Below are 72,089 nucleotides of genomic sequence, written 5' to 3'. Positions count from 1 at the left end.
GCCACTCATAAAAGAATGAAACTAGACTGTTGTCTATTACCACACACCAAAATTAACTCAAAGCGGATAAGACCTGAAATAATAAAATACATAGAAGAAAACGTAGAAACTAAATTCAAGGACCTTGGACTTAAAAAGGATTTTGTGAATTTGACCTCAAAGGCAAGGGAAATAAAAGCAAAAATAAATGAATGGGACTACATCAAACTAAAAAGCTTCTGCTCAGCGAAAGAAATTGTCAACGAGGTAGAGAAAACCATCCAGATGGGAAAATATATTTGCAAGCAACACCTCCGATAAGGGCCTAACATCCAAAATATACAAAGTACTCATATGACTCAATAACAACAACAATCCAATCAAAAAATGGGCAGAGGACCTGAACAGACACTTCTCCCTAGAGGACATACAAATGGCCAACAAATATATGAAAAGATGCTCAACATGGCTAGCTATTAGGGAAATGCAAACCAAAACCACAGTGAGATACCATCTCATACCTGTTAGAATGGCTATAATCAACAGAACAAGTAATAACAAATGTTGGAGAGAATGTGGAGAAATAGGAACCCTCATACACAGCTGGTGAGATTGCAAATTGGTACAGCCACTATGGAAAACTGTATGGAGTTTCCTCAAAAAACTGAGACTTGATCTACCATATGTTCCAGCAATCCATCTACTGGGTATTTACCCCATGGACTTGAAAACCCATATCCGAAAAGATATTTGCACACCAATGTTCATAGCAACATTATTCACTATGGCCAGGACATGGAAGCAACTGAAGTGTCCTACAATAGATGATTGGCTAAAGAAGCTGTGGTACATACATTCAATGGAATATTACTCAGCCATAAGAAGAGATGAAATACTGCCATTTGCAACAGTATGGATGGATCTTGAAATAATCATCCTAAAGGAAATAGCCAGACAGAAAAGGTTGAAAATCACATGATATCACTTATATGTGGAATATAAACTTAAAAGTAACAAATGAACAAGACAAACAGAGACTCGTGGAGATGGACAATGGACTAGTGGTTACCAGAGGGGAGGGGGAAGGGGGGAAAATAAATAAAATGTTAAATATAAATAAATAAATAAATAAATAAATAAATAAATAAATAAATGTTTTTAAAAAATTGACCTCTGAAGTATGAATCAATAAATATTGTTTGTATGTATGATTTCTTATTACCAATAATAGTAACAGCTAACATTCTTTGGACTCTTACTTTATTACCGGTACCACTTTAAGAACTTGCATGTGTTAAGTGATTTGACCCATATAATAATGCTATAAATTAGGAACTGTTACTAGTACCATTTTGCAAACAAGGAAATGGAGACACAAACTTGTTTATCTGGAAAGTGATAGATACTGGATTTTGCCTGAGGTTTTCTGGGCTCTAGAATTTATGCTCTTAATCAAAACAGTTCACTACTTCTTAATAGTAATAAAAATTTATTAAAGTAAAAATAATACAATTTGAGTCAGAAAAGAAATCTAATTTAGATCAGTTGTGTAATTTCTCCCAACAAATCAGAATAGAAATCATATAGAAAAATATTAAATGTTTTTTATTTACAGTCATTTTACTTTCATATCACTATCATAAAAAGCCAAAATTTTATGATATATAAATATATAAAATATATATGTATATAAGTAAATATTTATATATTCTACCATGTTAAATAATTTTGAAGAAATATTTATATGGATCTTGTAATGGATTGAACAGTATCCTTCAAAATTCATGTCTACCCAGAATATTAGAATCTGATATTTGGAAATAGGATCTTTGCAGAAGTGATTGGTTTTCATACTGAATTAGGGTAAATTCTAAATCCAGCGATTACTTTCCTTATAATAAGACAGTGTGTAGAAACACAAGGAAGACATTATGTGACTACAGAGCCAGAAATCAGAGTGATGCATCTACTGCCCAAGAAACCAAAGATTGATGGCAACCACCAGAAGCTAGAAGAGAGAAGGGCAGATTCATTTCAACAACATGAGTAAAGCATAGTATTTGTAGATCATTAGAAGTTTGGTAATATAACTGCTTTAAAACTTCAGTTGTTTGAATAATTTATTTCAGAGATTAGTTTTGAAAATCTTGCTTGTAATACCTTCCTATTTTACACTTTTATGATACATAGGAAGTATATAAGCAGAAACCAAAAATCTACTGAGTGCAGAAAATAGAAAAGAATGCTTTTAGAAGGTAAATATTTTCTTCCAGTTTCATTGAAATAATACTGAAGGATGATTTAGGGAACTAGAGCTGACTTTTCAAATGACTTTTCAGAAATATAAAATTTCTTAATTTATCAACAGATTAAGTTAGTGTGTATGCTTTTTAAATAACACATTTCATTTAAATGAAATTCTCTACTATATGCATCAGCTGGGCTTAGTAGTAAACATATAATTCTTTATGAAGCATATAGATTTTTACACATTCAGATGGAAGTAAGATAAAATATGCAAAATTTGGAAGGACAATTAAAAGAAAATAATGTAATTAATACTTCCTTTCTATTCAGAAAAAGACATCATAATTTCTTTATTATCTGATTTTAAATTAGCATATATACTTTTTAAATAACCTATTCTTTTTATACAAAATGTGTATCTTTTCTTTTTTTTCAGCTGGATTTATATGAAAAATACATTTATTTAAGATGCATCTCTTTTGTATATATTCAGATGTAAAACCAGACAAAATATTCACAATTTGGAAGGAATATAAAAAATATATGACAATAAGATAAGAAAAATGACAGAAAAAAAGTCACTCTTCAGGAATGCTATACTTAATGAATTAGGTAGGTATTTGCTTTCCAAAAGAGAGTACCCACACTAAAGATGCTTTGTCAGCTGCTGTTTCTGCATATGATACCAAAAAGCCTAGAAATAACTCATTTCTAAATCATATAAAATAATTTTCTTCCTAGATCTCAAAATAAATTACATAAGCATGGAAGACAGAAACCGTCAAAATGAGAACATTATGATTCTTAGTCCCAGTATTTTGCAAAATGTTATTCTCAGCTCTTCTGGAGATGGCATATTAAACAATAAAATAAATATCTAGCAATAATTCATATGTCTATACATGCTAATGTATAAATACATGTAAAATAATCTCAGAATAAAGTTTCAAAACTATAATTTTACTATTCAGTTTCAAGAAGACATTACTATTAATGCCAAAAAGATTTAAGATGAGGTAATGTCCAATCCATATCTTATAATATATCCGGATGCGATTAGACTTTAGTTTTACTGCAGGATCATAGTTCACCAGACAATTTCCTGTTGCCTTTGTTAAAGTTAATACTGCCTTTTCTGCATTCCTACTACCATTCTCTGCAAAGTTCCAGATTAAAAGGGCTCACTATATTAAGTTTCTTTAGCTGATTATTTCCCTTCTGCAATACATTTTTTTTTTTTAACCCTGGAGGAATAGAATTCTAAAGGAAAATAATTACAAGTGACCTTGACCTTTTCACTTGAAAATTAACTTCTCTGATAATCAGTCTTTGCTTTGGAATTTAGTAAAATAATAATGCAATGACATATAGTTGTGTAATTGGCATTAAATTCAAAAGAAACATGAATCGATCTAGGGCTAATGTTTCATCTCCGTGTATTTAGTCCTTTCAAAAGCATTTTTTTTGTTATCCTTTTCTCTAGTGTATGAGTCACACATACAGCAATAAAACATCAAATAGACTAAAAATAAAAGTATGTAAGTGTTGGAGCTCTCAAAAATTATTGAAGCCTCAACCTTTTGTGACTCAAAAGTTATTAACTGATACATGAAGATATGTGAGTATCCTATTTATAGATTTCATTCAGAGAACAAATATTGCTTAAAAAGATTAAATGAATATAGTGTAGTGTCTTGACTGGGAAGAATGGTATGTATGTAATTCACAGAGGTTGCAGGTTCTTAAGGATATTTCATTTCTCAGTCATTATGACTTTGCTAAGTATAGATGGAAAATTTAAAAATCTAAAAAACAAAAACTCCAAAGGATGATAAAGTATATTGCTTAAATTACACAGAATGTCTCAGAAAAATGAAGATGAAAGTAAGAATTTCCTCCAATGTATTCCATAAAATTTTAGAATTTTTTTTTCATTATCTTTTCAAAAATCATTATTTGGAGCCAGAATTTAATTCACTGAATATTTAAATAATATGATACAAAGAACCTAACAAATTGATGGTAAGTGATCTGCAATATAAACAAACTTTCAATTTTTCATTATTTTGACAAGAAACATCATTGTTAGATTCAGTGAATCTATTCCCTCGAACATAATTTTAGTTCACAACATCAATTTTATAAACAAAGATGAAATCTTAGCTGCTAATAAAACTGCCATTGACTGGTTTATGTTGGATCTTCTCTCATTTCTTCTCTTATCCAGAGTTGAATGCGCTATAAAGATAAAAGGGAATTGGCAAGAAAAGAAGTATAAACATACAGATAATTAGCCTGTAAAGATTTTTCAAGTGAATCATTTTTTCTCTAAATACTTTTATCAAGATATCTGGCTAGTTTAGGAAAACAATATCTAGAAATACTGAGTGGTAAAATGGAAAGTATATATAGCATCCAAGAATTAATATTTCTAAAAGACAAGAATTATATTTATTATTTAAGTATAAATAATAATTTATACTTTTCAAATAACTTTAAAAACATTATAAAATGTAATAAAATACATTCTAATATATTATTTTAAAATGATTAAAAATTACAATACCTTTTAATTAGAGGAGAGCTTATAAAGAAATTGCTATTCTGACTATAACCACTGCTGTGATAAACAAGATTTATTGCTTCTAATATTTTATTTTTAAACGGTTGAAGTAAACTCTTAGATAATTTATACATCTAATGCAAGCTATGTTATTTTATTTCCATTTTACTTAAGCAACACTTTTTTTACTATTAGTTTGTTACATTCTTGACTGAATTTTCTATGTGTTTCACTATTAAAACTGGATTTTTGGTCAATAGGGACTGAAGTAATGAGCACTTAACACATTCTTGAGATAGTGTGAAAGGCTTAGCACCACTGGCAGTAATAACATGAGTAGATGATTAAAATATTTCTCACAAATATATTGAGGCTATTTTATCCTGGACACTTACAACCCTATGTACCCAATGTGGGTAAAAAGGAAGGCTAAGCAGCACTGCTGGGATGCTATTGTTATACCAGGGTTGCCATCTCAGAAAAAATTGGGCTTCTTGACCTAGATTTAAATGTTATCATTCATTTAAATAATTCTTTCTAACCTAGAGTGTCTATAATTAAACTAGGAACCTTCCAATATGTCCTTAGATCATGACTAAACTGAGATAATAATTGTAATCCAACAATTTGCCTTAAAAGAAACATGTCTTTATATATCAGTAAGGTCAGATGATCCTAGATCTTATCTAGATAAGGAAATCCTGGAAATTGGAAGAGTGTTTAAGGAACAGAATTTATTTTTCTATAGGCATTTCCTAAATTTGATTATTTCCTAGGGTTTGAAAGTTTGATTATAAAATATAATTGTATCATTGGTACTTATCAGTTTAATAAGTTCAACTCACGTTACAGAAAGCGTATTATACAGTTAGGCATTACAGAGTAGAAAATGTTTAAAAATAACAAAGTTTATTCTTCCAATAGTATTTCATTTTATAAGACAGCACATCAATCAAAATACAAAATTGGCTAAGATTAATTTTTTAAACTTACAAAATAGTTTAATCTTAAATTAGTGTCTTTCAGACATTAGTATTAATAACAATTATAGAGAGTAAATGGACATTTTCATACACTTATGGAACAGGGGACCCATAGGCTACAAGAGAAGAAATACTGGGATAAAGCAGTAGAATCAGAGTAAATTTCTAGAAATGAGAGAAAAAATGAACATATTGGATTTAGACAAATGATTCTGAAGAAAAGAGCAAGATAAATATTTGGAATGTAGGAGATAGAAGAAAGATAAATGATTTAGAAAATTTAACAGTTTATTCAGAATTTGGGTGGTGACTAGTCTTTTGAAAACAAAATGGCCCAGAAAAAAATTATAAGGGGTAATTTTTTATCAGAGTTCTTGATAAATTTGGGGACGAGCTGGTGAATGAGTGATAGATAGGTCTGCACAATTTCCAAATCACTTTTTGACCATTTATAGAAAATTAGACTATGTATGTTTGAGCAGTTAATCCAAGAGTTTTCAATAGTTCTTAAAATTTAAATCATAGATTAGTAAATAATTTATTTTACACTGTATTCAGAGACTCAAATACTGATTCCTCCCAACTTCCCAAATTCTTTCTGATTGTCCCTCCTCTCTTATTATTATTATTATTTTTCTTTAGCCAAGATGACCTATAAATTTATCCCTGAACATTTTGTGCGCATTCTCATATTGTGTCTTTGGTTGATGGTATTCCTTCTATCTCTGAAAGTTTCTGCCTACAACCTCCTTTATCAATGAGTTCTGCCTCAATATCATCAACAATTTTCATTACAAACTAGTATATATTGCCTTATGTTGTTATTTATCTCTCTTGCTGTTATCTAGTTTCTGCTTTCAGTTTGCAAAGCTTCTGATGTCAGGAAGTATATTTTGTACTTCCTTGTGTTCCCACATTTAGCAGAAGAGTACACAGTAAATCCTCGAATATACATATAAAATTACATAATAAATATTTTTTTGGTTTTTGTCAAGCTCCATTAACAGTTTAAGATCATTGATTTTCCTTTTGCATAGTAATGCTATTGAAAATATATATTCTAAATATTCTTCAATCACTGAGCCAATTTGTGGATTAATTCACAATGAAATAATATAAATTTAATACAATTACTAAATTATTTTTCAAGTGATAATAAGAATTTGTTACTATTACCTGGTATATTCTACATTCAAAGTCTAATTACTGATTAAAAGAGTTATAAAATTTATCTGGGACTGTTTATTTCATTATATAAAAAGCTACATTCAAAAACATATATTTGGTGGTAAGAACACTTAAATGAGATCTACTCTGTTAACATAGGTTTAAGTGCACAATACAGTATTATTAACTATAAGCAAAATGTACAGTGGATCTCCAGAAGTTATCCATCTTACGTAACTGAAACTTTGTACCTGTTGATTAGCAAGTCTCTATTTTTCCCTCCCTCTAGCCCCTGGCAACAACCATTCTACTCTCTGCTTCTATGAGTCTGACTATTTTAGATACCTCATATAAGTGGAATCATACAGAATTTGTCCTTTTGTGAATGGCTTATTACACTTAGCATAATATCCTCAAATTCATCCATGTTACATATTGCAGAATATATTTTAAGGCTGAATAATATTTTATTTTATGTATATATTACATTTTTAAAAAATCTATTCATCTCTTAGTGAACATTTAGGTTGTTTCCACTTCTTGGCTATTGTAAATATCGCTGCGTTGAACATGAGGTGCTAACATTGCTTCAAGATTTTAATTATAATTTTCTTGAACAAATACCCAGTAGTGAGATTTCTAGATCTTATGGTATTTCTATTTTAACTTTTTTGAGAGGCCTGCAGAACTTCTACAGATTTCCAGTCAAGATGGCGGAGTAGGTAAATGCTGTGATTGTCTCCTCTTACAACCACCTCAAAATTACAACTAAACTACTGAAGTCTAACTGAAGTCCTACAACGAAGGACATAGAGAAGAAGCCACTTCAAGACTGGTAGGAAGGATAGAGAAGTGAAATAGATTGGTCCCACACCCACATGTGGCAGTTAGAAACTAGGAGGAATATCTTGACTGTGCAGGTCCCCCCAGAGGAGCGAGGGGTCCTATCCCTATACCAGGCTCCCCAGTCCAGGATTCTAATGCCAGGAAGAAGGGTTCCCACCACTTCTGGCTGTGAAAAATCACCAGAGATTGTGGCTGAGTGTGACAGATGGCTGCTAGAATCCCAGGCTTTTCTCTTAAAGGGCCTTCACTTGGACTTACTCACTGATGAATTCACTCACTCTGAGCTTCAGTGATAAGGCAGCAGACTGAAAGGCACCACGAACATACCTAGAGGAACTAAATTGTCTGGCTTCAGGGCAAGGGCTGGAGGGACAGCTTTTTCCCAGACAGAAGTACTAGAAGAATCCATTGTTTCATTGTTGAGCCCTCCCCAGTCCCTAAGTACAGAGACAGGTGGCCACCATATCTGAGTTTCCATTAGCCTGGCTAACACTGGTCACTCTTCCCTGGTGATTCCCTCAGACCCCACCTTACCCAAAGTACAATCTACCCAAGCCATTTCCAGTGTATTTTCTATACAAATGTTTTATCTTAGCTCATACTACAGACCTTCCTAAAATCTCTCAAAGGTTCACAAAACCCAAACAAGAAGCAGCTGGCCTCAGTGTGCCCTGTACTTCTTGCAGATCAGCCCCAAGCCTGGCATTAGAAGCAGTCGGCCTTGGTTTGTGGCTTGGACTATTGAGGTACCTACAAGCCCAGCATGGGTAGCAGCCATCTGCGGATTGCTTGATGGCTCATGCAAGGTGGCCAAGTGATGGGCATAGACTGAGGCTGAGCTTGGTCTCTGGTGAGGCCTCTCCCACGTGTCCTGAGGGCCAGCACTCCTGGTGGCCATTTCAACAGAGCAGGAGCACCCCAGCACCAGATGCAACATGACACACACAGATGGCAAACAGAGCCCTGTCTGCTAAAGTGAATCTTGCTCTGTAGTGTCAGCCACTGCACAACAGCTCCTCCACTACACAACAGCTCTGTAGTGTCAGCCACTGCACAACAGCTCTTCCACTGTAGTCATCAGCCAGTTCTCACAACCAATTAGTACCTGGGTCAATCTCTCCAAATTGACATGTAAAAGGCAACCAAGATTCAATCATAATAGTGGAACACAAACAACCCATACAAGGGGCACACCTGGATCACCCAGCTAAGTTAATCAGAGAGAATGTGCCACTGGGCTCCACAGGACACCTACTACATAAGGTCATTCAACCAAGACCAGAAGAGATAGCAGTCCTACCAAATACATAGAAACGAACACAGAAAAACAGCCAAACATGTCCCAAATGAAAGAACAGAACAAAGCACCAGGAGGAAAAATAAATAAATAAACTAAACAAAATGGAGACAAGCAACATACCAGATGCTGAGTTCAAAACACTGTTTATAAGGATGCTCAGTGAACTTAAAAGAAGAGTAGATGAACTCAATGAGAACTTTAACAAAGAGATAGAACACATAAAAAAATATATAGAAAACATAAAAAAGAACCAGTCAGAAATGAAGAATATAATAACTGAAATAAAGAATACATTAGAGGGAATAACAGTAGATTACATGGAGCAGAGGATCTAATCAATGATTTAGAAGATAAAGTAGCAGAAAACACTCAGTACAGCAACAAGAAAAAAGAATTCAAAAAGTAAGGATAGTTTAAGGGGTCTCTGGAATAACATTAAGTTTACCAACATTCACATTATAGAGGTACCAGAAGAAAAAGAGAGAGGGCAAGAAATTAAAAACACATTTGAAGAAATAATAATAGAAAACTTACTTAACCTGCCAAAGGAAATAGAGATGCAAGCCCAGGAAGCACACAGAGTCTCAAACAAAATGAACTCAAGGGGGCCTACACCAAGACACATCATAATTAAAATTCCAAAGGTTAAAGATAAAGAGAGAATCGTAAAAGTATCTAGAAAAAAGCAATTTGTTACTTGCAAGTGAACTTCTATAAGACTATAAGCTGATTTCTTAACAGAAAGTTTGCAGGCCGGAGAGATTGGCATGAAATATTCAAAGTGATGAAAAGTAAGGAGCTACAACTAAGATTACACTATTCAAAAAAGTTATTTAGATTAGAAGGACAGATAATGAACTTCTCAGACAATAAAAAGCTAAATGAGTACATCAACACCAAACCAGTATTACAAGAAATGTTAGAGAAACTTCTTTAAGAAGGAAAAAATAAAGATAAAAAAAAGAATAACAATATGACAATAACTACTTATCTATCAACGATTGTTTTAAATGTAAATAGATTAAATGCTCTAATCAAAAGATAGGATGGCTGAATGAATGAGAAAATAAGACCCTTACACATGTTGCCTGTAAGAGACTCACTTCATATCAAGAGACACACACTCAGACTGAAAATGAAAAAATGGGAAAAAAATATTTCATGAAAATGGAAACAAAACAAAACAAAAAATCTGGAGTAACAGTACTTACACCAGACAAAACAGACTTTAAAACAAAGGCTATAACAAGAGACAAAGCAGGACCCAGGAATCCCACTTGTAGGTATTTATCTGAAAAAACCCAAAACACTACTTCAAAGGGATATGTGAATCCATATGTTCATTGCACCATTATTTACAATAGTCATGATATGAAGGCAGCCTGAACATCTATCAATGAAAAGAAGTGGTATATGTATACAATGAAAATTACTCAGCCTTAAAAAATAATGAAATTTTATCACCCGCAACAATGTGAATAGACCTATAAGGTATTGTGTTGAGTGGATTAAGACAGAGAAAGATAAATACCATATGATTTCACTTACATTTGGAATCTAAAAAACAAAATGAAGAAACAAACAAAACGATATAGAGAACACTTTGATGATTGCCAGATAGGAAGAGGACATGATGGGTGAGAAAGGGGAAGGGATTACGAAGTATAGATTAGTAGTTACAAATAGTAATGGGGCTATAAAATACAGCATAAAGAATATAATCAATAATATTGTAATTGATGGGTACTAGATTTATCAATGTGATCACTTTGTAAGTTATATAAATATAATCATTATGTTGTACATGTGAAAATAATACAATATTGTATGCCAACTGTAATTGAAACATTTTTTAAATTATTATTTAAAAATACAAAAAAGTCCTACAACTCAATAGAAAAAGTAATAACTCAATTAAAAAAATGTGCTAAGTATTTAAATAGACATTTCTCCAAAGAAGACAAACAAATGGCCAACATGAAAAGGTGTTCAATATCATTAATCATCAGAGAAATGCAAATAACAAACCACCATGAGATGTCACCACAAACTTGATAGGATGACCTCTATCAAAATAACAAAACAAAAAGATAAGTGTAAATAAAGATGTTGAGAAATTTCAAGGCATATGCACTGTTGGTCGGGATGCACAATGGTGTAACTGTTATGGAAAACAAAGCTACATTTTACTGAGAAATTTAATACCTTGGTGGTGGTGATTTAAGACAACAGCAAAAGACATAGTACCTTATAATTTATTCTATTTTTCTGAATGTATTATATTGTGTGAGAATGGTGACTTGCAACTTAGAAAAGAATTGTCTATTTAGTAAATTTAGTAGAAATGAGGCTGTTGCAATACACTGGTTGTTAAATAAATTGATGAGCAAATATATTATGCTCTAGTTATGTACTGTAGCACCTAGCTTCCCATGTTTACAACTCTAGATGCTTTAATTTAATAGAGTATTCTCTACAGATTATTATAGATTTCTAAAGATTATAGCAAGATGCTAAGTATGTATCCTATTAGAAGATGCTAGCCACATCCATTATTGTTTTTTATTTATAAACTGTATTTGGATGCACTACAAAATAATCTAAAAACATAGATCAAGAAGAAAAAAAAACTGAGAAGGCAGTTCAATTGAAGGTCTTTTTTAATGTTTGATTCAGATTTGACAAATTAAACAGACATCAATAAGCAAATAACAGTTTAACTAGTTCAACGCTTAATTCAGGTTCTTGTAATTGCTGTTGACAAAACTGCCTTCCTTAGAAAGGTATGATACATTTTTAAAAATTAGAAATAATTATAGAAATTGTTAAAGCTACCATTTGTCAATATGTTGAGACTGGTATTAGTGACAATTCATGAGATTATTGATAAAATATTTGAAGACAGATGTAGAGAAAGAACAAGATAGAAGATACTACGATAAATGAAGGAAAAGCATTTTTTCATGTTATCTACAAGCAGTAAATATATAATCTGATAAAAATTATTTAGCCACAAATGGTTATGCCTGTGTGTAAAATAAAACTAATTTATTGTATTCTAATATGTTATGAAATATAATTAATATTATTTGAATTAACTTGCTATTGAATCATAAAAACATTAAAATGTTTGTTTTTAAATCTTATAATTTTATTCATAGTTTTTCTGTATTTGAAGGACATTTAAGTTCTAAGAACTATGATGCAAGATTTTTATATGTCTTAATTAAATATGTTAAAACTTGTGTTATTAATATGTAAAATTTTAACTTTAAGCTACCTGTTTTGTGATGAATTTGCTTTTAGAAAACTTTGAATATTTTAATTTTTTACCTGAGCCCAAATATTTTGCATGTTTCTAAGTGCTAAATTATAATAGGCACTTAAGAAATATTTTTAGTCAGCAAATTTTATTTTGCAGAATAAAATTTGGTTTATTTCTGTTTATTTGTTTGTTTTTTCCAGTTTCTTAGTAATCATTTTATTCTTTATTTAGGAAGTATAAATAAATGTGACATGTTTTCTGTCAGAAAGTAAATACAAAACCTTGATTAAGTCACCTGAATTAATATACATATTTGAAAGGCCATGATTTTCAAATGTGACAGTCAGTAAGTGCAGAAAGATGCTAAGCATTGTACTGAATAAATATGATGATTATTTTGTCTTCATTAAGCATGAAGTTCCTTTTTCTGTAGTTGATTACTGTTTCCTGTTAAAGTTGTTTCAGTTTCCGTCTTTTATTTAAATATTCCATAATAAAAGCACAAAATCTACTAAAAATTCTTAATATTATAAATTGAAATGTTACCTGCATTTATTATATCATCACAGATTAACAGCAGTGGCACAGATCTCAGGATATCATTAATATTTGTGAAGGGTAATCATGACTATGAAGAGAAGCAGAGAGATCTTTCCAGCTCCTTGTCTGTGAATCGCGTTCTTCTCATAGGAGGTCTATTTTCAAGATTTATCTGACTTAATTCTTAGTTGATTTACATTTTATATTTTTGGCTTTTTATGGTTTCTAGTTTTCTTGCTCATAAACTGACAGCTCATGTCTGGCCTTACCAGTACCATTAAGAAACACTATTTTTAAGTGATTATTTAGGATCTAAATAGGTCAAATACTTATGAAGCTAGCAGCAGTTTACAAATATGTTAAATAAAATATGTGACATTTTCAAATTCTTTCAAATGTCAATGGAGGTGTAGATTTAGTATAATTTTTAATATCTCAATTTTAAAAACTCTAAAATCTATGCTTTTAAAATATAATTTAAAAAGGTTCTTTGAAATGTTATCAGGGAGGAGAAAGGAAGAGGGACTAGATGGGGTAAAAGAGGTCAAATATGTGATGACAGAAAGAAATCTATGTAATGTGAACATACAATGTAAAATATATGTGTGTGTGTATATATATATAGGTGTGTGTATATATATATGTATGTATATATATGCCTTACTATCAAATTGTATACCTGAAACCTACTAGATTTCATTAACCAATGTCACATAAAAAATAATAAAAATATTGAAAAAATGTTATTACAGATATTAAAATGGAACATCTCACTAATTACATAAATACATCAGCTTTTCATTTTGAACACAATAATTCTATAAAAATAAGTCATCTTTGGTAGTCTGCCATAATCTGTTAAATATTCTTAAGGAGAAATTTCTGGAGTTGGACTTCTTTTTTCAAAAAACACTGTTTCTGGTGTTTTCTGTATTATGAGATAGGCTTTCTGATTGCTTTATCTATATCTGTCTTGTTTCTATACAACAGCTACAGTGAACTTTCTAAAACTTTTGTTTGACAGCTGTGGTTCCAAAAGTTAATTGTTATCTTTTTGCAAGCTATAATGGATCTAAATGAACAAACCCCTTTCTCCTTTTCCAGTCCCACTGTAGGTCTTGATCTATAATCTTCAGATATTTTACACATGATTCTCTCTTTACCAGGAATCACTCCTCTCTTCACTTTGACTGGAAAATAATAACTCATTTGCTGGTCTTAAATTCAGCCTGATGCCCCATCCTGCATAAAATCATTGGGTATATATACTTACATATCACATACACCTTTTCAAGCAGTTGTAAATTTATATTTTTCTCTTCAGTGGATTCATGAAAGACTCTTTTCCCCAGTAGACCATGAGCTCCACAAAGTGAAATTATTTCTTTCCTTGCTCACCATTTTATTTTCAGAAGCCAACACAAAGTATGACATATAAGAAACACTGGATCAATGTGTATAGAATGAATGCCCAAATGTAATTTTAATTTTAAGGGAGCAATTTTCATAAGGCATAGAAACCTAGCAAAAAATTATATATAAATATATAAATAATTTCACTCATCTGAGGGATATAAAACTGAAAGCAACAAACAAACAAGGCAAACAAAAACTCTTTGACACAGACAACAGTTTAGTGGTTACCGGAGGAAAAGGGGTGAGAGGGTAGCGGTTGATAAGGATAAACGGAGTCAAATATATGATGATGGAAGATTTGATTTCAGACGGTAAACACACAATGCAATATACAGATGATATATTATTAAATTGTACACTTAAAACCTATGTGATTTTATTAACCAGTCACCCCAATAAATTTAATAAAAATAAATAATAAAATAAAATATACAAATAAAAAGCCCCCAATTTTCATACTTCTAAAAGGCTGCTTTGGAACATAATTTATGGCTAAGATGAATGCATGTCTCCTGTGCACTAGATGAATAATTCTGAACAATGTGTTACTAGTTAAAATCTTTAACTTTCTTACCTCTAAAATTAGAAACATAAACATGTTCACTGTTGAGAAGAGAGACTATTACGAGTATTATATGAGTAATGTATGTAAATACTGAATATCACTTCTCCTGTACAGAGCTTAATAGATAGTATCTATTATCACCACCAATGTCAATCAAGTGTCAGTCATATGGTAGCCACTACATTATATGGACAATAAGAAACTACTGACTGATCTTAGTTAGAAAGACATGCTTTCATGAATAGTTAATAGGAATGAGATTATTAAAAAATATATAGTATAAGCTCATTTCTCTGAGAAAACATAAAAAGTATCTATTAACTCTATCATGAAGCATCAGTGAAGAATTCAATGAATAACATAGTTTTCTCTAAAGAATAAAATAGTATTGTTCAGGTATTGAAAAGTGGCAGAATGTTTTGTATAGTAGGTGAAATAAGGGCATCTTAGAGAGAATGAGCAACAGAAAGTGCTATTGTTAAGTGAATTGATCCAAAATGTCATCATGCCATGCTAAGCAATGTGGACTTTATAATTAAGTACTGGGTTAAACAAAATGCTCTTCACATTATCCTGGAAGCGTCATCAGCATAAACATTTTAGAAAAATGTCAATAAAATTTAATAATACAATAATTATCTGGCTCACATAAAAGGTCTGGGTATGAGTTTTTTATTGTTGATAAGTTACTCCAAAACTTAGAAGCATAAAATAATAACTATTTATTACTCACTGCTTCTGTGGTTCAGGGATTTGAAAGAAGTTTTGTCTCTGAGTCCCTTATTAGGTTACAGTCAAGATATTGACTGGGGTGCAGTCCTTTTAAGGTCTGGCTGTGACTGGGGGATCTGCTTCCTACATAGCTCACTTGTGTGGATGTTGGGAGGGGGCCTCAGTTCTCTGTCATGTGTACCTCTCACTGGCACTAATGGACACTTCTCATGCCATGTCATCTGTCTTCTCCAGAACAAGGGATCCAAGAGAGAAAGATATATACTACGATGTCTTTTATAACCTTGGAAACCACACTCTGTTATTATCTCAATACTCTATTGGTTACACATGTCAGCCCATGGGAGGAGAAAACACAGGGTGTCAATATCAGGAAGTAGTGATCAATGGGAGTTACCACAATCTGAGATCCTTTAGCAATTATAGATACAACCAAATGCAATGATTTTGGACACTTTGAATTGTATTCTACTAAAATTACCTTATAAAATAAGATACTATGAACTATTTTAACATAAACAGGAATAAGTAATGTGTTTATTTTCACTCTTTCTGCTCTTATTTGATAGTCTTAATTTCTCAATATCCCATTCCATTCTCCGCAATCCACTCAGAATTATTCTCAAAGATGTAAGTTAAACATTTTAACTTCTTGTTTGTAAAAAAGAAAACATCCTCAATAGCTTGACACTATCAAAAGGACTATCATTCATATAAATAAACCTTATAAAATAAGGCAGTGAATAGAATGCATGCTTTTCATTACACACACACAAAAATGTATTCACATACTGGACTATTGGAAGATCCAGTGGAGAGTTATAATAGCATGTGACTTTTCCTAACTCACTCAGGCTAGGATTGATTAATTCTATCTATAGGTAGATTAATATCTTCCACTAGAAATACAATTTCTTTTAATTGGTTTAGAAATAATTATCTGATAAGTATAGGATAAAAATAATTGTAAATGAGATTGCCAGCTTTCCAGCCTAGCTAAGTAGGATCTAGTTATTTTTTGTTACTTTTTATACAATATTTCAGAAAGCTAAAATTCAATCTAGTTCTATTTCTTCATAAGAAACAGTCTGAATGTGACCACAGCAAACATTTAACAAAATTGTGGTTGATCAGTGAACATCACAAAATTCCACTTGATTTATTCATCATCTTGTCTGCCGGGGTTCTTGTACACACATTGACCTGGGGTGACATGCTGTTTTAGAGACAATGACTGCTTGAATTACCAGTCACACTTCTAGGGTAAAAAATGTGACTTGCATTTAATTTTATTGATTTTCTTCTATGCAGTTTTCTTCAAAAGCATTTCATCAATACAGAACCATTGCAGACTAACAATATATATCTCAGAGTTAGGCATCTCTTTAGGATCTATAAATATTACCGTGCATGCTTGTGAGTGCAGACATGTTTGTTAAATGGTCTAGTTTCTTTGAGCTAGTCATCTGCCCTAATGCTCTGATGCCACAAGATGTGAAGCATCTGTTACTATTCATCAGTGGCTAAGAGGATTTATGGCTTTTCATTAATCACCTGGAAGAGAGACTATTTATTCACTTAGATGCCAGCTCCTCTGTGATTACAAGATGCACATGAAGAGAAGGAACACTATTTCAAGAGAGTGAAGCACAAAAGCATGTAAATAAATGACAAAGAAGCATGAAGGAAAGCATGTAACATCACACCCCAGGAGGCCTCTCAAATTTTTGCTTTTGTAATGACTTCTTAACATAAGTTATAAGACAATGATATGTTAATTCTATTGCTTTCACTTTTATTTGTAATGAGCTGCTACATATGTATGTTACTCTTTAAAATGTTTTCAGTATTTAAATAACTTAAAAAAAAATTAACCATAGAAGCTTTGTGCTTACACTTGATATCACTACAAATTAACTGCTCGCTATTTCCCTTTCATTTAATTGTGATAATTTTTTTGAGAGAGTGTACACATGTAAGTGTACACACACAAACACACATATTTGTTTGGTGGTAAAATTTAACACATTTTAAATATCAAAACTAATGTTATTAATAAAATGAAGAAATTATAATAGCATTTTTTACATAATTAAAACAATTTTTTACCAAGAGGGATTTTTTTGAGCTATGCATAGCTGATAAAACATTCAGAAATCAATAAGATAATCCATCATATCAACAGGCTAAAGAATAAAGAAATTACAAGATAATATTAATAGATGCAAAAAAAGTCATTTGAAAAAATCCAACATCTACTTAGGATAAAAACTTTCAGAAAACTAGGAGTAGGAGAATATTCTCCAACTTGATAAAGAACAACTAAAAAACTCACAGCTAACATCATACTAAAAGAATAAATCAAACTGTCTTAGTTCACACATGATATAAATGTCTCTTTAGAAAATTCCAAATCATAGAAAACAAAAAACAAAACAAAAAATTCTGGAACTAATTAGCAACTACAGTAAGTTTGTAGGATATAAGGATAATATACCAAACTTAATTGCTCTTCTACATAGAAGCAATAAACAATAGAAATTTAAGATTAAAAGCATATCATTTACATTAGTGCGTGCGCACACACACACACACACAAAGAAGGAAAAAGAAAGAAATAAAAGAAATACCTAAGTATAAATGAAACAATGCAAGTGCAAGGCCTTCTTGAGGAAAATGGAAAACCATGATGAATGAAGTCAAAGTGGATCTAAATAAACATGGAGCTGTTCCAGGTTCATGGTTAGAAAGATTCAATATTGTTAAGGTTTCAGTTTTCCATACCTAATATATCATTCCATGTAATCCAAATCCAAATTCCATTAAGTTATTTTATAAATTATCAATAGATTATAAGGTGTAGAGAAAACCAATAGATCTAAAATACTGAAGGAAGAAAAAAGCAGAGGCTGGACATTATCTAAGTAGACTTAATATAGAGCTATAAATCTACAATAATCAAGAACATAATGTGACATTGGTGAAAGAATAAATAAATGAATTGAAGAGAATAAAAAATCCAGAAATAAACCCATACAAATATAGTCAATTGATCTTTGCAGAGGTGTAAAAGGCAATTCTATAACAAAGGATTATCTTTTCAACTATCGTCTTTGAACAACTAGACATTCAAAAGCAATACAATGGATCTAGATATAAATTCGACGGTCACCAATGGTTCAGGTAAAGGTTACAGAATGAATAACTGGAGCATAAGGCATTTTTAGGACAGTGAAATTATTCTGTATTATACTATAATGGTGGATAAGTGACATAATGTATTGATCAAACCCAAAACTGTACAACACAGTGAGTGAATCTTAACATCAACTATGGACTTAAATTAAAATAATGTGTCAGTATTGGTATATCAACAAATCATCACATTAATGCAAGATATAAATAATAGGGGACACTGTGGGAAAAGAGAGAGAGGGTTATGGGAACTGTCTGTCCTTTCTGCTCAATTTATCTATACACTTAAAATTGCTCCCCAAAATAGTCTATTAAAAATGTCTTTATTTCTCTCAATCTTAAAGCTATATAATTATATTTATAGAATTTTATTATAAAAGTAAGAAGCAATGAAAAGATATCTATTGTTCCCAGGAAATATAATAGATTCTGAGCTAATTATTTACACACCAACTTGAATGTATAGAAGTCATTGGATTAATGTATTTAATTCTACTTATACTTTACAGGAAGATAAGCTGCCACCTGTGCAATGCAGTATAAAGATAAAAGAATATACAGGAAGAACCATATTGCCAAATCAAAAATTCAAAAAAATTGTTACTTGATAAAATATATAAACTTTAAAGTAATAAACACAATGCAGTCTTTAGAATTTCACCTGAGAAATAACAAAGACATAGACAGTATAAGAGAAGATAAACACTACTGAGAAGCAAAAAGAAAGACATGAAAAGTTTCTTTTTTGTTTATTTGTTCCAAATTTACAAATACCACATCAAAGAGATGAAAGTTAATTTGGCAAAATGAATAGAACTCAAGGGAAAATAAATGTTTCAAAAGATTCCATTGTTTATTAATGAATCTATTTGATTAAACATCTAAAAGAACAAGTACTTAAGGTCACTCTAATATTTGTATCTACATAATACTAAAAGCAGCTCCTCCCCACTGCTCAAAAAGATCTGCATTAGGCCTGCTCAGGAAAACCACTGTGTTCTGCAGAAAGGTCCAAGTTAAGCTGTCACAGCTGTGGAAGGATTCAAAGGAAGAGTTAAATCAGAAAGCCATCAGGTTAGCAGTATAAATTTCAAAACAGGATGAAAACCTTGCTTACTGTGCTCTTTTCTTAAAATTTTTATCACTTGGGGGGAAATGGAAGGAAAGAGTAACAGAATGCAGATGATGTGATCTATTTTAGCAAAGAAAATAACAAGAGTCCAGGGAGAGGTATGGAGAGGTCAAGCACATAGTATATCTCAAACATTAAAAGAGAGAGTATGGTATTATATGGAGCATGAATACAATTCTGTTTTTGTTTTTGTTCTTTTTTTTTGTACAGTTGAAGAAATGTCAAAAGAAATAAGTTATTAATAGTCTCCCCTTTCATTTTCACACTTTTGTCCTCTTCCAAACTCCCTACTTATCCAACTACAGGAAACATTCACTTTTCTTTTGTTTCGAAAGTGTCCCCATTTGTTTAATTTAATAGTATCTCCTTAAAAATCAATTTTTTAAAAACACCCTTAAATTTTGAACTTGTTCAATATCGAGATGTTAAAATTCACTAATCACAGAAAAATATTACTTCCACTATAAAAGTGATGAAATAGAAATAAAGAAAAAATTAGTAACTTGATTATGGGTAACTTAGCCCAGAAATGAAAGGAAAAATGTTCAAATTCAAGTCTATCTGAGGCCAAAGACCATACTTTTGGCCATGCTTCTAAATAATCCCTGTTTTCTCTCTCATTCTATCGACGTCTACATCATCTTTCTTTTCATCCCTAGCCCTGAGACATGAATGATAATTTATTTGTACATTATAATAATTTATAATATGTAATATTCTACTCTTATTAAAAATGTAAATGAAAAGAAATATTTGAAGAAACAGGATTATTATTCTAAATAAAATATAAACAAAAAGGCATGCAATATGCTGAATGTAGTAAAATTGAATATTTTATTTCCTTATAATCATGAGATCAAGCTGGAAAACCTCCTTGTTTGAGAAATTTCCCATATATACTATGGCTCTCTTAATAGCTCTTGGTGAAGTACAATTTTAAGAGCCCCAGGGCTTCTCTTTTTGAAAAAAAGAAAAAAATAGCACATATGCCTGAAACCAGAAATGAGTCATGCCCTCTAGAATCCTTGATACAAATACCTAAAAGAGTTCTCAAGGTTAGGTAATCAGTTATTATTTACTGAATTTTTTGAACAAAGATTTTTAATTACTATACAGACTTCCTTGTACTTAGGGCAAGGACATTCCTGTATCATATTCTTAAATCTTTATCTAACCTGATTCAAACCCTATACATATCCTAGGAATTGTATTATCATCCTATGTACTATATGTGTTCTAAAGGGTTGTTATTAGTTCTAATATCTAATTAGTTCAAATTGCTTCTGAGTCTATGGTACAAAACTTTCTCAACCATTTTATTCCACAAATCTTAATTTATAAAATAAAGTTCCGTGGAACAATAAAATTAAGAGGTTCATTTCTCTTCTACCTCAGACTCATTGAATGTAATACCTGTGAAATGAAGACAGTGAGTTTTATGTTTATTATATTAATTTCTCTTTGAAAGCAGGTTGATCAAAGTCTGTATAACATTTCAAATTACTTAAGATTTACCTAGTATACTTTTCCTTTTTGCAACATTCTATTGTTTGAGTTCTCATTATATGGTAAATAGAGATGAATTATAAGCTAGAGAACAGCAAACAAACACAAAAGAAATAAGAAAAAGTAAACTATTCAGAAATAAAACCAAACAAGCCTCACCTGTTTTATTGTAGGTTTTATTAGCAAAGAGAACTTAAAATTTTTCTTAATTTGTAACCATGTTTTCAATCTTAGATTTCAAAGTAAAACCTTTTGTAGAGGAGTTTTAAAAAGGTTTATAATAGCAATTTCTTTACTAAGGAAAATAAATATATTATAGTGCCTAATAAAAATTTAATGTCTTTCTCTGGCTATGATCACATCAGCCAATGTCTAAACACTAAAACGTTAAATTATCATATAAATGTACAGCTAAATTGGTATCATAAAACAATCACCAAGTTGTGCCAATTGTCCAAGAAACTAAATACAAGCCATGCTAATAAAGTTCACAGTAAATTGTGAAATGGCATAAAATCAATTCTGTCCCTGTAAGTAATGGATTATTGAAGTAACAGCTTTTCTTCCCTAGCTGTAGGATATATAATTAAGAGATAGAAAACTATCTTAATTAATATGTATTAATTGAGTTCAGGCATTAAAAGAAATGAAAATACGTATTATTCACTAATTTTGATGCTTATAAAATGGATGTGATGGAGAAGAATTCCAAAATAGTAATGATTTTGTAACCACTGAAAATTTCAAGGAAGTGATTGTAAAAACTTAAAAATAATCTCCATTTTGGAAACATTTAATATCACTTTGTACAGCTATCCTTCCAAAAGGTACCATGGGCATACATCTTGGAAACATTAAAAAAAGAGTCTTTATAGTCAAATCATCCTGTTATCTAAGAAGGAAATAACACAGAATTATTCAATTTTGCTAAAGATAAAATTCCAGAATCACAGTTCAACTTATAGTTATCCTGAAAATTGATATATTAACGATATAGAGATAGAATTTTTACTACACAAAGTTAATCTACTCTATAAGTCCACCCTCCTTTTACTTCTATATTTTTAAATTCCTCAACCTGTCAAATATATTTCCAATTTTAAATTTCTTTCTAAAGTACAAACTACTTAATAATGTTCACTATCTTATTTCTTATGACCTCTCTGTCATAGGAATACAATTCTCCCTGATTTGCTTAATAAAAGTACATTCTGTAGGATAGTATTGGAGCTGACACTTGATTTACAGACCAGTGTGTATTATAAATTTTGAATCACTGTGGTTGGAAAATTACAAGGCATTAAGAAACAGAGATCAGTGAAATATCTTTAATTCCTCTAAAATATAATGACCAAAATAATATTCAATACTAAATACAATGCCTTCAACCCTCTGCAAATTCGTATAACCTACCAAATCTAAAAGACTAGGCTTCTAAGCTGGCGTTGATAACTGGATCACTAGGGAATGAATGGTAAAGAGAATTCAGCCTCATGTCCACACCAAAACTGAAATGGGAAATATTAGGCAAAATTTTGGCAAAAAGGGAGGTATTTCTGGGCCGGAAATTGGAGTATATTTCAATTCATTTACTACTTTCTTTATCTCACTTGTCAAATAAATAAACAGAGACCTGCCTAATATATCTATGAAAATATACATACAAAACAGAATAAGCATATTAAATTCTTAATATGGGTTTTTAAGTTGAGAAATGGAGACATTACCCAATCTCTCTGATGTGATAATATTATTTGGGGTGGGAAATACCCAATGACACTAGGTTAATTGCTCAGGAAAAATAGTTATAAACTATCAATCTCATCTGTTTCCATGTAAAGAAAAATGTTCTTATGCTGTATTATATTTATCTCAGAAAAAACTTCAGGATTTTCCCTAAATAATCTTTGAAATAATCAGTTAGAGTCTTTCTGTTTTTCTTATAAGGCCAACAAACTCATGGCTATTACTCTTTTTTGGCTTCTGCTTACTGTTCCTTCAGTGTGCATCTATGTTTAATAATTTTGCTCCTCTGTCCTATATTAAGAATTCCCAATATTAAGAGTATACCTGAAATATCCATTTCCATTCAGAATAGAGACCACTTTTGAAGATGTTGCATTAATTCATTGCATTAACCACCAACACATGTAATTAGTTGCCCTTAGATGAACCTTTAATGACTGACTGGTCTATTTGGCTCTGAATGAAGTAGCAACATCACATGTTATAAAACATGATTATAAAAATACTTAAGATAGTTTCAGAAGAGTTCTATAGACTTGGTATACACTTATATAATCAATAATGGTACATGAGGCAACTAGCATTATTTAAATGTTAATTATTATAATTATTCTAATAATTTAAATCGATGGCTACTAGCTATTAATAATTAAATATAATTAATAATTTAATGGCTTAAATGATAAAATTTAAATTAAATTTATAAACATAAATTTATTGTAAATGTTTTGATAATGCATAAACTTTAATAATTAAAAAATTACGTCCAACTTCATAAATAAAATATACATATACAAATTAAAATAACAAATTAAATAATTTAAAGATAAAGCAAGTTTATTATGCATAGAAGAATGATTCACAGCCTTTAATGACTCAATACACCTAAGAATTACACCTCATATATTTCAGTAGAAGTGATTCAATAAGGGAATGTTTCTCAGGCAAGTATGTGAAATTTAAAACCCTGCTAGAGAGAGGAAATACATGTGAAGACAGGTGATTCTTAGATTATGTCTAAGGCAGCTTATCACTCGGTTTAGAGTCACTGAATTAAAAAGGACAAAGGTTTCTTATTTATCATTAATGCTTTTACTGTTGTTACAATATTTTAATGGCTATATCTGTATATTTGTGTACAAACAAAATAAGTTAGAAAGACTCTAATATTTGGAGACCTATAATATTTGAATTATGGCTAATCCATATAACAGGAAAAATAAAATATTTGGGTAAATACATACAATTGTCAAAGTTAATGCAATAGAAAATAAATTAATATATTCCAATATTTTTTTCTCTAGTAACATATTATTTGTTAGTCCTTTAACTAGTCAAGAAAATGTGTAGGTATAAGAGCACATAAAAAGTGTTACCTTGGAAAAGGTAACACTTTTCCATACACAAAATAATAGGATGAGTGCTAAGGTGAAAATAGATGGAAAGTAAACTTCCATCTAAGCACAGTAGAAGAAGAAATTCATTATAACCATGGAAACTAACTAGACTTCAAGAGCAACTGGAACTGTCAGTGAGATTTGAAGTGCCATGCAATATCAACTGTGGAACTGTAAGGAAAGAGCATTCTGAATTTAAAAAAAAAAAAAAAAAAGGCAGCATAAACAAAAGAAGGAGGAGTTTAAGAAAAAAAAGGAAATTTTCCTCTTAAAGTATGGAAACCAATAAAGAAAATAAGGCTGCAAAAATAATTGTGTCTGAAAAGTTTTGAATTTGTTCATTCATTTAGCAAATGGTAATTGAACATCTACTATAAATAAACATAGGCTAAGCTAAATGGACAATAGTGAACAAAATAGATTGTCACTGTTGTAAAATGATTATTGAACAAACTATCAAGAAAATCAATTTATTCCAACTGTGACTGCACTATAAAAAAAAAAGTGCAAGGTATAATGTGATGACACAAAAGAGAGCCCCTAGCTTTCTAGTAAAGTTCCCGTATGCCTCTAGTTTATTTACTCCCCCACTCCTTAAGCTATATTTTTCATACCTCTTTTTCTTTTCCCAACAACTTCCTCGTATTCACACTTGATGAATAACCTAGCTTTTTATTTCACTGAGAAATTTCCTAAGACTAGAGTATGGAGGGAAAGTGAGAGTAGTATGTTACATCCTTGGGAAAAGAGTCAGGGTTCAAATTGTGCAGGTGTCTTTATTCATTTGTTATTCAACTTGTATTTACTGAGCACTTATAGTTAATCACATACTGCCCTAATGCTGAAGAAATAATGGTAAGCAAAAAGAGAATCTTAATCACATGTGTCTTACATTCTAGTTGGGCAGGATAAGGCAGTAAATGAATAAACATTTTATACATATCAATTGTACCTCAAAAAAAGAATTTAAAATGTAATAAAAGTAAATATTTATGGGGCTATGTCTCAAAAGGAAATGAAGAAGGCATGTGTTAGTTATGAAGTGGAGGTTAGCAAGTTAGGATGGAGAGCAGGAAATGGACATTTAACTGTTGAGGTTAAAGAAAGCTTCTTTGAGGTGGTATCAATTATAATTTAAATGATAAGAAAAAGTCAATAAATGATGAATAAGATAATATCAGAACAAGCAGTAAGAAAACTCCCTTCGTTAAATAATATTTGCATACCTAAAGGAGAGAAGAAAAGTATGTATGCCTGGGTTATTATAAACCTTGAGGAGTGAGATAGGAGATAAAATCAGGTTATGCAGTGTAGAATATTACTTAACATAAAAAACATTGGGACTTTTTCTCAAAGTTCAAATAATTGTTGTTGTATAGTTTAAGCTATAAGGGGACATGTGCTGAATTATTGTTTAAAAAGTTCACTTCGTTAGTAAGTAGACAACAGTTTAGTGGTTACCAGAGGGAAAGGTGGGGAGGAGGTAGATAAGGGTAAAGTGAGTCAAATACATGGTGACGAAAGATTTGACTAGGTGGTGAACATACAATGCAGTATATAGATGATGTATAATTGAATTGCTTACTTGAAACCTATATAATTTTATTAACCAATGTCACCACAATGATTTAATTAAAAAAAAAAAAAGAGAGAGAAATGTAGGAGATTAAAAGTAGAAATGGAAAGATCATTAGGAAGTTTTTGCAGTAGCCAAGGAAAGAAAAGATGTTGGATTATATTCTGGAGGTAAAGATGGTGATAGAAGAAATGGATTGTTTGGAATGTATTTCAGAATATAGCTAAGTGAAGTTGCTGATAAAAAAAAAAGTGAGAATTGAAGAATAAGAAGAAATCAAGGATGGGAGGCTGCTTTGCTGAGAAAAATCAGAATGATCTTATTTAAATGAGTTAAGTTTGCAATTAATTTTAGACATATAAGTGAGAAACAGTTGGCAATTACATTTTGAAATCAGAGTTTAGGGCTTTGGTTAGGATAGAGTGTGATGGGAATTTAATGATAATGTAAAATTAATATGGTATATAAATCCATGGAACTCAGATGAGAGGAACCAGAGGGAGAAGAAAATTGAGTCTAGAAGTTTTCCATCATTATTTATTCCTCTACAAATATTTATAAAGATACTACTATTGAACTAAGTGCATTTATATGTTAATAAAATATATCATTTAAAAAATAGACAAAATTCCAGTTTTATTGATTTATATTGTTTAAGGGCAAGAAGACAACAGAAATTGAATATTATAACCAATTATATAATGAATTAAAAAGTGGCAAGTATTATTGCCAAATACAACAAGGTAAAATGGATCATACATATTAGGAATAGAGGAAGTGCAATTTTATATAGTGTAATCATTTTAAGCATCTTTGAGGTGACATTTTAATACAGACTTGAAGAAAGGAAGGTGGTAAGTCAAGTAGAGAACTGGCAGGAGAGCAGTGCCTGTGAAACGAAAAGCTAATGAATAAGCTCTAAAACGGGAGAGTACCTAAGGTGCGTAAAAGACAGTGAGAAGTCCATTGTGATAGGTGCAAAATGATTGATGAGCATAATAGGACAAGAGAACAGAGTTAAAAGAAGGATAAGTTAGGTAGATTACTGTGGGGCATTTTATGACCTTCTGCTTTACTGCTAAGAGAGATAGGCAGTCACTGGATGACTGTTAAGGTTTGATATGATTTTGCTTAAGTATTAAACTAATTATTTTATTAGTTTTATTTTAAAAAGAGATTTGGGGTGTTAATTGTGATAGAAAGACCTATCTTCTGGAAAGTAAGTGAATCTAGCTAGACTATGGTGATAATAAATACAATAATCAGATTCTAGATATGTTTCATAGATGAATTCTTAAGTATAATTTCAGGTCATTTGAACTGAAAAATTGAAAGAATGCAGTTTGAATAAGTCTCTTAAACTTGAGACATCTAGTAGACATTCAAGAATAAATTACAAATAAGTATTTGGTAATATGAATCAATTCTTTAGGCCAAGAAAGAAGCATAAACAGGAAATATAACCATTTCTATGATACTTTAAGTCATGAGACACAGAAGAGGTCACTAAGGGAGTAAGTGTGCATAGAAAATACAAAGTGACCAATGACTGTTTCTGAGGTTTCAATACAAAGTGGTCTGAGAGAAATAGAGGAACAAGTGACTGAAAATAAGAGGTGTGGTTTCTTGGTAGCCAAGTTAAATAAGTAAATCACCAAAGAGGGATGATCTACTGAGTCAAATGTTTCCAATTAGTTAACATGAGGAATGGAAATGAGTTCAGGATGCCACAAGGAAGCCATTGGTGACATTGATCAGCACAGTTTCTGAGATGTTTTAATGAATAAAGCCTAGTAGAATGCTTTTAAGAGAATGGAAAGCAACACCATGATAACTCTTTTGAAGAACATTACTGCAAAGAAGAAATAAGGAATATGTCAGAAGGTGATATGGAAAGTTAGGCCAAAAAAAATGTGGTTTGGTTTGGTTTTGTTTTAAAGGGGAAAAAATGATATAGCATGTTATGTGCTGAAATGAATGATCTAGGAGAGAGGATAAATTAGATGATGTAAGACAGAGAGGGAAGCCTGAAGCATTATTTTTAAGTAGAAGATTAGACATTAGAGAATAGATGAGGGCTACAGTTAAAAGTCTGGGTGACTTCAGAAATGAAATGTATGAATTGTTAGTGCATTTTTGATGCGGCATTTGAGTCTTATTAAATTTAAATATAACAATAATCTCACTTGTACAGCTATATCCCCTAGTATTCAGTTGCTTGAATAATTCTAGAGTGAGAAAACATTTGGGATTACCAGTTACAGGGTTTACCAATTATAAAGTCATTATAAAATATGCTATAAAAATAATCAAAAGGATTCTGTTTTTAAAACGTTTCTTGCTGAAAGGCCTAAACTTTATTAGCTGGAAAATTTGCTGTTTTGATATACTACATTGCTCATCAATATCAGACAAGCAGACATTATTTTACTAGCTCCAGGATACATGGAGTTCGTTACACATTAGAATATATAAAGGGACATTTTCATTTCAAATTCCTTTAAAGAAAACCACAAGTTTCATAGAGCTTTCTAGAACTGACTGCCAAGAAGAAGAGTTTTGACATTTATAGTGTAAGGCAATTCACAGGAAAAGCTCATTTCTGATATTTCAGAGATTGAGAATTTTCTAAAATAGCCAATCCACTTGATGTCAAGTAAAGAATAATTGACATACATAATAGATCCTTAATACTTTGAATTTAAGATAACTTTATGTTATCAGATTGTTTGAGCTAGTATAATCAGAAATGGATAATTTTCTCTCCTATTTATAGTTATCATTTTTTTCTGTATATGACAGAATGTAATATTAAAGCCATGTATGTGTACATCAGTAATAAAGAAGTAAAAAAAAAACTTACATTCATTTTTAATCAATTATATCTGATTTATGTTGAGATAACCTATTTAAGCACAACAATGTAACCAATAAACACAATTAAAACTTTATAAGCTTATCAGCAATTATACAGAAATAAATGTAGAATGGTCATATAGAACATGAAATAAAATATACATCAGAAATCTCTCAATTTGTCATTTTACTTCACTTAGTAATAAAATTAGATTAACTTTTCGATATTCTCTATGGTGACGAAAGTTCACATGAATTAAGTTTTAAAGACCTATTTTTATTACATTTAATTTAGTCTATAGTAAATAATAACTATCTTGACCTTAATAAAATAAAATATTTTAATGGAGACTGAACAATCTCTAGAAATAGTCAGATACTTAGTGAAGTAGTTTCTAAGAGACAAACCAAAATATTAAAGAGAAACAAAAGTTTCCATTAAATAAATTCAATCCAGCGCATTAAGTAAAACTCTAGAAAGAGACATCAGAAAAATCTGATCCATCAATCCTGATAATAGGGAACACGATATAATCTTGTGGACATATGTCTTTGTTAACATATTTAATATAAATATAGTAACAATTTTTTTGTATAGATACTTCCTATATTAATGTCTCTGATTGAAGGCCAATGACAACCACATTTTCTCAAAGCAATTCTAAAAAAAAGCCAAAACGGGAAGTTACATTACTGTCTGAGTGCCAGATGATTGTAGGACATTATGTAAGTAGTTGAGAGTAATGGTTACCCTGTACGTACTTCAGGAGCCCCTTCAAAATGACTTTTCCTTGCAATAAAACTTTAGATAAGAATTAGGCAGCCCAGAGTTTAGGGTTATACTATCTGACAAAAATCTGGAGTGCAAATGTGATGCAGTCTGAAGTCAGGTCCATGTGCTTTTCCAATTAATGAAGCATAGTACATAAAAACTTCAGTTCATATACAGAGAATAAAGTAGACCAAGCAAGGATTTGTAGATGGGGCTACGACATTCTTGAAAAATGGAGTCCTTGGAATTCTATGTCATTAATCAAAACAACAATAAACAGAACATAGCTGAACAGGTGTTCAGTTTTCAAAGAAAATGTAACTAATTATTTGCCATAGCAATAGCCAATCTCATTAAACCTCTAATCAAAATATTTTTCCTTTCTATTTATTCAGCATAATAATTGGCATGTACATATACATATACATATATATAATAGAAATAGTCGAGTTATTTTTCTATGAAGAATGTTAGTTATAAGATTATTAATTGCTGGAAAATGTCTGCCAAAAATGTTAATAATTTTGGTTTGAAAATAACAATTGTGAAGGCATTCTCTTACAGAAATTTACTAGTTGAATCAGTGGATTCTTGAAATCACTCCTTATTCAAAATAATAAAGTGTTGTTATTAGAATGTTGCCTATTCTCTAGTAAGAAAGAAAAATATCCAGCTTATTAAAGAAGTTATGAAATAATTAATGTACAAATGGGTAAAGGAGAACCAAATTAAGTATAATTTTATACCTGAAGAAATTATCCAGAACATGTTTCCTGATAAGATTACAGTCATTTATTTGAGTTTGGTTTAGTTTTTAAGATACTCATAGATGAAATATAAAGAATATGTAGAAGTAGGTTTATTTTCAATTCTACATAATAAAAGCAAAGTCAAAGAAAATATCATTAAGGCCCTAAAATATACCATTATATATGAATCCTCTATTATGCTCTATATATGGACTGCCAGTAGAATTGTGAATGATAATTACAACCTAGAATCCACCTATTCTCATGTAGAAAGGTTACCTTAAAAACCACAGAATTACAATTTTATAAAGAAAAATGGCATGGGTTTAACATCGTGATTATTAACATAAGGCTAACATTAGGTTTTCATTTTAAAAATGGCATTCTGAGTCAAGAAGATCAAACTGTGAGTCCATGTATTAATAAAAACTTTTAGAGCTACTTTGCTTATATTTGGACAGAAAAGACAAAAAAAAATATTTAAAAGTTTTCTCTATTTTGAACTTTGTCAATGATAATATATGAAGAATACTTTCTATGTCCAAGACAAATTATATCTTGTAACTTAAAACGTTTAGAGCTATTGACTTTCATACACAAAGCAAAGAATAATGTCTCCCAGATGTCAATCTGCATTTTGGCTTCAATAATCTCCTTCACAAAATGCAAGTCACAGAAAATATCCCTATCTTTCCTCATAAAGTATTATTGCCACTCACTAATATAAGAACTCATCTGTGAATTTTCTATAGAAATGAGAATATTCTAATAAAATTGAATTTGATTTTGAAAATCCATATAGTTTTTCTTTATCTAAATTGGATTTTTGTATCCTGCATATTTTCTCCCTGACATGAAGACAGGTTGTGTGTGTGTATGTGTACATGTGTTATTGAAATTACCTCAAATTCTTGTCAACACAGGTACAAGAAAAATGAGCCCTAGGTTTTCACAAACACAGATGTGATGAAATTAGCTACTACATCAACCTTGTTTTGATAGGAACGGTAAGGCAGACATTTTTCCCAAGGCATCCAAAATGTTGTTTTAAGATATAATCAGCTATGCCTTCATTAAATTTGTTGTATAAGGATATTTACATCATTAAAAAATGCTATAACAGTAAGCAAAAGAAGCGTTTTACAAAACAATATCAATTATAATTATCATTTTAAAATTATTATTTCTAAAGTATATCTGGAAAATTATAAACTGAATTTATAAAAATGATAATTTCTGCATGGTAAAATTGCAAGTATTTTTTTCTGTTTAAATTCCTATATTTTAAAAAATGTATACCCAATAAGAATTTATCAATTATTAATTGAAAAGGAAACAATTATGAGGGATTTTTAAATTGTGCCAACAATTAAATTTCTTTTACTTTTTACATAGTGCATCTCATGTATAATCATAAATACAAATGCCTATTGAAGAGTTAAAAAAATACCAATCAGATACGGACAATTTTAATTTAGTCAGTGATATCACAGCATACAATATTTATTCTAAAAAATAAAAGTTGAACAATTCTTAGAAAATCAACTATTTAATATCATAATGGTGCTTTCTTGGTCAACTTTTATAAAAAGAAGTCCAGGTAAAAGTCTCCTGAAAATATTAAGATGATTCATCTTACATCCATAGATTATATATAGATAATGATTTTGTTGCACTTGCCTGGATAGCCATAGGTCAGTTCAGAGGTTTACAGAATCACAGTACTTCATACTATGAAATGGAAAGCATTATCAAGTTATAAATAATATTGTTGATAATGAGAAGATTCCTGACATAATATATTGAGGTTGAAAACTAAGACCGAGGTTTAGTGAAAAAAAAGCAATTCTGTCTCAAGACTGAAACATAGAAATCCTACATGAGTTTCTAGCCCAGGTGTCAGAATCAAAACTGACTTCTATGTGCCACATCTTGAAGATAAATATGACAAAGTACCTATGAATCCTGTGGTGGCAAGTGACATTAAGCATTTCAGGTCATAAAAAGTGCTATAAGATAAATTTTAAGGCAGAAGTGAGAGAATAAACTAAATTTGAGATGAGGCCTAACTTACATAATGATTAGAGAAAATGTCTTTTGGACAATAAAAAAGCTATTAATAAAGTGAGAAATAGAAATAATGATTGGCTTTGGGAGAAGGGCTTTGGATTGTGGTCAGAGGCAAGAGCAGATGTAGAAAGAAGCTTGGGACCTTCGAAGAAGAAAAAGGCTGTTGTTGAAAATATTGTAAAGAAGAAAACTGAAAGATTGAGATTTGGAGAGATATGCAGAGGCCAAATTGGCCACCAGACAAAGTTTTGATTTTTCTAAGCTTTTGGAGTTTCTTGAATAGGGAGAATTAATCTGAAAACACCAATTAATTAACCACCTCATATGGAAAAAGCCCAGGATGACAAGCAAGCACAAATCACATTGCAACTAATGAGCCCACTGTATGATGAAATGGATTATATGGTGAGTGGTGATGAATAAAAAGGGAGATGAAGTAATATTTGTGAAAAATAATGAATCTCTACAGAGAGAGGACATTCCCAATTTATTACCTTTCCTCAGACCTTCAAGTCGGTGGATGCTGACTGATCTGCTGAATCTATTTAACTGAGGTGTAATCTCAAAATGTATGTAACATAAATATTCAGATGTTATTTCATGTGAACACTCATTTCTTTTTAACAGACATGCACAAGAAATGCTGCCCTCTAAGAAAGTACAGTGCTACCACTCTTGCAGATAAAAATCTAGACTACTCCAGTCTTTTTCAACTGATACAGGTCTCAAGTTTACAAATTTCCTTCACTGCTTTCCTTAGGCTAATGACCACAGAAATGTTATTTATCCTCTGGCTTCTGATGTACTTTCCCCTACTGCTTGAGAAACTATGTCCTCTATATATCTATCTTCAAAGCTCCATCTCATTGATAGAAAATCTATTTTCAACTTTTTCTAAGACTAATCTGAGGAGAAACTCTGCAATAGTGTTGATTGCAGTGAAGATAAATTTTAAAAAATGATAAAATTAAATTTTCATTACTATGCTATCCCATGTTAACACTGGGCCTCACCCACAGCTTTCTTCTCACTTACACTTCCTATTCTCTGCCACCTTCTCTGAATATCTTATTTTGCCCCACTTCAGAATCTTTATACAACATCTGTGGTAAAATACTCAGGTAAGTCATCATTTTAAGGAGAAGAAAGAAAAGTTTAAACAGTTTTTTCTTTTTTATTATAGATGATTCTGAATTTATTTTTTTGTATATGAAAATTCCAATTATGATTATTTATATAACCTTTATTTTAGACATACAAGGTCTGTGCTTCAGTCACAGGAAGCTGATTAAGAGTTAAATATTATTAGAAAGTGTTCCTGTAGAAGGTTTATTAGGAAATACTATGGGAATTAACACCTCTGGAAGGGAAAGAAGAGAAGCAGGCTTGCATAGAAGGACAAGGTGAGTTGTGATGCATTTCCCACACATGGCCTTGGTTGGCCTCTTTTGGGTGATCTGGAAATGGAATAGTCCCTCTGAGTTGTAATGAGCTGGAGCTAGATAGCTTGGCCTTTATAGCTCCTGGTTGGTCAATCATTGGGTGTGAGCTTCTCTGGGAAGGCAGACTTGAGAGAGGTCTCTTTTCTAGCTAAGAAAGCTAAAAAAGAACTGAAAATTAAATATAGCATTCTAACAACATTCTCAGCAGCTGAGGTAATAAGTTCTTTATTTCTGAAAAGAAATCTGAGCATTACATCATGACATCCACCACAGAATGGGAAAGACACAAGTGGAAAGGTGTGGGGTTATTCATCAGGATAAATTGTGACCATAATTCCTGAAAAGAAAAATAGTTGAAGAGATAATAAGAAGAACAAAGAACTAATAGGGCTTGCATCTATAGAATTCAAGTTAAAACCAAAGATAATTTTTATTGAATCTTTTTTTTTAATAACTTCTTATTCATTTTTTCTCACTTTCTAGCTCTTTCCCAAATAATTGGCTATAATATATAAATCAGAAAACCACTTGTCTTGGGAGTAGGCAAGAAAAGTGAAGAGAGTGGGATATTATTTTACTTTTTTGAGTGTTTGGACCTGGGGAGGAGAAGAACTGCTGGTGGGAAAGACAATGAATAATGATGGAAGATTTCCTCAGGTTCAGAAGAAAAATCAGTGGATTGCTATGAAGACTTTATGAATATATACAGTATTCCTCGGAAGTTTGCACTGTCAGGAGTATGAGGTTTCTTACATTCACTCTTCTGATCAACTGAAAATTTTCAGGAACAATTAATATGTTTCATAATTGAAGCCTCACCTGCTGGATTAAGGGTTTGGAACAGCATCCACTGTCTCTGCCAAGTATTTCTTTCATCTTAAATGGAAATAAGCACAGTAACTTTTATTATATAATCTATTAATGTTTCAGAATTATAGAGTACAAGAAAAGGAACCAAGAATCCTAAAAAAGTCAATTTAGAGAAGACACAGCTTTGCTAGTTGCTAAAATTTAATTAACACAACTGTCAGAAAGGTCAAATCATAAGTCTCAAATAAATGAAAGTTGAACTAATGTCAAACATTTAATATACTAATTAATTGCTTATTCAAAGAACATTTGAGAAGCTAAAATTCTTATAAGTTGGCACAATTACTGGGTTAGTTTAAAAAGCAGCTGCTTAATGTCCAATAGGACTATAAATTACTATGTCCAGGGTTATTGCTTCATGAGACAGATATTATTGGCATCTGTACTGGACAAAAATATACAAATTAACTTGTGGATTCTCTGAGATCTTTACTCAATGGTGAATAAAAAATATAATTAAATATATTCTCCTAGAATCTAGATAATTCTTCGGCTACCTTAACCACCATAAACATTGAAAAGGTGTGTGGCACAACTTTTTGTCTATGTTAAAATTTGAGATAATTTTTCTGACAGTCAATAGAAAAGTATAGAAAAATAATTTATTTCATATTTCAAGAACAACTAATTAAATAAGGAGTTAGGGAGACAACTGTGACCTAAAGAAAAACATTTTAAAAATTGTAATTTTGTGACAAAATGCAGATTAAGAGAATACCACTATATATCAGCATTTAAAGTCTTTAATTGAGCCCTTGAAAAATTCTAGTTAACACCACACTTTTGCCCATGAGTACTTTCATTAAGGTACCAGTACTCTTCTTTTTTGGGCCCAGCAGCATTTTAAGGTACTGCCATTATTCTAAGAGGTATTTACTCAAGATACTGCTTAGTATTAAATCAGGAAATGAAGACAGAGAGTTACGATTGAAAAAGGAAAAAGCAAGAAATGTGCAGGGTAAAGCATGAGAAGGAATTAGAGAGTAAGTCATCTGCCCAAATGATGGAAAGCCAGGAACAGAGAGTAGGATTGAAACTGAAAGAAAAAAATAATTTGAATGTGAACTCATTTTACTTTTTTTCACTTATTCAGTTCTGTTAATTTTTGAGCTAGCACCTCGAATCTTTTCTCCATAAAAAGTCCTTCACAGACTATATTAGCCCAGATGAATTTTAGATTTTATAAAGTAATAAATCTTAACTGGTTTTATCTTTCATTATCCATTCAATTATATAAAGTTTAATATATTTAATTCTTCTTTTAAACTTATGTTTACCATTCTAAAGTTTCTTAAGTTGAGATTCCATGTTGTTTTGTATGTATATCAAAAAATTACCAGAGTAGAATTTAGATAAATGATGTTTTTAATTATTTGTATGTGAACAATGTAGCTACAAAAAGAAAAAGAAGAAAAAAAGAGTTACAGTGCCTGAGTGTAAGTTACAGAGAAGGAATGGAATTGAACATGAAAATGAGGCCGGAATGTTCATGTAAGCGCAGGAGAATTCCAAACTAAAAATATCTCAAAAAATATAATCAGCAATGCTAATCTCTACATAACATCATTTATTTTTTTCTCATGCTTAATATTATGAATCTAACTCTCCATATATATTTTTTCCAATAAAATGATATAATATGCTTCTGAAATAGATTCAATATTTCTCTTTAAGGTCTTTATCTTATTTATTTATTTATTTATTTATTTATTTATTTTTTGAGACTGTTGTATAGGTTCTATGGCTATCTAGAGAATGATGTGTGTCTGGTTAAGAAATATTCAAGCAAAATAGAACCAAGTACAAGAAAATGTTGTCAAGTAGTTTATCACAACCTAAGCATGTATATCCTTGTTGGCATACATACACATGCACAAAAACACACCTACACACACAAGTATGTGATACTTGTTAACGCAGAAGAATAAATTCAATGTCTAAAGATTAATAAATTCTGATAAAGAGAAAGACCAGCAAATTGTCACTTGCACAAATTCTGCTCTTTGCTTTTTTTCTTCTAAGTGACAAAATGTTCAGTGTTATATCAAGGATTATTCCAAGTGAACTGGCAAGATAAAAAAATAAAAATAAAAGACAAATTTTCTAACCACTTGTGCTATGTAAAAAAAAAAAAAAGACTTATTTAAAAAAACTTTTAAAAATAACAGTAACTTTAAGGAATGTTGATAGCAGCAAATTAAAACATTACATATTCAAAGAATACTTTAGATATCTAACCACACAACAGCCATTTTTACAAATTTTTGTTAACTTTCTCTCAAAATATATACAACTATTTTTAAAAGAATGTTGTAAACCATATTCTCCAGGTTTCCAGATTTTTTTGTCTTTAGATAAAGGTTTTCTATACACATTCAGGTTTTTACCATTTTATCTTTATTAATATTACTGGATTTTACTTTTAATTGCATATTAAATAAAACATAACAATTTTTGTGTTTGCTACCACACTTAAGTTTTATAATAGCCATATGAGAAAGATTTTCTGAATTCTCAACTTATAGAAAAATAAACCCAGATAGATACATAGATAGATAGATAGATAGATAGATAGATAGATAGATAGATAGATAGATAGACAGAATTAGTTAATAATTTGGCTGAGGCCACAAAGCTTGTAAGTGGGAAAGACAAATTTTGAAAAGTTAATTCTTAGACCAGTTTTATCATAATTGAACCACCTCCGATATATGGAATTTAAACATTCCGCATACGTTATTTTCCTCATCAACTGGCTACTTTGCTGCTACATCCGTTGTTCTGTCCCTTTGGGAAATGCCAACGCATTGACCATACCATTTTTTCATTGACCATGATTGTCATCCTGTCCTTATTTCTTTACTCATTTATCACAGAGATCTTCTCACTTGAGTAACTCTCAACTGCTGTGGTTACTAGTGTCCACCAATGCCTTGTTTTTTTTCTTTTTGTGAGCACATGACTATGGCACTTCTCAGTGGTCTTGGGATGGGGCTGGACATATGAATTATTCTGGTCAAAAGCCTGTAATGAAGGCGACATTTATAAATTCCCTGCTGAAGCATTTCATGGCAGTGTGGGATCCCCTAGTATTTTTTTTTAAACCCCCTGCTGTGGTGGCAGAGAAGACTGAACTCCCATATGGTGCAGCCAGAAAGTGATGATGCCCTGTTATCTTGGGTATCTAAATGACTGTTCAGAGTAGCCCCTTGCTGACATGTTTGATATACAATACCATTGAGAAATAGAAATATTTGTATTAAGTCTGAGGTTTTAGACTCGTTTGCTTCTACAACATAATCTAGTCAATTCTAGCATAACTCTCTCATAGATTTCTCCCTTTTTGGAACTCTCCTGGAAAAATCTCTACCTACTCTGCTTACATGTAATGTACCCCAGCAATGAACAAGGCTTAGAAAAACACATACAACTTCTCTGTCTGGCCCTACTTTATACCTTAAATCTCAATTAGAAACTAAAAACCAACCACCCAATCTATTATATTTCTTTAGCAGTCTTATATTCCATTCTCTAAAAATGCCAGTACACATCTCCATCTCCCCTAGTAAAACTTCTACTGCCCTCTGTCTCCACATTCTTACCTGACAATGCATTTTATTTGCCTGAAATATAGATACACCAAAAATAACCCAAAATAATGTCCTCTTGGTTTCTGTATCCATATTTTCCATCTTACTCTTTGTATCAATTGTTTTTAATCCTACCTCAAAACTGGTCTTTCACTTTTGCATAGTATCTTATATTGGTTTGCTAATTGAAACCACTTGTTTCTTCTTCCTATTCAAACATAGATTTGATATCTCTCCAGCATCCTTTCAATTTCTCACAAACATATTTCAATCCTAAACAAAACAAAGAAGCAACAACAAAAACTCCAAAACAGAAATCTTGCTTTGGTCTCTAATCTCTTCCAATAACTGTTCCCTTTCTCTACTTCCTTTGTAACATAACTTTTGACACAGTCATCTTTAGTTAATGTTTCAATTTTATAGGTTGTCATTCTTTGGTCAACACACTCTGAGAAAATTGAAGATTGTGCTTTCATAATTTCTTGAAATTATATTTGTCAAACATGGCAATGACTTCAATTTTACCAAATCAAATAATCAATTCTCACTCCTTATCTTTCTTGGTCATTCAGAAATATGTAAGATGATGGAGGTTTTTTCTTCTTGAATGCATAAATTCATCTTTTCAGGAAACTCCAATTTTCTTGAATGTTTTCCAACCACTCCACTTAGTGTTCATTTCCAATCAATTTGCTTCTTCTTCCTTTTATTTCTTATCCTTAAATATTAGAGTAACCATTCTCTATATTCTCTGTGTTCATTCTCTCTATTCATTCACTGGGTGATCTCATTAGTTCCTAATTTTACATGTAATCATTCCAAATGCCTATCTCCAGAGCTGTTGTGTGTGTGTGTGCGTGTGTGTGTGTGTGTGTGTGTGTGACAAATCCAATTTTTAACCAACCTGTGCTAGAATTCTTCATTTTGAAGTATACTGAATATGCCAACTGCAAAGTATCGATAGCCCTATCCCCTTTCAGTATCTTTATATACTTAAACGAAAACTAAATATACTTATTTAGTTTGTAACAAAAATTATTGTTGAATCTTTCCTTTTCTTCAGATTTTGTTTTTCAACCTCATTTGTTGTTTTGATGGTCAAACTATACCCCAAATTTATCCAACTTTTACATCTTCTCTCTTTTCTTCACATGAAAGTCTAAGCCTCCATTATCTTTAATTCCTAGAGCATGGCAATGAACTCCTAACATCTTCATTTTTAAACTGTCCCCTCCTATGCAGCCTGTCATTGTAGCATGCTGAATGATTTCTGCTGATATAAATCATATTGGGCTTCAATTGAGCAAAATTCTAAAAAAAAAGTGTTTTTTATGACTGGAATAAACCCCAAAATCCTTACCATAGACTACAAAGATCTATATCATCTGGCTCCTGCCTACCTCTTCAACTAGTTTTTCTACCATGGTCATTTTTATCCAATCAGTTTCTTGAGTGTACTATGCTAATTTCTACCTCTAAGTTCTTGAACATATTATTTACTTTGACTAGAATATTCTTCCTCCAGCTTTCTTACAGCTTTGTCTTAAGCATTTTCAAGTCTCTGCTCATTTTGAAAAATTATTTCCTTGTTTTTAAACTGTTTTAACAGTCCTCCAAAATCACACTCCCAAGTCCAAATACCATGTTTCTCTTCATGCTCTGAAGAGAAACATCTTCTGGTGCTTTATTTTTCTTCTTCTTCTTCAAAAAAAGTATTATTTCTAGAAATTATATAAAGACAGAAAGAGAATGTCTCAAATGTCTAATTTATAGGTTTTTCACTGAAGCTCTCTCTTGGGCTTCTCTAAATTCCAGGAACATGAAATCAAATAAATTTTGTGTGTATACGTGATATTCAAGAGGCAGAGGAAGAGACAAGGGACAAAAGCTTTGTACAACGGAGGACAATAAAGTAAAGCTTGTTAACTGTTGTGAAACATACAATATTTTTCCCAGCAGGGCCTCAAAGTCTTATTAAATGTATGACATCTGATGATGATTAAGAATATTATTAGCCCACTGAGGGCTTTACTGCCAATAATAATTCCTCTGCTTCTTCAGTTGCGTATTACCAATTTTCTAGAATAGAACCTTCGAGTAAGTTCTTAATCATCTACATAGCAAATTTTCATTTGCTTTTATGTCGATCTCTTGATGTCTCTATATGTTATGTTTTAATTATGAACACCAAATAAGTTATTGGATTTGGCAAATAAATTAGAATATCAATAACAACTATTTAACATACTTAAAATAACCCTGCCTAAAGTATTTGAGAGCCTATATTTAAAAGTATCATACCATTTGTGATCTCAAATGTATATCAGTTGGCATGATCAATCAACAGTGAAATATAGTTCTTGTACTGCCTAAATATTTTTTGAAGATGTTAAATATTTGGCCATTTTCTTCTTACTAAACATCTATTTCACTTTTAAATTTTTATCAATTTAAATAAAGTTCAACATAATATGAATTGTTCTCTTCTTTATTATGTTCATATATGTCTACACCTGTGTATCTTTATTTTTCCACAACAGTGTTTATTTTCAAACAAACATAACATGAAAAAATAGTTAAGTTATAGCAGCAAAGAAATTAAGTTTAAAAATATATTAACATTATACCTTTATTTTTTCTCCTTTGGGGGCTTTATTATTATTGTTGTTGAATAATTGATTCCTAGTTATTTCCTCTATTTGAAAAAAAGTGCTTTCGGTAATATAAAAAAAAAAATGTTGCATATTACATTTGGGTGTACAATATGTGAAAATATCAGGTTGAGAAAGAGAACCAAAAAAACAGTAACAGCAAAATAGTAACTATATACATTAAACTATAACAAGAGTAAGATGTAGCAATAAAGTCTCTCTCTATTTCTTTCTATCTCTCTTCCTCCACTCTTATTTCCCCTTTATTTTATTTTATTTATTTATTTTTAAACTGGATTTAGAGTTGTTACAGAAGTTAGCTATTGACAAAATTAACACCACCCCCCTCTGCCTCCAGAAAAATCAAGACACCTTGTTCTATTGGTAATTTATTGCATGACTTTAAAAAAATTCTCAATCTTCTGTGCATTTAATACACATTAAAATAAGGATAACAATTCAGGTTTTTTAAATCGCTAATACCACTTAGATAAAAAGTTAAACTTTAAAAGCTTAGTTAAACTTGAAAAAGATGAGATAATGGAAATTATCATTTTGTAATCATTATTAATTATCCTAGTTCATCAAACATACTAGTTTATAGAAAAATAATCAGACTAATAATGCTATTAACAATATGTAATTATTTCATGCTTCATAATAGATAAATGAATAAATTTAACAGACACATTGAGAAACTCTTTTGGCTAATTGTAGTCAAAGTTGATACACTATTATAAAATTCACAAATAATATAAGCAAAATTTTGCTGTCACTACCACTTTTAATGTTCCCCAGGACATACAAAATGATATTACAACCAAGGACATTTTATGGTAGACAAGAAACAATTCTAATTTAAAGTGTTTGGTGATAAATTAAAATACGTCAACTATGGTGAAAGGAGAGTCATGATCCAAAGCACTTCTTAACTGTTAGTGATCGTAAAGAAGCCTCAATATATGCCCAGATGTCAGAATTCTAAATCATTGTTATATTGCACAACATATGAGAAATCAAGAAAAACAAATAAATTAAAAGAGCTGGAACAATGACTAAATCTAATTGAACTTCTAAAAGAATACTAAATCTGGAAGGTTTTTCAAAGGATCAGCAATCTGAAACCCAGATGTTACGGAAGGAAATTCAAGTTTATTGAGTGCCTGAGGCCCTGTGTTAAAGACTTTCTCTTTCTTTTATCATTTAATAGGTCTACCATTACTACAGATCATTATTCTCATTTACAGAGTAGTTAACCAATCAAGAATGTGGAAAATTTAAGAAACTTTCCCAGCTCAAAGGAAAGAGCCAGAGGTCTGACCTAGGCCTGTCTCTCTGTCAGATTGAGTCTTATAAGTACTAAATTCTTTTCTATAGGGCTTCTTGGCAGTTCCCATATGGAGATTCACCCACTCACGGACATTTGTGTGTGTTGAACATATTCCTATAATCCCAATATTTGCTGATATATTCCACAAAACTTCATAGTATAGGTACATATTGGAAAAAAATTATTCAAAACAAAATTATTCAAAGCAACAAGAGTAACAACAAAACTATTTGTGCATAAGTACTCTACCCTCTTATGTCTTTTACTTTATTATATGGAATCATTAACTTTTGAATCTCAATTTTCAAACAAATCCAGTAAGATTCTTATTTATAGGAAAAAAAAAAGTAAAAGTAGCGAGTGCATCTTTAGTCTTCATTTACAAATTATAGGAAGAAACTAAAAGCTGATGTGTTTCAATATACTGTCAATTAAAAATCAAACAAGATACAGAAAATGCAATAGCATAATAATTCAATATTGAAAAATTTGTTGTATCTTTTTATAATTTTTATTTTATTTTATTTTACAGATAGGAAAATTAATTATCACACCTTTAAATTCAAAACCAACCCTAGAATCCTGGCTAAAAATGTGCAAGGATTTGTTAAAGGTAATTTTACAAGTATACATATAACACAGTGATCAGTACTAATAATTAAACTATAATGAACAATACAGTGTGGAGATTTATAGTTTTTACCTGAAATAGGTATTTGGATTTTTAAGTTAAGTTCTTCCTGTGACTCTGGCACTATGTTATACTTTTACAACACTATTACTGGAAGTTAATCCAATTAATCCACAAATCTCTTTATTCGAAGTATGTGTAATTAATTTTCATCTCAAATAAATGACTTTTCATTACATGTGACTATAAATATATATTTGAAATAAGTTTCTTATCTTGGACATGTCATTAATTTGCAAAGGAAAAGAAAAACCCATTCCATTCTCATGATTTTAGGTATCAACTGTCTATAACTGATTCTTAGATTTAGATATGTATGCACTCTAGTAGGCTGGTAGAGATAAGCAGAGGCTGATTTATGCAAAACCGTGCTGTGGCTGTGGAAGACTCTCCCTTCTTCCACACTCAGGCAATGTGTATTCTCCAAATGAGTGAGAACAGTTAAGACACAGTCTTTTGGTGCCAAATGGATGTGGGAGATAATTTACTTATAAGAATATTAATATCCCAGAGATCTGAAAGGGTGGATAAAGAATCCCTCTCACTTATCTAGATTTAAATGAAAGTGAAGAGAAAAACAAATTTTTCTTTTATATCAATTCTCATTTTCGATGGAAAAAAATACAAATGTTTTTCTACCTTTTGTGCATAACAACTTTTATGAATTTGCTTGTTCCTTGAAATTGTAGGAAACAGAAAATATCTTTTCCTTCTACATTTTTAATTTCTTGGTTGGGGACCCTGAAATGAAAGACATATTAACAGTGAAAAGCATAGAAATTTATTTATAAGGAAATGAGGATCTGAAAGTTATTAAACCTGAGTAATTCTAGGCTAGGTTTGATGAAGAGTGGAAAGTATTGGAAAATACGACAGGGCAAAAGGGGAATGATCTGACTGTACTCAACTGGGGGAAATTTATCAAGGTCTGTTTGTTCAGATTCCTCTCAGTGTCTTTCTGTCTCAAAGATAAAAATGTTCTTTTTCTCTGGGTATAAGGAGAGAATCTCTCACGTGAGGGTCTTATGACTTTCTTCAGAGGAGAGGTGTGGGGGAAGGTCAGGGAGTCTTCACTGCACTTGTCCTTTTCCCAAATTTCTTTTGCTAAAATATTCAATATGACAGGGTGCTATTTTAGGGGGCAGTGTGTCCTGAATCCCATTAAGATCTAAAGATCTAGAGACCATTTTAAACTTATTGTATAATGAGTACCATATACATATATTTAATTGTTTTAACACAAAGTAAAAAAATGGGTTTTATAAAACAAGTAATAAAAATGGTCACTGAAGTCATATTACACTTTCAGCACTGATATACTTTTATATCCAATAGTAAGTGGTACTAAAATTATATTAAACTGATTCTTCATGAAAAACTGTATAAGTAATCCATATAGCCTTATAATATAAAACAGCTAAATCATACTTCATAAATAAACTACTAAGTGATTATATAAATGATTATTGTCTTCATTGCTATAATATTTTTTATTTATTAATACATGTTTTCATAATATCAAATTGACTTATAGGGAAACCGAGTGCTAAATTAATACAGACAAAATCAAAGTTCATAACCGGTAAAGTGGAAACAAAGTATACTATAGTGATTTATATTGCTCATGCTGAAGAATATTGAAGTAAACATGACAAGATAATGAACATTAAGGAAATTTGAATAAGAAAACTTTATTCTCTGTTTCTATAGATCAAAAGTATGTGTCCCCCCAGAAAAATTTGTACGTTAAACATAATTAATTTCCAATGTGATGGCAAGGCTTTGGGGGAGGTAATTAGGCCATAAGGTAAAGTCCTGATGAATGGAATTAGTGCTCTTATAAAAGACCCCAAAGGGCTCTTTTGCTGCTTCTTCCATGTGAGAATGACAGTTTATGAACCAGGAAACAAGCTCTCACCAGACACCGAATATGCCAGTGCCTTAATCTTTGACTTCCCAATCTTCAGAACTGTGAGAAGTAAATTTTGGTTGTTCATAAGCTACTCAGTGTATGGGATTCTATTATAGTAGCTGGAATAGACCAAGAATATTTGTCATTCTGGCCAAGTTAGTAGACAATTGGCCAGCTTTTACATTCTCTTCTCCTGATGCATCAAAACCTTTATGAATTGAAATGAAAAATAATTGAAAGTAAGCTCATTCTTCATTCAAGTAGTATCTCAGAAATTAGACTTCTCAAGTGGTTGATAATGACAGATATCGAAATATCCTTATGAATAAATTTGGCCTTATATTACAATTTGTTCTCCCATCACCATTTTTTTCTATAATAGTTTTTTAGAACATGTTATTTTCAAAGATGGAGAGTCATTCTCCAAAACTTTCTGGTCCTAGTTATTAAAGCCATTACTTACCCAACAAAAGCATATAAACATGAATAAAGTTTAAAGGCCAATATATTTAAGAATAAGTCTCTCCTGTTTTGAAATTGTCAGTTATCTTGACCCGTAAGTCATGAGTTGTTTAGTTATCTTGCATACACTCACACATATATCTACACATGCTCACAATAGAGAAAGGCAACTTAAAACCTTTGATTGTACAGATTTTTTACAAGGAAAATGCACTAGCATTTATTGATCACATTTATCAAGCAAGTTATAGGAAAAGACTGTCCAAATAGTAAGAATGACAGATATTTAAAAATTCAACTGATTTCTGAAATTTTTGTTGATATTTTTGATGAGACATTAATTTATAAAGAAAGTTTATTACTGTACAATGATGTTTATCTTTCCAATTTTTGACATATAAATACTAGCTATTACAAGAATATTCTTTCTGAAATCAAGGTACCAATGAAAGCAAATTAATAAAAGCGTTAATTTAGAATAATATGTTCTTGATGGTCCAGAATTATATTTAATCTAATTTGGAGCAGATTCCAAAGTCTTATTTTTACGCCATTACAGAGCAAAATCTCTAAGCGGCTGTAATACTTGAGACTGATATGTAGAGATAATAGTTCATAGGAAGTAGTTTATAATAAGTAAGACATTCTAGCCTTCTACACTGTAGTATAGCAATAAATTAAACTGACAAAAAAATAGTTTAATTGCTTAATGTTGCATTCCTTACCATTTATTGGATGAGATTTAAGACTAATGTTGCTTAACTTTATATGTTTTAACTTATTTATTTTCTTAAAACTAAATCCAAGTCATTTATTATGTTAAAGATCAAGAGATCAGGACTTAGCAGCTCACAGCCCATACATGGAAACTGCACTGTTTTCTCAAATGTTGTAACTTCTAATTAGACAACTCTAAGGAATGGAATGTTGTGTGTCTTAAAATTTTGAAAGAAAAAGAAAATAATAAAAAAATGTAGATTTTCTAAATGAAATTCTACTATACAACATAATGGCTCTTCTATAAAATGCCCCAAATGTAACTTTTCTATAAACTCTCAGTATTTAGGACATAAAACCAAATGTGGATATAGCCTCAGTCGCCTCACCATTATTGTATTATATTTTTGTCTTTAGAATTAATAAATCTGTAGGCAGTTTTTTTGAGAAATTGAAAAAAAAAACCTCTAAAGTCTTAAAACTGAAGACAAAAGAAAAACTTGCTTCAAATATATGAAAGTGTGTGGGGCTTTCTAGCATGGAGGGGGAAGGGAAGGTAGCTTGGAGAGTGTTAATACCTGCTTTCCAACTCTCAGCAGCACGCCCTGACTTGCCAGCTGAAGTATTTCAAAATAGAAAACATTTATTTTTCAACAAGTCAGCAGTTCATAACAAATATCCATCTATGCATACCCTTTAGGCAGCATCTAAATTATTGACGAGTTTACTAATTTGCTGATAGCGAAGTATTTCTGGTCCCAAGATTCTAGTATGCAAATGATCAACTGCTTCTTCTTTAGAGAAAAAGCTTTTTTAATAGCTTCTGATATTTCATCAATAGACAATTAAAAAAGAAAAGAAAAAAGATAGAAAAAAAAGAAAATTACAAAATGTCTATGGGATGTTTCATATGGCCTAATAGATTCCCTCTTCCTCCCCTCACTCCATGTAAGAGACAGGGCTGAAAGTTATAGTTTTCATTTCTGGGTATAAAAGTTTAGAAAGAATCATTTGAAAATAATGATAACATTATATACTTTTAATGATGAGATGCAAGTTTTAGAGATAGACTGGGTAACAGCTTATTTCAGGAAATAATAATTAATATTTTCTTAAATAAGTTGACTTATTAAGGCAGATCATGTTAATCCAGAGTTCTAGATGCAGTATTAATATTTGGGGGGCATGAAGCCAATTAGTCGCTACCATATGACCACAAGCCTAATAATATCTGGCAAGTTTTTAAATATATAACATGCCAAAAGAGGTTTGAAAGATAGAATCTCTCTGAATTCTCAAGTTATTGGGTGTCAGTCAAGAGGAGAATGAAAGGAGAAGGACTCATTGTCTTATAATCTCTTGTTGCCTTCTACTTCAAGATTTCTCACCCTTGGCATTAGGGACCTTTTGAGCCTCATAAGCCTTGCTGCAATAGGCTGTTCTATGATTCACAGAATGTTTGACATCATTTTTAGTTTCAGCACACAGATCAGTCCCACCGCACCCCCGTAGGTAGTGACAGCCCAAAATGTCTCCAGTGTTTCTAGACATTGCCAATGTCCCTTGGGTAGGGATGAAAGAGTCAAAATTGTCCCCAGTTGAGAATCACTGTTCTATTGAGTGGAAACCCAATGACCCATACTAGTTCAAAGCAAGAAAAAAAAATAGTTTAACATTCCTAAGTTTGCATAACATATTGATTGTGCAATATACTGACTAAAAGACTGTAAAATAAAATTATTTTTAAACTTAAGGTATAGAATGTATATAATTAAATTATAATCAATCACAGGACTTTGAGCCAACTTTCAATTAAACAAGAATTGCACATATAGATGAAGTGCATACATTTTCTCTAAATTTTATTTTCATTTATTGAGGTTGATTACTTCCAATGATTTAAATTGGAGCTCCCTTATCTTTTATTATTCATTTTCTTATTAAAGTGTTTATGGATGGCACAGTGACTAAAAAATTCAGGAAAAGCCAAATCCTTGGAGTGGGTCCAAGTGGTGAGTGAATGGAAAACCACTGTTTACATTTTGATATTTTCCATGAATTACATTTATTCTTGAATAAACAAAAAAAAAATCCAGATAATGATTACGTTGATTAATTAATACAAGTCTAAGTCACATACTTATTGGTAATAAGAAACACATGTGGAAAATAATTAAACTTCTAAAAATCTCCAAAAATAATGTTCGTAACATTCATTCCATGAGCCCAAAGACAGCAAAGTAGGGCTCTAAGAAATTTGAATTTACTCATGAGTCAGTACACTTTGTGAACATTCTGTGGGTTTACACAGTAGTGTCTGTATGCGGTGAGGACACGGTTAGAAAAAAGTAATTTTTGTTATATTCTCAGAGCAGTATGTAATCTCTCAAATTCAGAAACTCTACAGAATGGCTAATTTAGTATTTATGCAAGAATAAAATATGATTAAGTTGGAGAACATTGCAGAAATATGTTATTTTGTCATTTGGTTTCATGTGATTAAAAATACTAGAATTAAAAAATATATTAAGTTAATAATTTGTGTGTTTTCAACTTGTTTCAAATATCCAGCCATGAATTTAACTGAAAAGTTTACTTGTATTTGAGTATGATTTAAAGATTACTTCATACATAATTTTGCCTCAACTTCTAAAAAGTAATATATAAACATGTAAAATATTGTATACCCTTTCTATCATTCCTTCAAAATTGGAATCTAAATCCATCTGGTATAATATGGGCTTTAGGTATTTGAGGTCATGATTGCAGTCTCACTTTTTTTACTGATATATAAACAATTACTTGCTAACTTTCCTTTAACTTTTCTAACATTATATTACTTTCGAAGTTTTAGAAATTCAGCTATCCTTGATTGCTACAGTCACGTAAATGTTGCTTATTTTTCACTGTTTTCTTCAGCATTATAACAATTTTCTTATTCTCATTATTTAAGTTTAATACATTGGTCTCTCTGTTCACATTCTTCTTTTGTGCTTAGATGTTATATATTGAAATTATCAAAAGACCTACCATCATATCTGTCTTCAATCAATTTTTATAATCTTATCTTCTGCCATTTTCTATCACCTGCTCTTGATTAGCTATAAGTTTTCATTTTTCTGAGTCTTTGCACATATTGTTTCTTTTGACAAATTATGTAATTACTTCCCAAGGATAATATTAAATGCCATTTTTTCTACTTTACATAGAGCGAGTCATTCTTTCTTGATGTCACCACAGCCTCATCATCTATTATATAACTCAATAAGTGGATTTTTCTTATTAATTTATTTTCTTATTAACTTATTTTCTTATTTCTTATTTTCTTATTAAATAGGGTAAAGACCATATTTAAATCATTTCACTACAGTTAATGTGTAAAAACAACCTGGCACATGCAGAGTACTCACTAAATTTTAAATCAATGACTGAGTTAATAAATGACTATAAAAATAGCTTATAAAGTCACACAAACTTGAGGATAATTATATTTTTAACTTACATTTTTATTAAATTTGTTGGGGTGACATCAGTTGTGGGATTTACCTTACTTTTAAAAGTGGTAAGGGATTCTTACAAACTATTGACACTGTGAGTTAAAAGATATCACCTGTGTATTTGGGAGGGTAACTGCCAGGAGATTAAAATCTGACTCGGTGAGAAAGCTAGGCAGAAAAATCAAATTTAAGATTATAGCAAAAATCTAGGCAAAATACGATGGATTTAGTTAAGTCAGTGATAGTAGCAATGAAGAAAAGAGGATAGAGAAATTCTGTGCTTTGTATTCCCATAATCTAGAAAGAGTGAAGTTATATATTTATTTAAAACTTAAAAAGAGCCAGGTACTAAATTAAATTGCTTACATATTTTATTTTATTTAATCTCTAAGTGATTTTATATAATAGACGTCAGAAATACTATTTTATAATAAACTAATATTTGTAGGTCACATTAATTGATATTAGAAAGTTATCGATAAATTACCAATTACTGTTGCAATGTTAAAATTTTAAATAAAATGATCAAATTAATCTAGGAAAAATGCTGTAATCAATATTAGCTCCCATTAATTAATGATATCTAAATCTAAATTAGTGTTTATTTAACATCTTAAACAAAGACCAAGAAAATGAAAGAAAATTTTAATATGTGAGATAGGTAGGATTACAGAAGACAATTTCCATTGTAATAAACCTTTTTTTCCTAGAGTCAATTTTGTTTGAATTTTCTCAGAATGACAAGTAGGTTAAACAGTAGGTGAGATATTCATTTTCACTGACATGAATATTCCATAAACAATGCAGATTAATAACGCTAGATAATGTACTAACCTTTAAATATGCAAACATATTTCCTATAAATGTTTCCAAATGATGGCAAAATGTGAAACTTCACTAGTATTTGTCATTGATTTTAATAAGCATAAAACTAAACTTCTACTAGCTTTGAATATAGCATAAAATTATCAGGAAAAAGTTCACTGAAATTCAATTATAACCAGTTTCAAGCTGAATTCATACTAAAACAATTATAAAAAATATTAACTCATTTTCAAGACATTCTATCCAAACAAAGATTATAATCAATTATAAGTGTGAATTATATGGTGTGTGGTATGTTTAGTTTACATAGCAGCTATGCCGCATATACCAGATTTTACAATTGTATATCAATAAGAAAAGATGACATTGTCCTTCTGAGTACATTCTATTGGAGAAAAAAGTTGTTCTTTCTAGGAGAATGTAAACTCCTTTGAGAGGAGAAGGGATTATTCTTGCTTAGAATGAAGACATTAAAGTTTTGGTGGAGGTTAATGTCTACAATAAACCCTGGATTTCAATTCATGCTAACATATTCATATTAATTCAAAGTCTTCTAGTTAAACTCATATTGTAGTATATTCTGTTTGTGCGTTTTCAAAGAAAATCCTTTACCTTATTATATATTGATTAAATCAAATGTTTTACACAAAATATATTAATCTTAATTTATGTTTCACAAAATGTATTTTTGCACAAGTCAATGTTATACCTGAGGAGCTGAAGATTGTATGTATTTAGCTCTTTTCTACAATGCTATTTTGACATTTCTCAGGATCATAATCAAGCAGGTTATAACTGGTCTCTGTTCCTTCTAGGCTTTAATTTTATGTTTGGGAATTTGTTAAGAGCTAGAGTGATCATGTTCGATAAAAATCTAACCTATCTAGCACAAAAACTCCAAGTTCTCATGTAAAACTGTTTAGATAAAAAAATTGATTGAAATAGTAGAATGTATGGAAGTCTCTGTTTCTTTTAAAATACTTGATTATTAAAATTTATTTGGCTAGAGGAAAAAAGGATCAGAAAAATGTCTAATTATGAAGTTAGAAACTCATCGTTCCTGCCTGTTGTCTGCCTCTCTTGGGAGTGAGGTCTCTCACATGAACATCTACCTTATTGCTATATCTTCCTGCAAAGAATTCTATTGTTAATTAGGGTTAAACTTTATTAGTTGTATGCTCACAAATGACTTTCAGCTGGTATAGATGATCAGTTGCAACTTTTATATCACATTTACCATGCGTGTTTTTAGAAACTGAATTATAAATTACCCATTTGGAATTTTTAAAAATTTAACTATTTAAATTAGTTTCAAGTATACAATACCTTGGTTAGATATCTATATAGTTTATAAAATGATCCTCTCAATTGCTCTCTCCCTTCCCTGGCTTTCTACCTAGCTATCATATTAAGGAGAACTACATTCTGGAATTTTTTTACTTGATGAATTGGTTTTGAAACCTAACTACTGCTCACCAAAGAATATACATCAAAATATTTACATATGATCTTCAACAGAAATATGTCATAATATTATTTTCAGTATCAGAGGCAATTTACCATATCTAGTGGAAGAAAACAGAGGTGCAATGTTCTATACATTTTTAATTATCCACTTTTGTTTGGCTAGGGCACATGACCTGGTAAATAAAGAGGAAACTAGAGTATTTTTTCTTCTTTATGACTACTTTGAAGTAATGTGTATTATGTAATAGGGTATAGGCATTTAAAGACATGAAATTCAAAATCAATTTTGTTGTTTTATAAAAAATTTGTGTGAATGTGAGTACTTCTAAAACAAGATTCATGATGTCTGGTTTTAAAAAAAAAATACAGTATGTTTATAATACTTGCACTTATAAAGATATAAACCACTTTAGGCAAATGTGACCATACACAAATGGTCTCGATGTTCTTTCACTTAGTCTAACAATATCCAGAGAAACCAAGGTGTAGACTGTATGATCTATTAGCTATTTAAAGAATAGATTTTAAAAAAGAGAATGCTTTTTAAAATAATAGAAAATAAACTTAAGTAGGTAAGTGGATTAAAAGAAAATTGGTTAATTTAATATTCAGTTTACTTCGCAGGTAAAATTATTATTGACATGAAATAATAAAATTAATGTGACTATTTATAGTAGATTCAGACTGCTGGCCAATAGGTAGAGAGTTAAAGATAGAAATAGTCAATGATTTGTTTTTAATCATAGGACATTATAACATTTATTTTCTTTCCAGAAAAGCCTCTGTAGGTACTTTCAATGTATAGTAGAAGATGCATGGTAAATCAAAATAATACAACCTATTATAAATATTATATGTTAAGAAAATATTTTAAGAGTCTATACTTGATATCCAAAATAATACATTGAGGATTTGTCAATGTATTATTACTTATGGCTAACAAATAGTGTAGCTATAATGGGTAAAAATAATGGACAATGATGAGTGTGTTAATAGACTTGTATAAAAATTTTTATTAGTATATAATAAAATAATCAAGATCTTTTAAGAGAAAATCTGATGTTAGCCATTAGCATAGAAAGTTGAGCAAGTATTGGAATCATTTGAGAAGGACCTGGCAATCACATGTGTATACTGAATTATAAAGTTAGTCAGATGCAAAAGTTATGTACTGTATGATGGAAATGGCAAAAACAGTATTGGGCATAATCAATTTCAAAACACAAATAAATTACACAAACATTTGGCCTTAATTTTTTGATAACTTTCCTACTGGATTAATAAATGCCTGTCATTCAGTTCATACATATGAATTACGAAGTGATTGCCTATGATCACTTAATCAGGAGGAAAATATCCAATCCAGTCTATACATAGAACGGGCAGTAAGTTGTTGATACTACACATAAACGTGCAGCCACCGTGTTTGGGTGGCACTCTACGCCAACTTATGTCCTTGAACATTGTCCTTCAGAATGTAGAGTATATGCCAAATTGACCATTGACATATAGTGCTAGACTCAGAAAACAAAAGCTGTATGTGGCATTAGTCTTTCTCACTATCACTCCCTGAGAACCATATTCAGAATTAATAAACAATCTTAGGAGCTATACAAATATCTAATGGATTAAGCTCCAGGCATATAAGAGAGGTTGTTTTTAGAGGAAAGGACATATTAAGGGTTCTACGAACGGGAAGAAACAACCACTACTTGGTTACCTTGCTTGGTCTCTTTATGCCTGTAGATAAGCAGGTTATTATAGGAGTTACTACACTGATGGCAAAAGTGACTCTGATTTCAATGAGTGATACTAGCTATACATTTAAATCTGCACATAAGACTGAATTTTTTCTTATGAAAATAACTCTAATATATTCATACTATTTTTTAAAACTTTCTTTTGTATTGCTATAGTGGCAAAAAATTAGTTAAAGTAAATTTCAGCACTTTAATACTTCAATTGATTTTTTCATTTAATAAATTACTAAATATTGTCAAAAATGTGTCGTGTACATTCATCATAGTTATGCTAATAATAGCAAACAATATACTTGTGACATATAAATATAGTCATTCACAGCTTAATTTTGAGTGAAAATAGAGCACATTTAAAGAACAATGGGATATTTCATTGAAAAATTATTTGAGACAGGAAGGCAAACATTCTAAAAGGACAAAAAAAATCAATGAGCATCATGTTAGTCTTATCTTTTGAAAAATATGAATTTTCCAAGTTTCTTAAAACATTAAACATGTATTTTAGTACAAGTTTAAAAACTGATGCTAAAACCCATGACTTAAGTAATATTTTAGAAAAAAAAATTGATGCCCAAATATAATAAAATTGTTGATAAAGAATCTAATTAAGAGGCTATAACACTCATGAAGAGTAAAGGCATGGGATCGTCAGGGCTTGAGCTACGGTAGCTCTGTGTAAACGGAAATTGAGGTAAAGGTATCACAAAGAAAACCTCATTAGGCTTGTGAAATAAAAAGATTTTGATTCAAAGCCATTAGAAATCCCAAGGCTATCTCAGATGTTTTGGTCTTAGCGCTAGAACATTGTGGTAACATTAATGAAATTAGAGAATTCAGAGAGATAGTTTTTAAACCTGGTAAATAGGGATTAATGAATTAGTAAACATTCGACAATGGATGCAGGGATTGAATAATAACAGATTGATCAAGCTAATCTAGGAATAGAGAGGTATACAGAGATTTATTCAGATTATGTATTAAATGCCATGATGCCCTGGGATGAAACATTCCTCTTTTTACTTCAGATCTTTAACAGTTTTACTAAAGGGAATTGTGAATGCTTCCCCAGTTGCCTCAGTACACAGAACAGGGAAAGCTGCTTACAGCCAGGAGAACATGATTTACAGACAGAGCACATTTGCACAAAGACCTATCACATTAGAAAAAGAGGTAAGCTATTTCAAGTGTGTTTCAAAAGTAAGGTGACCTTTAGTGAAAAAAACTGGAGGCAAAGAATCCCAAAGAAGACAACTGACAAAGAATCAGTACTTGGTGTACATGGTGTGAGTGCAAAAGAAATTATGATAGTTTTGCTCATTAGCAATAAAGGACCTGAAGCAAGGAGTGGACATTCCAGTACAGTTTAGTAAAACAAGAATGGGACCTGAATAACCATATCAACACTGATTCGATTTAGGGTGGATCCATATCCAGTTTTCAAGCACATCATTCACTATTTTAGCTTCCAGATCATGACAGTACTAACAAAAATTTTTGATTTTATATTTTGACTTTTTAACAAATATTTTACTTACAATGTTATTCCCTGTGCTATGAGCTATTATATCCACTCACTGATACGATATAGAAGTGCCATCATGCTGACCAAGGAAAGCAGGTGCCCAGGCATGCTAAGCCAATGAGAAAGTGGTTATTGGAGACACTAGTCATTTCTGTCCTACAAAATATGTTAAGTTATACTCATTGGCAAGACAGCACTCTATATGACAATAACTGTAAAGAGTGAACACAGGGACACTTGAAGAAAAAAAATACAATATCTAATAATTATCGAACACTTTATGTATATGGTTAAAGTACTTATTTATAATATTGGATTTGATCCTGACAGCAAACTAAAATATGAATATTGTTATAACATTTTCTTTACAGATAAAAAATATATGAGAAAATGAGTGATATGTTAAATCACAGAGAAAAAAAAGGACCAAGATTGAACTCAGCTATTGAATTGTATCAAAATTTAAAACCTCATCATTGAATTATGATACTATGCATTCTCACAAGGTGAGGTTTTCTTTGAAGTAATATGTTTTGATAACACAAAATTTAATTTTTATGTCTTTACAAATACATTTATGTTAAGTGTTATTATTGAGTTAATAGTTCATCAAGATTCAAATTAATAATTTCATCAGACTAATTCTGTCTCATTATATATAATTCCTAGATTCTACAAAATTAAATACAATCAAGTTAATGTGAATAGAGATAAATATTGGGGCAGGATCGATTTTAAGATCTTTTTCTTTCTCTTGTTTTAATAAAATGAGCCCCAATATTAATGATGAGGAAATTTTGAAGTTAAGAGAAGGAAATTATGGTATGAAATTCAGCACTAGCCACAGGTATTTACACATACTGCTAGAGTAGTCTGTAACCCACCTTATAAATGCATACATAACAATGTTAAGTATTCATGGCTTTTGATTTGAGTCCATATGCTTTCAAATTTTTACTGTAAAGTCTAACAATTCTAATTAATGAAAGATATATAAAGGGGCATACAATTTATAGAGTCTTTTTTTCCAACATTATAATTTAGCAAAATTCACATTATTAACAAGAATTGTTAAAATAATACTTCTCTAAGTTATTCTAAACAGTAAGCAGTTATTGCCACAATTAAACACTCGTGCTTTGGTCAAAAAATGGTGGGAGAAAAATATCCTTGCTGCACTTTACAGATGAAAGTAAATAAGGGCAAAATTCTAAAATATCAGGCTATCAAACCATCTGGGTCTGGAGAATTTCAATGAGCTGAACACAGAATAAGTCACTTCAGAGATGATGGTGAGAAAATACCTGGGGGGATTAACAAGAAGAGACTTAAATTACAGATAGGCTCTACATAATAATACTGAATGAGTCTTGGCCTTTGTTATAGAAAATAGGTTGGTTCCCAGATTACCTAAGGATGTAACAGAGACCTCCACAGGACAGATGGGAATCCTGAAGAAAAAAAGAAAGAAAAAGAAAGAAAAAAGAAACCGTACAGTTTCACAGACATTTTGGCGATAGCTTTCATAATATGAATAGAGCCTTTGAGAAACAATGGAATAGGCTAACAGAAATTCTAACCGTTTTCAGTTGTCCAAAAGTGGCAAATTTCCAAGAAGCTCCTTGGGATAAAAAAAACACTGAAGTGCATAAAAGGCAAACCTAGAAGAATAACTTAACCCTGCAAATTTCAATATTCTTTAATTTTCATATATTGCAGAAATTTATAAACTGTTCAACAATCAATGGCCATAATCCAGGACCTAGAAGTTTATTCATCTCCATTATTTCCCTGTTTGCATTTTCAACTATAAAAGCCACAAAACTGAATTCATTATATCTTGCAGTGTAGACTGAAAATGAAAATATGTATGTAATGATGATTTAATACTTATTTTATGTTGCATATGTATGAATATGTTACAGTATAATAAATATGTGAATGACTTCTGAGTTATATTTTCTATATATCATAGATTTATTCATAAATATTTATTAAACACTCATTGTATTGCAGGCACACAGATATTTTAAATGAGATTTTAAATATGAAATGATCGTTCACCTCTTTGTGATTGTATATTGCCTCCATAGTAATACATTTAATATTTTCATATTTAATAATCTGTAAATAAGCATTCTTCTACTAGACTGTAAATTCCATGTTTTATGTATGTGTGGGTCTAGTTATATAAAGCTCAACTGATATTTAATAAAAGAACAATGAGGTATTAACATAATTTTACAGAAATATATGCTTAAAATAATGTTTTATCCTTGAAATTTGTCTGACACTCTAATTTCTCTAAATTATCTAATAATTATTTAATAAGTGATAATATCTCAATTTTCCTTTTTTATTGACTATAAAGCACTTCAATCTTTATAGAAAGTTTAAGACTTTTTGTTTTATTCACCTCACTCTAGACAACTAGAGGATGAATGAGTCTATACAGATAAATGACAAATGTCTTTATAAAGGAGGATGGGAAATACACAAAGGTTTAAAAGCAGATATGGGTTGGTAGCTCTCTCTGTAGCACAAAGAAACATCTTTCCATTTTTGCTCTTGAATCTCTTCTAATTTAGGTCACTTTTTGCTTAATAATCTATGCAAATATTATGAGTCCTGGCTCCCACTTGGAAAGACAATTCCATATTTGAAATATCTCCTTAAACAAAAGTATCATCAAAAATAAAGGAGGAATTGAATGATTACTCTTTGACATGCCTCTTTAAATTTTTCCCTTGTTATTTAAAAAAAATTATATTAATCTCAACTTCAACTGAGTAGGAATTTGAGGATATAGTATAGATTTGTATATAGGGCCAAAATAATTCTTCCCACCATATAGTTAGTTCTGTTTGTTTTACTGTAGAGGATATGTGGATTGTAATGCTTAAAGGCAATCTTATTCAAAACACATTCTAGTTTTCATTTCTACAGTGCAGCGACTGGAACATAAATTTCTATTTCTCAGAGGTCCTTGAAGCTTATATCTAATTTAAATTTTGGCAAAACAATGCCTTCACTGGAAACTTGAATTACAACAGAGTTTATTTGTAAGAGAGATGGAGTAAGATATAAATATATCCATTATGCTGGTCAGTTAAGAAAGAAAAGGTAGGATTCTAGAGCAAGATGCTAAAGTAATTTCTGTGTCATCTGGCAATCTTTTCGATTTTAGCAGGCGTAACAGCTTCTTTGGCTTCCTGGTCAACACTGAGACAATGGGAAATTTCTGGAAGTCTAGGCTGGCACCTCTTTCTTCAGCTCTCTCAACAACTGAGTAAATATTTTCCAATAATATTTAGTAAATCCCTTTACCGTTAACTAGCTAAAGTGTACTTCATTCTCTATAACTAAACCCCGACCTGCACCTCCAGCATCATAAGAGAACACAGGATATGTGAGCTCAGAGTCCTACTGTGATAAACAAAATAAACAGCATATCTTCTCTTCGTGTCTATCTACACATCTTTCTTGTGAATCTGGTTTTTGTAGCTAGATTAAGAGATAAATACTGTGCCAGAATCATAATAAGCCCCAAACAAATACCCTCCGGTTCATTACTTTGTAGCTTTTCTGCATAAGGTTTTAAAGCACAGGATAACATCGCAGGACACAGTTTCTGCTTTTCACTTTTGCAGCTCACATAATGTGAAGTAATCATTCTTAGTAAAATGTATTTCCTCATTTTTTTTTTTTTTTAATAGAGCGTGGGCATCTTTACTGATTTTCAAAAAAGACCATCCCTTTCCTACTCTACTGACAGATCTAAAATACTTTGGAAAACTTGGTCTGGTATTTTAAAATTATTCTATTTGCTAAAGAAGTATTTCTGGGGATTATATCATATGCTAATATTACATTCACTATAGCAATATTTGTAAAGATTGTATAATAAACCATTGTAAATTTGCAGTTCTAGTAATGTTTTTGGAAATTATATTATAAACTGATATTATAAACAATACATTATTTTAAGTTTTCACTTTTAGCTTTATGGAAACTTTTTGTAGCTAATGATCTCTCTGACTTGTCTACCTACTTGGACACTCCCACATCTGACACAACATGATATAATTGTTTAAATCAGAAAAAGGAGAATTTGGTCTTTAAGCCTAAAGCATTTTAATTTGTTTTAGAGAACTAAGTCTCATAACAGTATCTGTTTCTGAGCTCATTATCGATGACTAAATGTTTAAATCATTAGTTTTATAATACTGACAAGTCTTACACCTTTCATTCATCTGTCTGTATAGCTAACTCTGTTGAAAAAGCATAATTATACTACATGAGATTAAACTACCATAAACCAGACCTTTACAGATTTGCTTTGTACAAACAGCACAGACAGTAGCAATGACTATATGATTTTTAGCACTAACATCAACACCTAATCAAAATGATCATCCGGTTTTGTTTTGAATTGTGAGGCTATGTTCATGCTCATTATTTGATACTAAATTTCTTCTTGGATCCTGTGAGAGAAATAATTGAGTTGAGCATGCACAGGATAAATCCTGTTTAATGAAGACATCACAAAAAGACTGCACAAATACAATCAGTTAATCAAAGCCCTTTTGTCACCACTAGGGTGATGTGAAATCCAGTGTCACCCCATCAGCATGGCGGAGGAGGAGGATGGTGGTATGGTGTGTTGTCCCCTGGTTCTTCCCTACCGACACAGCAAAGATTTAGAAAAAGTAAGATTTACTGAAAATAAAGTACATTTTAGAAGGAAATGGGCCATGCTAGGGAAGGCTGAAGCCCAGTGGAATCTGGGAGATGAAGAGACAAGACAGTATGCCCCAAAGGGAAGGGCAGTTTTTCAGCAAGGAGAGCTGTAATAATTAAGAAATGGGAAGGCCTGTTTATATCTGGGCCATGATGAGAGTTCCTAGATGATCCATATGTGAGGTCACCTTCACTGACAGCTGGCAGCTATATAATGCTTTGCATACTTTGCATGTGCTTACCCAGAATTCGGTCCATTATAATTAGATTCATGAACTTCCAGACATAAACATAGCATTATAATGATGGTATGAGGCTGGAGTTTGGGGCAGTACTTTCTGTGTATGCATTTGTAACTTGTTTAGCCAGTAGTTTTTATGGTCTTTGTGCTCTAGGATTTGGGGTAATCTATAATTCTAAAAGGGAGGGCATTTCTAGTAGGTACTTAAGGAAGGTCTTCAAGGGAAGTTTCTGTGGTTACAGAGCTAGGCCTTCTCTTCTGTCGCTAATGCCTGACTAACTACCTAACACTTTGACATTTTTCTGTTTGATAGTGACTGGATACATTATAGGAACATAGATAGTTATGAAATATTTTACCTTTTGGCTTAACATTTCTTAATTGGCAGATCCTATTGTCTGTTAATTTTATCAACACTTTCCTTATATCTCGTTGTTTCTTACATTACATGATATGTTATATGAAATATAGCTTGTCTTTATTTTTAAAATAATGTTGTTTAGATAACTTTGACCTTCCTATAATTTCAAAGAGACAGCCCATGGTAAATTCTCCAGCCAAATATGTAATCGATATTCGTGATTTGGATATATAAACTAAAGTCTCCCCTAATTTTTCCATCTCAGAGAATTAGAGACAAAATATAACTGGCCATCTCCTATTAAGTAGGATGGGATTTAGACTGGGCAAGAACAAAGTTGCTGGCTTCATGTATTCTGCTTTCTGGGACTTTAATCATCTCATTATTTCTCCAGTAATAGAGATACAACAAGCAAAAGAAGGTGTGGCACACTCTGTTCTTACCATGGATGGGCCCTGGAGACATAGATGATTCTACTTTCTATATATGTTCTCACTTCATCCTCTTCAAATTCTAGTAACTAAAAACAGACCGGGTCAGAGATATTTTCATACTGACACACGAGATGCCTTTGCTGCAAGCCAGGGACTTCCTCTAAGAAAGGGAAGATTATATATTTGGGGGCTATTTTGGTAGACTTAAGTGTGGATCATACACACTAATCTTAGTTTAAGTACTGATTCATTCTTAATAGAAAAGGTCTGAACCATTCTCCCTTATCAGTCTTCTTGAGACTAGAAAAATCACCTTTAATGAATTGTATAAGATGCTTATTTTATGAAAAACCTATAACAGAACGGCTTACATATAGAGAAGATTTATACAAAACTTTTCAATCTTGATAGCTAGAAGGACTTAAAAGAGAATTTAAATGACTCAGTCATTTTATACACAAATGATGGTGAGACACTATAAATGATTTGTTTACATTTATGCTATTAGTCTGGACTAAACCAATATCTACTTTAAAGCCAATAGGTTATACTTGACATATTCACCATTTCTAAGGGTATCTTAGTCATTTTCCCCATAATATACAGGTTTCAAATTACCTACAAGTCATTATAATAGCAGATAATACAATGGACAAAGAAGGTCATTTAGCCAATTAGATTCAGTGATATCACTCTTTGTTTTATTAAAAGTGTTACTTGAAGTCGATTTACCAAAATCGGCTTTTATTATTTATTGTTCAGAAAAATATCATTGGCACATTTACATTTATAATAAAGTACCCTCCAATTAATAATTTTATTATATTTGAGGTTCTTTTCATACATAAATCTATTTTACAATTTGTAAATTTTCCAAATGATTATTTCATGTCATAAAATATTTTTACTGAAATAACTATAAAGTAATATTTTGGCTGAATTTAAGAAATATAAATTGGTAGTTAGAAAATAGTCATGAGGATGTGAAGTACAGTACAGAGATATAATGAATAATATTGCAAATACTATGTATAATGCCAGATGGGTACTAGTCTAATGGGGGAATCACTTCATAAATTATATAAATGTTCAAATACCTAAAACTAATATAAAATGTTAAATGTCAACTCTAAATAAAATATAAAAATAAAAATAAATTTAAAAAAATTATTTAAAAAATGTACTTATTTATTTAATTTTACTATGGTGATATTGGTTAACAAACCTGGTAAGTTTCAGCTGACACTTCATCTTAAAAATCTATAAAAGAACAAATGAAGCCTAAAATTAACAAAAGGAAAGAAATAAACAAAATTAGAGCAGACATAAATGAAATTGAAAATAAAACAAAACAAAACAAAAAAATAGAAAAATAAATATGACAGAGAGCTGGTTCTTTGAGAAGGTTAATAAAATTGACAAACCCCTGGCTAGACTCACTAAAGAAAAAAGAGAAAAGACACAAATAAACAAAATCAGGGATGAAAGAGGGGAAATTACAACTGATGTTGCAGAAATACAAAGGGTCATACAAGAATACTATGAAAAAGTATATAACGCCAAATTTAGTAACCTAGAAGAAATGGACTAGTACTTAGAAAAATACAATCTTCCTAGACTGAATCAAGAAGAACTGTAAAATCTAAATATACTGATCAGCAATATGGAGATTGAAACAATCAGCAAAAATCTACCAAAAAGTAAAAGTCCAGGACCAGATGGCTTCGCCAGTGAATTCTACCAAACATTTAAAAAAGATTTAATACCTATTCTCTTCAAACTCTTCCAAAAAATTGAAGATGAGTCAATACTTCCTAACTCATTTTATAAGGTCAATATCCCCCTGATGCCAAAACCTGGTACAGACAACACAAAGAAAGAAAACCAATATTTCTCATGAACTCAGATACAAAAATCCTAAATAAGATATTAGTGAAGCAAATACAGAAACAAAATGAAATAAAAACTTAAAGAATTCTACTAATAGACTGAAATTTAAAATAATTTACAGCAATATAGTCTAGTTTATTGTATTCTTCAATAGCATCAAATAAAAATATGAATTAGTAAACCTGAGTAGTAAAGGTTTTCTTGCCAGATTCACTGTTTTCCTTCACGAATATCTTCAGAGAGTCTAAGATATTCAGTAAGGAAGGTCATTTATTTATGCCAGGAACTATATACACATCTTACTTATTACAATAATTCTATTAGACGAATACAGTTTTTTAATTCCTATTTCATAGATGAGGAATTGAGGCTTACAGAGATGACCATTCCAATGTCACTCTCCCACTATTTAATATTCATATTGATGTTAATCTCACTCAAACACATATGCTTTTTTCACTAGACATTTCTTCCTGTCCATAAATCCAAAAATAGTTGAAAATTGTAGTACCTAAATATAATAGATATTGCCTAAGATATACAACAAAATAATGATAAAATATTTGTGGTAAATAGAAGAAATATATTATTTAGCAGACATCGAAAATAAAGATCTAATAATATGAAGTCTGGAATTAACTTCAAAATAATTATGACAGGTGAGCAGGTAGAAATACAAACAAAACAAGATCATGTATTGATAACTGCTGAAGCTGTTCATTAATTTAATCTCTGTTTTAGGTATAAGTTTTGAAGTCTCTATATTTTAAAAAATAAGTAAATTGAGTAAAATACTAAATTTTCATAGATAATTTTATTAACAAATTAGAAATAAAATACAGTTATTTTATAATTTTCTTACATGTAAAAGAATACATTGTTCTAAAACTTAAATATTATGCTCAAATTAATTTCCCCAGAAGTTTTTGTTGTGTATGTGATAGTCAAATAATTACCTTTATTTTAAGCATTTTTTTCTGAGTATAAATAGAAACTTTTTGAAATTAAAAAGACAACACCTTTTAAACTTTATTTAATAATTTTTGTAAGGTTCAAAAATCTAGAAGAAAAATGTCCTTTGATTTCAGAGAGAAGAAATACAATGATTATGCATCAATATTGTGTGGCTATATGCTCTTTGCATCCTTGAACTACTCTATGTAAAAATGATGATAGTTTAAAAAGAAACGAATCATCTTGTCCAGGTACAACTACCAGATAAATTAACGTACTTAGTATATTAAAAGAAAACACTATTTTAATAATAATGTATGCGTTTGCATCCAGGGAGAATGTGTAACTTCTACTATTTGCTTTTAATTAGCCAAAAGACTGAAAAATAACCAGAGAAGGGACTGTTATTTATGATTTCCTAAGGTTGACTGCTGTTACTGGCCATTTTTCCTCCTCTCTTTTTAATTTTCTCAACTTTTTGGTGGCTTAAATCCAGCTTCCGTGTCTACATCCATGCTACTCTGAATAGCCGGATCTGTCTGACTTCGGAAGCTAAGTAGGGTCTGGCCTGGTTAGTACTTCGATGGGAGACCACCTAGGAAGACTAGGTGTTGTAGGCTTAAAAAATAAATCTCTTTTGTAAAGAGATTGTAAATTGACAAGGTCCCTGCAATCTGTGAGGTCAACTAAAGGTTGCCTCGTTTAAAAAAAAATCACATACTTTGTCTTCTTTGCACTATATCCTATAATAACTGATGTTTTCATGATTTCAGGGCCTAGTCTGGACAGTCTTTTTTAATATAAGTGGGCCTTTCTTCACCATCTCATTGAAAACATCTGCATGATTTCTATGGTTTACATTCTTCATACTTGCATACTTTATCTTTAACCCAGTGGGTTGGCAAAATTGATGCTCTTCTCACCTTCTGTTGTGAAACGCTTAAAACAAGATCTTATTTCTTCATTTTTGTTTTCAAATTTCCCAGAAATTATTGGATATACTAAAGGCATTTGAAAACCTTTGCCAGATGAATAAATTAATGTATAATATAAAATACTGGAATTATTAATACTTATATGTGTCTTAAAGTGTTGTTCTTTTCCTTAAAATTAAACATTTTTTTTCTTTAAAAACTAGTGTAGTAAAGGGGAAAATAAAATTAAATTCTAATTAGGAATTTTACACTAATATGAACCTCAAAGCGGCATAGGTATTTCTTTGACCCTCAAATATGCTAGATTTTGTTAAAATGGCTGCATTTGAAAATATACTTATCTGGTTCACTATCTTCTAAATTGCCCAAATGATACCATGGATGAGAATGATGGCTGTTGCCAAGGTCGACTCTAGAAATGGGATATAGCATCTTCTCCTAGTATATTAAGAGCTTTCTAAAGAGTTAATTTTATAGCCATTTAGAGCATCATATCACTGCCTCATGTACCCTCTATTTTCTTGGACACCCGAACTTAAGTGATGTATGCCTCTACAGATGTTTAGTCTCTTTTAAATAGGAAAGTTTGAAAATCGTGAGGCATTTTACCATCTTAAAATAATTTATGCAAGCTGCCTCAACATTTTTATTTGTAAAAAGAGAGCATTGGGCTATGGAAACTCAAGATTCCTTCTAGCAATAAAATTCTTAGCTTCAGTTATTTCAGACTTATGAAAAGTAAACTTTTACCAATAGGCTCCTTTATTTTCATTTATATAGTTTCAGATATAAAAACTATTGACTGAAGCATCTCTATTGTCTTGATATTCCCATTAGAGACTATTCAAGCAGGAAATTAAATGTTTTCTTGCAAATACATATTTATTTTTTCTCTTTCATTATAAACCTTAAAGAAAATCTATAAAGAGATAAAAAATATATAACTTCATATAGAGAAAATTTGATGCTTAAATGTAAAATCTGAACTAGATGATCTTTATTAGTTAACAGAGTTGAACAACATAGTTCTATTTTTGGTATTGAGAGTAATATATTCTGGGTTTGCAGCAAATTTAACTTTGTACCTATGCTTTAATAGGTTATTATTATTTTTCTTCTAATTAACTGGTAGAAAGAAAAAACGGAGATAATTTGAAACACTGGATTGAATTCTTCATATTTGAAACAGTTTTTTTAATCTGGTCTTATTTGACACAGTGAAAGCACAAAAGTATTCCTGTGTAAAAAAAGGAGCTCTTGTTGAATTCCTTAATATTTTTTTTAAATAACTCTTAACAGGTAAAAATATCATTGGAATTCAAAAGGGATAAGTGATAGCTTCCAATTTTTTTTATAGGCCACCACAGACATAGACATTATGTTGGTAATTTCATTAGAGTTGTTATGGAAATTAAAAATTGCTGATATAACTGGATTTTTAAATATTTACTTTGCAACAAATTTTGCCCCATCTAAATTAATTTCTTATTGATTCATGCATTGACATTTTGCAAAACTCCTTGCAATCACTAAAAATAGATTTTACACAAAATAGTACACAAAACAGGAAATTTTGATATTGATGATACCACAGATTATATCAATAACTGAAAATGTGTGATTTGATTGCTTGGTGTCATTACGTCAATCTATATTCAAATTTGTTATTTGTTCAACAGTTAGTGTAATTTATTTCAAAAAGAGAGGAGTTAATAATAATATCCTTATCCTCTTTTATAAAAGCAAATTAAATGTGACTTCATAGAAACACAACTAGACAACAAGCAAGATTATTTGCTTAACTGAAGGCTTGATTACATTAAAATTTTTTAATGTACTAATAGTTTTATTGACTGCTCAAATTCATCTCATGAATTATATTTTAGAACATTTTTTCAGTTTACAAAATTATGGAAATAGCAGTTCAAAAATGTTGTGACAAACTAAAAATAAAGACAGAGGAGAAAATTATCTTGGTGTACTGAAAATTTGAATTTATTGCTTTTGGTAAGAAGTTGCTGAGCTCAGAGATAGATCTTAACTTTGCACTAGAATTTGACCTAAAATATTTTTCATTTGGTTCATATGGGGCGAATCACATACTTGAAAAAAAAAAAAAAGAAGCTATTTTGTTACTCAATTTTTAAGCAAACTTATATTTAGCTCTGATAGCAAATAGTTGAAAAAACATAATTTTCTGGAATCCAAAAACTAAATAAGATGAGACAGGCAGTAAGAATTTCATTTTCTACCTATTGCAATAATTGTAGAGAGAGCAATGTTTGGCACATGGAGCTTTGGATGAAGTACTTAACAAAAGATCATTTGATTCCAGCAGACAGAGTAAGGACTGGATAAAAGTCACTTCTTTTTAGCTGTTGACACTTATACAAGTAAATAAATTGCTCAAGCTTTGTATTCTCAGTAAAGATTTGTAAACTTAATTTTACGGAAACTAGAGTTTTGTTTTGTTTTGTTTTGTTTTTTCTCTTATTAAAATTGTGGGGCTGAGGAATTATATAACTTTTTAAAAAAATCAATTTCATTGATAAAAGACTAATTTCTTCCCTGAAGAACAAAAAGAGACAAACCTTTATCGAATAGTTGCCATGCGTTGGACACTTGACCATTTTGATTATGGAGAGAGAGAATTTTGCATTTGCATTGGTTATAGGCTTTAGTAGTATAGTCCACTAAAACTTTCTGAGAAGATAGAAAATTTTATCTGGACTGCTTACTATGGTAGTCACTGGCCACTAGGGTTATAAAACACTTGAAATTTGGGTCATTTGAATATTTAATTTTATTAATTAAAATTCATGTAGCCACATGTGGTGCTGCCATGTATTGAATAGCATAGCTCTAGAGCCAGACACTCTCCATATGTCTTCCATGTGTGACTTCTATAGGTCTTCACTTTATCTTTAAAAAATAGTAAATACACACACACATATCTGTATTATCTCTCTGGATAGTTGTATTGATAGAGTTTTTGAATGATGTGGCCACATAGTAGGCACTATATATTTTCTCTATAATTCTCACAGAAGACTATCATCTAGGCACTATTCTCCACATCTTACAGAAAAAGATCATAGATCCTACAAGTATGGGCATTTCACTAAAACTACAGGAAAAAGGATTTGTCTTGCTATTAGTGATGTTTAATCAATATGAGTATCTATAGTGGCCTCCTGTCTGAGATTTGATTTCATCAAAACATGGTATTAAAGTTGTGACAGAGTAGATCTATTCCTCTCATGACTTGTAACATGATGCCAAAAATAGTACCAAAAATATCTTAAGAGTTTTGTGTGTTCAAATCTATTTGGTCACTGTGTAAAAACAGTAAGCTAAAAAAATAAAATATCTGAAGAGTAGGGCTGGTCAAAAGGGGAGATTCTGGCACAATGCTAACGAATATGAGGCCAGTTGAAATGATGATGGAGACAGTTGGAGTCATCAAAACTATTTCTGAATAGGAAGGTGGTAGTTTGTTTTAATTTAATGCTTACAATCCTAGGCATGGGTGGTGGGAAGCCATTTGTTGGGAAACCTGGTTAGATAATTCTTTAAGTCTTATAAAAAACCCTGTATAAATGGGTCATATATGCATCAAACTCATTTGTCAAATATATTTTCTTGAAAAAAATAAGAAAGAGAAATTAGACAAAAAAGATAAATGTTAGAATATCTATATGAAGAAAATAAAATTACAACTATGCTAAAAGTTTCATAGAAAACTTTAAAGAAAAAATACTATTGCAAATTGTAGCTATTTTGTGTATAGGATATATTAAATGTATTCTTATTTCTCCTTTTAGTAACATTTTTTTTTGTAACAGCATAGCAGCTTCACTTTTGAAGAGAGTAGCAATGAAAAGTTATTTTATCATAAGCATTGTAAAAAGTGAAAAAAGATAAAACTTTTAACAATAGCATATTATAAAACTGCTTACTGCTTAGCCTTAACGTTGAATTAAATAAGCTATTATTGAAACAATTTTATTTTCTCTAGATGTTAAGGTTGATACTTACCAAACAAACTATGCATATTCTGATTTGAAAATACAAATATGACATCACCAGCCCTTAAGTGGGCAATAATCAATGTTTCTAGGTGAGTTTTGAGAGCCTGTTGCTGCTTATTCTCATTGAGGTTTTAAAGCCAAGAGACTGCCATTCCACCCCAGGGGTTTACAGTAAATCTGTGCTTTTAACTGCTCTTATTTATGCTCAAGGTACATTCTTTAAAAAATTTCTTTAGTCTAGACATCCTAAAAAAATAATTATTACTCTGTGATATGCTTCCTTTTCCCATCTTTTAGCTTTTGCTGAAACTATCCAAAAGTGTTGTATGTAGACTTCTCTGCCATCTTTTTAAATTGGCTACTCTTTAAGATGGTCTATCCAGAATTTTATTTTATTTTTCTGGAATATCATATCATAAATTACTTCCCACGTTGGATTTATAGCAGTGTGAAGACAAACGATTCTCAAGCCCCGCACCACTATATCGCACCCCACACCTAGTGCCATCATCTTCATAAAAACTGTGTTCTAAACCAGATATTGCACGTAAATTTGGGTGGTAAGAAGGTTTAAACACATATAGCTAAAATAAAAGACTAGTATTTTGCTTCTAATTGTAACCTACAATTTCTTAGTCTTTGGCAACATGTATGGCTATGCTAAACTCAAAGAATTTTCATTGCCTGTCATTTGAAGAGATTTTTAAAATTTAAATAGAAACCTTTATGTGACAGCTTTAGAAATATACAGTGGACTTTTAAAGACGAAATCCAGATAGACATCAGTAATGGATGATTTGTATGAGCTGTCAGAATGTTTGCATTGTCCTTAATATCTTAGTTGATTTATTTTTGTCTCACCCTTTTAGCTATGCTATTTCACCTTTGAAATATTGAACATCTTAAATTATACAATTTGAAGTAGTTTTTTTTTGAAAATGTCTTTTTGAGGGAAATCTATATATTATAAAAAATGTGGAGTGTGTAATAACTGACTTGGAGAACATATGTTGGAGTGGACAACTCGAGTTCAGGCAGAGGAATGAAGGCATAAGCATAACATTAGGCAAACTTTATTAAGTTAAACGTTACAACTAGAAAATAAAGCTATAAGACTATGAGAATTAACATTGTTCTACATTTAAATATGGAAAAAAGAATGTGTTCCAAAATACCTTTCAAAGACAGTAAAATTGGAGACCAAAATATAAAGTAAATTGAAAACAGATTGTGGTTTCAAAACTATTTCCTTGTCTTTTATCACAGGAGATCATAGAAAAGAGTCATATAAAATAACTTCTGGATTTACTATAAACTTTCTGTTAAAGGTATCATTTATAATTTGTGATTGCTGCTTGTGTAAGGTACTTTGGACTTGAAATGTTATCATGAGCAAAAATGATGTATTTTCTCTTAATAGCATACATTGTTTCTGTTCTGAGATAAGAATTATATAGACATTTCTACCTCATTAGATGTCTGCTTTTTTGCTTTGATCACAGAAGTTTAGTTAAGTATATATAAACTTAAAATTGAGATTAGTCCTTAAGTTGGCAAAACTGTATTTCTCAATATCTTGCATTTTGTTATTTCTATTTTGACAGCTTTGATCTTTACACAGTTTCTTAGTTACGAATTTCATTCTGTCATTTGAGAAAGTGTGTGGATCATAAATAATTAGATATTGATTGTGTTAGGTTCTCTTATGCTTCGAGAATTGAATTCAAATAAAGGCTGTCTGTCTCAGTTGATAAGAATTTTTTTTATGAGGATTAAGGAAAACTAGGTCATGATTTCAATTGCATCACACTGAAACTTGAAGGAAGTCAGGGCTGTTGTTCAGGACACAAAGCAGTTTAGGGTTCAGAAGCATCTCTAGTGATCCAAGTGGATGATGTGGCCAACATCATGTTTCTTCAGCAGGCAGAATACATTGCTCTTTGCTCCAGTAACCCTGCTTATACTGTGATGGTGACTTAGAAATCTTTTGTCTCCACTTCTGTGATTGTTCCTTTTGATACCATAAATATCTCTCTGTATCACTGCCTCTGCTTCCATGTGGCGTTTCCTTCGGCATAACCTCTGCTCATTTCCTTTGATAATGCCTCTTGTTTGTGTATCTGCCAGCTTTAGTCCTCTTTTTTTTAGTTGTGTTTAATTCTCCATGATTGCCTCATATACTTAACAGGAAGGATGTGAGTGTATTTCAGTCATAAGCCAGAATGATAAAGTCCTGTTTGGTACAGATATTCTCTGTGACAGCACCTAGGCTGTTGCTTGTAGAGAAGCCTTAGAAGACTGCCCTGTGATCTCTGATTCAGTCAGCTTTGGCCAGAGCAGTGGAAGTACATGGTACAAGATAACCGACATGTAAAAAGCCCTTTATTCTACAATGTTCTCTGAATGTCAGAAAATTATACATAATCCTCAATTCCCAAAACTATTTGGTCCTTGATATAAAGAGAAAAATATACATAGTTTCATAGTTTATTTATTTATAAAGAGCTATATTATAAATATATTCATATTATATTGTAATTATTATAATGTATTATTTTATAGTATATTAATTTTATTTGTTTTAAACATGCACACTTTTTTTTCTCTTATAGAAATCTTTAGTTTTACTTTGCAATGTATGGAGATATATACAAATAAAATAGTCCTATATTCAAAATGTCCAGATAGTTTGTGTCTACAAATAAAATATTAAGTTAACTAAGAAAACATTAAAAATAGAATAAAACTGATCTTTTCAAAGCATGTGAAAAATTTTAATTCTGCTAAAGTGACAACTTAATTCATATCATGTCTAAAAATAAACATTTAATGTTATTAATAATTTTATTATTTTTTAAAGGAGTTGAAAAATTTTGCAATTACATCATACTGTATTACAAGGATAGAAATCATGTGCTATGAATGTATTTTAATTTTGGAGTATGACAAAAGTTTATACAAGTATCTTTTTTAAACATTATGTATATAAAACAAAGACTTATATAATACATTACCACACTTTCCAATTTTATCAAAGATGGATGGTCATTTTCCAAAATCTTGTTTATAAGCTCTACTATCCAGAGAATGTAAACACACATTTAAAGAGAAATTACACTTTGGAATAAAAGTATATGTGTACATGTATATATGTAGATATTAGTT

Source organism: Pteropus vampyrus, unplaced genomic scaffold (genome assembly GCF_000151845.1).
Source record: "Pteropus vampyrus isolate Shadow unplaced genomic scaffold, Pvam_2.0 Scaffold21, whole genome shotgun sequence".
NCBI lineage: Eukaryota > Metazoa > Chordata > Mammalia > Chiroptera > Pteropodidae > Pteropus > Pteropus vampyrus.
This window is presented reverse-complemented; position numbering follows the sequence as displayed.